The sequence below is a fragment of the Equus caballus genome, chromosome 18 (genome assembly GCF_041296265.1).
Source record: "Equus caballus isolate H_3958 breed thoroughbred chromosome 18, TB-T2T, whole genome shotgun sequence".
NCBI classification, from domain to species: domain Eukaryota; kingdom Metazoa; phylum Chordata; class Mammalia; order Perissodactyla; family Equidae; genus Equus; species Equus caballus.
Window position 1 is genome coordinate 37,601,834 of NC_091701.1, and position 72,089 is coordinate 37,673,922.

At 35.6% G+C, this 72,089-nt stretch overlaps 2 long non-coding RNA genes across 2 annotated transcripts; both read right to left on the reverse strand.

Moving 5' to 3' along the window:
• Positions 1-7,176: 7,176 nt before the first annotated feature.
• Positions 7,177-39,484, reverse strand: LOC138918713 (uncharacterized). Its single transcript, XR_011428414.1, has 3 exons — positions 39,188-39,484; positions 37,742-37,824; positions 7,177-8,125 (listed from the first exon to the last, which is right to left on the reverse strand). It is a non-coding gene; the product is annotated as an uncharacterized lncRNA (long non-coding RNA).
• Positions 39,485-56,128: 16,644 nt separating this feature from the next.
• LOC138918714 (uncharacterized) lies at positions 56,129-63,156 on the reverse strand. Its single transcript, XR_011428415.1, has 3 exons — positions 63,059-63,156; positions 62,162-62,329; positions 56,129-58,529 (listed from the first exon to the last, which is right to left on the reverse strand). It is a non-coding gene; the product is annotated as an uncharacterized lncRNA (long non-coding RNA).
• Positions 63,157-72,089: the final 8,933 nt, after the last annotated feature.

The window sequence follows — 72,089 nt, forward strand, 5'->3', positions numbered from 1 at the left end:
TATTTATATATACACCTCATCATTCATAATAGAATAAAGAAAAAATATGTTAAAGAGAAATCTAAGGTACAGAAAGATAAAGCATGCTTGCTAGTTGTTATTTTGGGGGGCCAGAGTGTAAAATGTCCTCCCAATGTAGAGCAGCAATTTAACACTGGGATTGCCCTGCAAGTATGGAGGACAAGACAAAAGAAAGAATGGTTTGCCTGATGTCTTGACTTACAAGACTGCAAATTATATGGGTTTTATGTCACTTCTTACTCAATTTTTCAATAAAATGAAGAATAATGCTTATCAGAAGGGTTGCAGAATTGCACTGGACATGCGCAAGGACTGTGATAAGACAAACTCCATAAGAAAACATGCATACTGTATCCTCAACAAAATCAGGTCTCTTTAGGTGCCTGCTGCACAAGCTTCCGTGATTCAGCACCCACTGAGATTCAGACTAATTAACAAGACACCTTATCTGTTATACGGATTTGAAGAAAAGATTTCTGGATTCTCTATTCTCCTTACCTGCCTTCCAATACGTGGAGACACTTAGTCAATCACAAATATCCAATCATGCTTGATATTTCATAGGTAATGTATGATATTATATAACGATTTCATAGGTAATGTAATTCCACAGTTGTCAATAAGCTTGGATCCATGTAAATCCCAAAGAACCGGTAGAGATAGGAAATTTCAATGATTGTCTTCAAGTAGGTTAAAACAAAATCCCCCGTGTTTATAAGTTTTCCCACAACGTAGAGCGGTTGATCTTTCAGGAATATTTAGCAGAAAATGAATGGTTACAACATATGTAAATGGAACAATTTTATAAGAGGCTTGAAAGAATCACACTGTATTCTAAAATTTTAGACATGCATATTGAAATCTTTGCCTAACTCTTACTACACACACTTAGAAAAACAGTCAAGTAAGTTTCTCTTAGTTACCTCTGTAATATCTGGGTGGACTTTATTTATACATGGAATGATTGATAGGTACTATAATCATAAATGACATATACAATATACAAGAAATAATTTTCTTTTGAACACAATAACATGTTTAATCAAATACTTTGAAAGGGATTTGCACATATTCCTTAGCTAGTCTGATAAATGTTATATATTCAAATTTTTTGCAAATCACACTGTTATTGGCTGCATGAATGGTAGAAGATAAAAAAGAGAAAACATGGGCTTCATGATGTGTGAGGTTCTCAAAGGAAGAAACCATCTTACAATTGTTTTACAATGCATAAAAATAGCTAACATTTTTAAAGCAATTTCTCTATGCCAGGCACTGGACTTCACAATTTCATGTATAACCTTATGTATCCTTTACAACAGACAAGCTAATGAAATAGTTGCTTTAATCATCCAAATGTTACGGATGAGAAGATGAAAGCTTAAAAGATGACTCAGCTAAGCCTAGTTCATCAGCATGTAACAGAAAAAAACCGTAATATCAGTACCTTAACAAAATTACATACATATTTCTCATATAAAGAAGACCAGAGCTGCACAGTGACTCCATAGTGTCATCAGGAAGTCAGAATTCTCTCTTTCTACTGTGCCTTACTCAGTAGCTCACCACATGATCAGAGGTAGCTGGGAAAGTTCCAGCTACGACATTTATATTGGAACCAACAGGAAAAGTGAGGAAGGATAAAGGGATTTGCCGCATCCTCTTAAGGAGCCTTTCAATGAGTTTCATGCAACTTTTCTCCTTAAATCACATAGGCCAGAACCTAGCCATATGGCCCCGTATAACATAATACAGGCTAAGTAAGAGGTAAGAGACTTTAATCTTGGTAGCAATGTGCTAAATTTAAAATTAGGTTTGCATCATTAAGAAAGACTGGAAGAATAGACTCCATAGTAAGCTGGTGTCCTCTGGCACAGAGAGATTTAGTGACTTACTTCCTTGTCATGCAGCTGTTAAACGGTAAAGCCTAAATTTGAAAACAAATCTGTCCGAATCAAATGCCATATTCTTAACTATTATCATGTATACATAGTGCCATGTGTATAATAGTTTTTAATAAATGCTGGTTGATTTTTATTAATTTTATCTAAATGATAATTGATAGAAAATTATATCATTTTATTCTAGTTTATATTAGAAATATGAGTATTTTAACAAAAATACAATATCTTTTCTGTCTTTCAAATTACCATTTGAATGTGTTATGTATAACTCTGAGAAAAATAAAAGGTAGGTAGAAGGCATGGCCAGTTTTTTGGCATAAATTTCCATTTTCTTTATAAGTAGGCTAACAAACATTCTTCAAGTTTTGAGACTAATGCTTTTCATTATACATGTAGAGACAATGATTACTTAATAATAACATGGATCTAGTGATAATTTTAATATGTCATTAGGTATAAAATACATCACAATTTCAGAGATGTTAAATATGAAAAATATTTATCTTAGAAGAAATACTATAGTATACTCATTGAAATGAAGAACTCAATGGGTGGATTAAAATAGATACAAGTTGAGAGAAAATAAGTGAATAGTGTAATAGATTTGAGGAAATGAAATAGAATTCAGATAAAAATGGTAGAAAAATGAGACATTAAGAGCATGAAAAGTAGAATAAGGAAATCTACTATATATTCTTAAGAGTTATAGAAAGAGAAGATGAAAAATTGCGAAGAAGATACATTGAAAGAAATAATGGTTAGGAGTTTTCCAAAATGTAAACAAGTCAAAAAAGAGTCTTCAGGTTTGAAAAGCTCACTGAGATCTGAGATGAACAACTTAAATATGACACAAAAACCTAGATTCATTGTAATAAAATTTCTAATTTTAAAGACAAAGGGGAAAATCTTAAAAACAATCAGGAAGGAAAGATAAGTTACCTAAAAGTAGACAATAATTTGAATGATAATGACTGTCTCCTTGCAGCAACAAATACCAAGGATCGAAGAAATAGTATCATTAAAATTCTCAGTGAAAATGACTCTCAGCTTAGATCTCTATACTTAGTTAAACTGTCACTGACAATGTTATGCAAATGAATACAGAAAGATTTTATCAGTTATACGAAATCAATTAAAAATAAAAATACTAAGACATACTTCAGACAGAAGAAAATTGAAACTAGGAGAAAAAAGTAAGATGCAAAGAGCAATAAAGAAGAAAGAAATCAATAAATATATTGGTTAATGTAAGAAGTATGAAATTTCAAAGAACAAAAGTAGTTCTGGTTTCTGTCTAGGGTAGAGAAAGACGAAAAGAGTGTAATTCTCAACTTAATGGGAAAAAAAAGCCAATTAATTTGCAAAATCACAACTCTTGTTGAACTTACTGGAAAACTGAGGTCTCAAGGGAACTATGTTGTCTGAAATCTAAAGAAAGAGATGTACCTTCTCAGAGAGACAAGGCATAAACACTGGCTCATATGTGGCAGCAAGGGTTAGATGAGGATTCTTTTCAAGTGGGAAAAAGAATTCAGCTAAAATGTCTAATGAATTGATAAAGGCACAGTGAGACAATATGAGATTACAGTTATAGAATCCTTGAGAGCTGCAGACACAAGTGGAGTTCACATCCACTGGTGGGCTTGCCTCCATGGACCTTCCCAGGTACACAAGAGAAAGATTAGGGCAAAGCAGGAGACTGGAGAACACTGAACGCTGCCTTAAGAATTTCAGATCTGTAGGAGAGGCAGAACTGACTCTGCAGGGAAAAGCACGAAGCCTTTCCCAGTCCCTTCTCTAAAAAACAAACCATTAAGCTGGTGAGTCAAGAGCAGCAAACCTGATCAACCCCAGGGCAGAGTTGAAGAGCTATCACAGCTGGGAGAAAGATAAAATAAAAATCCTCCTTTCCTGGGGAAAGAGAAAGAAGTTGTCCTAAGAGTAGACTATTAATAGTCTTCTCTTACTGTGACACAGACCTACCTCAGACTGAGACTGAACCAGCAGTAGTAACAAGCTACATTAATCTCCTGGAGGGGGGAGGGATTTCGGGAGATTATGAATACGGAGAGAGACTCTCTGAGATGCAGGGGCAGGGGGGAGGTCTGAGAGTTCCTGCAGCAACACTCAGAAGAGTTCTCCAGCAAATAATTCCCACTGTAAGCACACGATTATATCAGGGAAAAATGAAGGCAGTAGCACAAAAGTAACCATAGAAACAACAAACCCAAACCAACTCAACTCTTAACTAGATTGACTCAGTCCCTCACAAAAGGAGAAGAGTTCCTGTTTGCAGGCATTTTTCCAGGCATACATACTGTTTACGTCAGGTTCTCTGCATTGTGGTTCTACACACTATGTACAGCAAGGAACAAAAAGATGAAGAGAAACCAACTTTGAGATGACATAAATGCCAGGACTATCAAAGAGGGAATTTATGATAAGTATCATTAATATGTCAAATGTTCTACTGGAAAACATGGATAACATGCATTAATAGAGAATTTCACTAGAGAGATGGAATTATAAGGAAGTATCAAATGAAAATGCTAGATATAAAAAACATAATCACAGAGAGAAAGAATGCCTTCAACAGGCTCATCAGTAGATCAACATTGTCAAGAAAAGCATCATTGAATTTGAAGTTAGATCAAGTTATACAAACTGAAACACAAGGGGAAAAGAAGAAAATGAGAAAAACTGAATGCAACATTCAAGAGCTCTGAGACAATATCAAACATTCTAACACACTCTATGGGGGGAAAGTTTTTCTCTTCTGCTTTTCTAGTTTCTGTGGCTGGTCTAACAATCCAGTTGACATAAAACAGATTAACAGGAGAAAAAAACTATTCTAATTATATACATATAAGAGCCCCACAAAGATATGAAACTCAAAATATGCCCAAATGGCAAAGATTTCTACAATATCCTGAGCTAAACAATAGGATCCTTTGAGACTTCTGGAATTGGGGGATTTAATCCATGGGAAGGTGAGAGGAGGAAATGTTGGGTAAACAAAGGTTGCCCTGTTATGCAGATAAGTTTCTTAGATAAAAGGTTATTTCTGGTAGTAGCTCTTTTTCTTGCACAGGCCTCCTTTCTAATGTAAATTTCCTTCATAATTACAGATTTCTCCCACAGAAGGAGAAATTTCTACTTTCTTTTGGGCAGCTAAGGAGGAGATAAAGGGCTGTTCCTGATCTGCTTGGTCTTGATTGCCTGCAGCTTAAAATAATCCTCAGGCCAAAGAGGCATAGTTTGGGTAGCATGTTTAGAATCCCTTAACACACACACATACATAACTGGAATCATGAAGGAGAAAGGAGAGAACAGAGAAGAAGAAACACTGGAAGGGACAATGGCTGAGAATATTCCCGAAGTAATGAAAAGTATCAAACTATATATATCCACGAATCTCATGAGACCAGTCAGGGTAAATAATCCCCAATGTCACTACCTGGAATCATCATATAAAAACTTCTGGAACCTATGATAGAAAAGTTAATGTTGAATTAGCCAAAGGAAAAAAAAAATATTACATATGAATGAAACAAAGATAAAAATTATAACACAAGTCTCCTCAGAAACTAAGGAAGCCCAAAAAATGGAGTGAAGCATTTAAAGTATTGTAAGAAAAAAAGAAACAAACCTGTCAACCAGAATTTTAAACACAATAAAATATTTTTTAAAAATGGAGAAATGACGACATGCAAACAAAACCATCATTACAAGAAATGTTAAGTTTTTAAGTGCAAGGATTATAATGCCAGACAGAAACATGGATTCACACATAAAAAATGAAGATTCCCTGAAAATTAGGAAAATTAAAGTAAATCTAAAAGACATTTTTCTTAATCTGAATTTATCTAAAAGAAAAGAGATAGTCTATTGTAAATATATTAGCGATGTATTACAAGAAATAAAATGCACAACAAAAATAACAAAACAGATAGAAAAGAGGATTTGGGAGTATACATTTATAAGACTCATGGACTACACATGAAGCAATAAATTCTTTGAAGTTGTGAATGATTAAAGATGTATATTTTAAAACATATGTTTACAAAAAATATTTAAATAGCTACAAAAATAACGAGAGATGAAATGGAATCATAAAAGTAGGCCTAAAAGAGAGAGAGAAAGAGTTAAAGAAACAACTAGCAAGTTGATAGATTTAAATCCAACCATAATAATAATTATATTAAATGTAAACAGTCTAAACAAATCAATTAGAAGAAAGAGATTATTAGAGTGTTAGATGAGAAGGAGAGCAAGATATAACTATATGCTGTCTTCAAGAAGTACATTTTAAATATGGAAATATAGGTAGGTTAAAAATAAAAGGATAGAAAGATATATTATGCAGACATTAATTTAAAAAAAAACTGAGTGAATATTTTGATAACAGGCAAAGCATACTTCAAAACAAGACATTATCTGGGATAAACAAGGACATTGCATGGTGAGAAAGGGGTCACTTCATCAAGAGGCATAGCAATACTAAATGTGAATGTACTGCCTGACAAAGCATCAAAATACATGAAGCAAAAACTGATAGAAGTGAAGGGAGAAATTGACAGAGAATTCCAAAATTATGATTGGAGATATCAACAGTCCTCTTTCAATAATCTATAGAAAAAGACAGAAAATCAGTGAGGATATAAAAGACCCAAACGACAGTGTAAATCAAATTGGCCAAATTGATGATTATAAAGTAAGAGCAGAACACTTATCCATTTCAGAAACATGAAACATTCACCGAGATAGCTATATGCTAGGTAATAAAATAAACTTCAAATAAATTAATACGAATTGATTTTATAAAATGTGTTTATTTAATGAAAAGAAATTAAACTGGAAATCATTAACAGAAAGATGTTGGGAAAACCTAAAATATTTTGAAATTAAACAATAAATTTATTTAAAAAAATGAACAGAAAGCAAGTTTACAAAGGAAAGTAGAAAATGTTTTGAATTGAATAAAATTAAAACACACAGCATATCAAAATGTGAGGAGGCAGCTGAAGCTGTGCTTAGAAGGAAAATTAATTAATTGAAATGTTATAATTATAATCATATGCACATGTATGTTCCGTAATGTATTATAGAACATATTATAGTATATTGTATATTAATTATATGCAAATATAAATTATATAATTGGTATAAATAAAATCATAATATGAATTATAAGAGAAGGGAGATTTCAAATCAATGATCTAAGATTCCATCTTAAGAAACCAGAAAAAAATATCAAACACAGAGCAAGCAGAAGGAAGAAAATAATTAAGGTATGATTATGTATCAATAAAATTGAAAACAAAAATTCAACATAGACTATCATTCAAATCAAAAGTTGGCTCTTTGAAAATATCAATAAAATTGGTGAACTTCTAGCCAGCTTGACTAAGTAGAGACAGAAAGAGAGAGAGAGGGAAAAGAGAAGGAAGGGGAGCCAAAATGATCAATATCAGGAATTTAAGTGGGCTATCCTTAGAGATCTGAAAGACAATAAAAAGATAATAAGGGAATATTATGAACAACTTTAAGCCTATAAATTCAACAGCTTCAATGAAATGGATAAAACCTTTAAAAATCTCATCCAAAGGTACTCTAGAAAAAATGAATTGTTCTTCATGTTATCTTTGGAAGTTAATTTTAGTTAAAAGTCTTCCAACAAAGGATACTTTAGAACACTATGACTTCAGCGGTGGTTTCTAGCAGACATTTAATGAAGAAATAATGACAATTTAACACAGTCTCTTGAAGAAAAGAAGTGACTATTTTCTACTTCTTTTATAAAGCCAGCATTAGATTGATATCAAAACTAGGAAACAGATAAGAAAAAAACAAAACTGCAGACCAATATTCCTTAAGAACATATAGTTAAAAACCCTCAACAAATCGTCAGCAAACAGAATCCAATAATATATAAAAAGAATAATACATCATGACCAGGTGGGGTTTATCCTCGGAATCTACGGCTGGTCCAACCTTCAAAAGCCCGTCATGACAAATCACAATATCCACAAAATGTAAGGGCAAGTCCTCAATTACATAAAGAGCATCTACAAAACCGCTATAGCTAACATCATATTCAATGGTTAAAAGACTGCTTTTTTCCCTAAGATGTGAACCAAGGCAAGGGTATCTTCTCTTACTACTCCATTCAACATCATACTGGGGATCCTGTCAGTATCCTAGAAAAGAAAAAGAAATGAAATTCATATAGATTGGAAAGTAAGAGATAAAACTATCTCAAATCTTTAGATTGATATTATTGTCTACCTAGAAAATTCCAGAGAATGTACAAAAAAACTGATGCAATTAATAAATGAGGTAAACAAGTTCATAGGTTACAATAGCAATATAAAAAAAAATTGCATTCCTAAATATGAACAATAAAAAAGCGGAAATTCAAGTAAAATTGAAAAAAGCCTCCTTTAAAATAGCACCAAAAACATGAAACATTTAGGTACAAATCTAGTGAAATACATACAAGATCTGTAGGCTAAAACACTGATTAAATGAATTAAAGAATACCAAATAAATGGAGACGCATTGTGTTTACGGATTAAGTCTCAATATTGTTAAGATGTCAATTCTCCTGAGATTGATAGCAATAAATTATCCTCTATTAGACTATACGGTTTCTGAAGGCAGAGGTAACGTCTAATTTAGCTCTGTCATCTTGTGCATATTATACCTTCCGTGAACTTTTGGAATAAATTTAGGAATGCTGGCACATGATCAGTGCTAACACTAATGTACTGAAGCAATCTCATAATTACATAGTGCTGTTTTTTATAGAAATTTCATTTATATTTTTATATGATGAAATCATAAATCTGAGAGAAGATACAACATGTAGGCTTAGTAATTTTTCCTTACATTTTATGATTAAAATGTAATTATCTAATCAGTGGAAAACAGCATAATGAATAAGGTATGGAACACAAATTGTAAATGAATGTAGAATTCAATTAGTATTTCTAAGATTTTAGATTTTTTTCCAGCAATGTAACGTAATTGACATCTACAGAGTAACGGCAATTTTCGTGTCAAGCTGGTACGAATTTTCCCGTATCTATTTCAAAATACGACATTTTCTTTCATGTTTATGTTCTAAAAAAAGAAAGACAGAGAATGGATAAATAAATAATCTAATGATGGATATTAATAAGAGCTGTGAAGAGAAAAAAAGTCAGGGCAAGGAGAGAGTGAAATGAGAGTGTATTTAAGAGTGGGTATTCTGCGAAGACTTCTCTGACGACATGACGTTTGTGAATAGATTAGATACACAAGAGGGCATTCCAAAGAAAATAGCAGAAATTAGGTGAAGTAGGCAGGCGTCCAATCTTGTAGGACCTTGCAGCCCATGATATGATGAGAAGCCAATTCAGGTTTTGCGCATAAGCATGGTACACTGTTAGCTCTTCAAATACGTCCAAAAATTTCTGATCACCTCCACTGCTGACATTCTAGTCTAGAGCATCACGAACGCTTGCCTGAATTCTTTCAATAGCCTCTCAACCCAATGAATTGTATCCTTGCTTTCCTGTAGTTGATTCACAGCACAAACAGTGATCCTTTTAAAACATGAGTGGGATAGTGTCACTCGTTTTGCTTAAAGCCATCCAATGACTTCTCATGTCTCTCAGCTGAAAACTGCAAATCTTTCCAGGCCCTTCGTGAGTAATCTCTGTTTGGCCCTCATTTCATCTCCTCCCACATATCTTCCTGTCTTTCTCTCTTGGAATTCACAAATGCATTCCTGCCTTGCGGCCTTTGTGAATGCTTTTCTCTCCAGTCGATGATGATTTTTCCCTAGAAATTCGTGGCTCACCCTCACGAATCCTCCATGTCTGCTCAGATGTTATTGATCTCTGAGTCCTTCCCTGATTATGCTCCATAAAATAACCCCGCCCCCTACTGCAGCACAGGTTCATTCCTCCACCTTTATTTATTTTTCTTCATAACATAATCTGACAAAGTTTTTTCTTACAAATATATCTGCTTAAAAAATGCTTATTGAACTCTGAGTAGGCCTGAGTTCATGTTTCCTCTTGCAGTCAAGAGGAAAGGTTAAGAATATTGCCCAGCTTCTAGTCCAGTGCCCTACATAGAGTATGATCTGAATTTAGCATTATCGTATGAATGTTTTAAGAGAAAAAAAAGATACTAAATGAAGTTCTAAGCTAAAAAGCATAACCTAAATTAAATGAGTCATTTTTTTTTCTCATGGTAATTACTATTTTTTTTTTTAAAGCAGCTAACCCCAGGATTACTTTTGAAAAAACAAGCAGTGCAGCTGAATCCTCTCAAGAACAGTTTCCGTGTATCCGATGAGCTCTGTGAGGAGAGGCAGGGTCATACAGAGAAAAGAGTGCCGTTGAAATTCATATTTTATTCTCGGAGAATTAACATATGCAAAGGTTTCAATAAGGAGATTAGAAGAAAATCACTGGTGTCTTTTTACCTCTAGTCAACACATATGAACATAACACAAAGTTTCTCTTTATTTTTTTCATGTCCGCCTGGTCTTTTTCAAATGCTGAGGTCATACTCAATACACTCCTTTATGTTTCCAACTTGAAGAAGAATTTTTTTAACTGGCCTTGACAGAACGAGCAACACTATATTTCTGTCACTTGTGTGTGAAATCTGTTGTGTTCTGCTATGTATACAAAATATCTTTTTTAAAAAAATATTTTATTTTTCCTTTTTCTCCCCAAAGCTCCCTGGTGCATAGCTGAATATTTTTTAGTTGCAGGTCCTTCTAGCTGTGGGAGCCGCTGAGGTGGCATGTGGGATGCAGCCTCAGCGTGGCTTGATGAGTGGTGCCATGTCTGCGCCCAGGATCCACACAAGTGATACCCTGAGCCACAGAAGCAGAGCTTGTGAACCCAACCACTCAGCCACGGGGCCAATCCCAAAATATCTTTCAATAAAATCACTTCCTGCACATTGATTCACTGTCTATAGTGATCAGCATCAATATTTCATTCATTGTTTGGAGTCTCATTTCTTATTCAAATCAAATTTTGTTCAAATAATAAGATTTTCTTTTTCCAAATGTTGCCCGATGAAAATAGCATTTTGTTTTGGAATGGGCTAGATATTTTGCTATGATCTCTCCTCAAAATGATGCTGAGCTTAATCTATAAATTATCGCAAGGACCTAATGCTACCCTGCTCACTTGATATCTTATGCCTGATGTCTACAGATTAAAAGATCATAAAATAAAAATCATGAATGAGATGGTGATTCCTTTTTATATAATCATCATAATAACATTTAACCCTTGACTTTAGTTATGAAGAATTGATATTAAAATGCTTCATTAAATGTTTATAATTCAATCATAGTATGTCCGAATAGTTTCGTTCTACTTTATCAGATATTCTTCTCTATAGAGATTTAACTATAAACTGTGTTGTTAAAGATTATATTTTTAACATTCATGGAAACCTCATAGACATTTCCAGTTTAATAGTATAGATTTCAAAAAAATGGCTTGATGTTATTTCACATTTAATGAAGAAATTGACTCATTCGGATGTCATTTCTCGAATTCATTGTCCATTCAAACAACATATTAAGAAAAAAGTACTTTGCAAACTATGGAACTGTAGTGAAATATGAATTAGTGGCAGACAGATACTTCAAACTACAACACAATTTCTGATGAACAGAAATGTATCAGTGGTGCCTAGATTCCTGGTGTGATCAACCCAGTTCTTTTGTCCCAGAATGCACTGAGGTAGGACCCAAAAGGCATATATAGCAAATGCAGCATAATGCTCGAGGAGCAGCCCAGATGCAGAAAGAGGCACTAATTTCATAGGAAGGCTTGTGACATTTCACCATTAGAAGTACTTATCCACAGTGAAAAGAGGGAGGCTGCATCAATACTTGTAAATAGGTCATTTATATATTTAATTAAATTTCTGGGGTCACCTAGTTGTATTAACAATTTAACTTTTATTTCCTTATAATAATTCCATTCTTTCCAAATATTAAGGTAATACATGCTCATGGAAAATTTCAAAAATACAGGAAAACATAAAGACACAACTACTATTTATCCAAATTCCTATCATCCAGAAATAACAATAGTTAGCATATGCATATATGTTTGTGTATGTGTGTACATATACATGCATATATACATATACATATTATATACATATTAATAAAGGTGAGTATTCCATGAAGTATAGAACTGTCCTTTCTCAAGCCTACAAACTGACATCCTTGCTCCTCTTCCCTAATCTGTTGTACAATTGACTATGTATCTAAGATTACTAAAAGTGGCATTGATTGGTAAAGATATACTCATACATATATTCTTCATTAAAATATCATGGTTTTCTTTCTCTAGAACCTGCACATGACTATCAAATTAGTTTTAATTTTCAAATTTTCTTTTCACTGTGAAAGAAAAATTTTCACTATATTTCTATATTGATTTCATTAAGAAATTCTTGGTTTGTGAATATTTATTTTCTTATCAGTCATCTTATTGAACTCTCTTAATTGGTCTATAATTTTTCAGTTGATTTATTTGATTAGACACCATGAGAACTGTATCTTCTGTAAATAATGGTAATGTTGTTCTCCTTTCCCATAACGTAGCTTTTTTTCTTTTCTTTTGATGTACTAGTTAGATATTAAACAATAAATATGGGAATAGAAGGATTATGAATTTTAATAGAAATTGCACTTACATTTTATTATTATAGGTAATGCTGTCCGACATGAGCAAATAATAATAATGAACTATTGTGGCAAGTGCTAGAAAACCCATGGTTAAAAAATAATCTATCTAAAACTTAAATTTGACTACTTGCAGCTTTATAAAATAGTAGCATTTTTGTATAAATTAGAAAAGCATTTTTAATATTTCCAATAACCTGCTTAGCGTATGTCAAGAGAAGTTAATATTTTTCTCCCTTTTGAACTATTAGTGCGAAGAATTATATAAAAATCTATCTGAATGTTGGGTTGTTCTTGCATTTTTAGAAAATAGCATATCTGCTGATTTCACCATTTTTGACACTCTATCTGACTTGATATTTTTCTAATATTACACTTACTATATTTTGAGTCAGTAGACTGCAGGAGTTCATAGTTTAAGCCTTAGAGTCAGAAAAATCTGAATTCATATCCCATTTCACTCTTAGTTTAGTCTTGTAACCTTAGGCAACTTGTTCAAACCAGTTAAGCCTTAGTGTTTTATGTGTAATGTGAAAATAATTAAAAAATCCTACTTTTTCAGATGGTTGAGAGTGTCAGATGGTATAAAGCATGTAAAGTACTTAGCATGGAAGCTAGAATAAAGTACAGTCAAAAATGTAACTTGTCTGTAGTTGTCATTTTTTCTTCTGTTGATCAGGTTTTTATATCACAGCCATGAAAACATCTTAAAATTAATTAAGTCCTTTTAACTAGGCCATGGAGTATGGTTTAAATGATATATAGATTATTCTTTAACATTCTGTCATAAATTACCCCATGAAAACATCTGAAATTGCTATAATTTCTGAATATAATTATTTGGAAATTTAAATATTTTTCAATTTCTTCTAGGGGAATTTATGTGCTGATTCTCTCAGATTAATTTTGATAATTTATATTTTTCACAACTTCATTAATTCTTTAGAGCTTGCTACATTTATTAGCATGTAGTTGTAAGTTAATTGTTTGTTTAAAATCCCTTTCATGTATATAGTTTAAATCTTTTCTACATGCCTAAGTCACGTGCTTGTGAATATTTTTGTTATTTTTTTCCTGATGATATTTATCCATGAGTTATAGCTACATCTGGGGCATATTTATGTGTTCATAATTCTTTATTCTTTTTCTCTTTCTGATTCAATAGTTTGATTTTTCCACAATTTATTTCTCCTTCCTACTTTTCAGACAGTTTTTTGCCTAACTCTATGATTTGGATGCTTAATTGATTATTTTCAATTTGTGTTCTTTAAAAATAAAAGCATTTTTGTCCATGAATCTGCTGTGAGATACATCTTTGGAAGAATTGGCATAACTTTTTGCAGACAACATGCTCAGTATAGTTATTTCCCAAGTAGCTTTTAGTTGCAACTTTGATTTCTTTTTATTCAAAGTGTTAAGTGGAATTGGTCATTTTAATTAAGTAGTTAGATTTTCCTTTGCTACTTAAAGTTTTGTTTATAATTTCCAAACTTTTGCATAATGATGAGATAATGTGAGAATACAAGAATCTCTTTCAAGATTACATGTAAAAAGGAAAAGCAGAAAATATGCTCATTGTAAGATGAATCAGAAGTATATAAAAAGTGAAAGTGCTACCATCTCCTCATAACCATGGGTAGCTTATCACTGTAGGTTGGGTTTTCTGGACCTGGCTGCTAATACAGACTTTAGCACTCAGGGTATTTCTTAGGGATCAACACCTGTGGAAGGGAAGGTGAGAAGCAGGATTGAGTAGAGAGAAAAGCTGAACTGCAGTACAGGCTTAATACACCTTAGGCAATTCTCTCTGGAACTCTGGAGCATGTATGACCCATCCTAGTTGCTCTGTATTGAGCCAAAATGGCTGCCCTGATACCATCTTCTCCATCAGTCATTGGATGTGAGTCATCCTGAGAAGTGTGAGTCCTCAGGAAAGGCTGCCCTCTGTAGCTGAGGTGGATCCTGAAGGAGCTGACAGCTAGAGGCTGTCTGCTGGCAGCTGCTACAAGTCCTTCCTCCACGGGGACTTGGGAGGGGCAGCTCAGTGTGAGCCACGCTTTTTTTTTTTTAAATCAGCTTGGGATATTTCATTGAAACATTTTAAGTACATTTTTATTTTCATCTAAATGAGATTTTGGTATTATATATACATGAATTTTAGCACACATTTACCCTTCCAATCCTTACGATACTTATTTAAAATTGTTTTTAATAGTAGGATTTTCTAATTTTTCCATCTTACTATTGATTTATCTATTAGTTGACTGTATTAAATTGTAAAAAATATATTTTGAAAAGACATAGTATATCTTCTAGGTTATTACTCAATAAAATATTTCTTTAATATTTACACATGAATAACAACTCCTCAAAATAAATTTTTTTGCTGTATTTTGACATTTAATATTGCATAGGCATATTTATTTCTGCTTAAATACTTCAAGTATTTACTTATCTTTACATTTAAAAAAGTCTCAAGACCTGTATAAAAATGATCAATGATTTTTGCTTGGACAATGATGATAATAGAAACAGGGAAGAATCATGATCAGATTTACATTTTTACAATTATCACCCTGCCTTTAATCTGGAGATTATATTATGAGGAGAATGAATAGATTCAAGGAAAAACAATTAAAGATAACTCTCAGTTTTATGAAAAGGACATTAGTGAATAAAGGTAGTACAAAAAGAGAACCAACACAAAGGAGATGGTGAAATCAGCTTTAGTTTTAGATAGAGTTTGGGAAGTTATTATCCACCATAATTAAGATATATAAAAGGCTGTTGAGTCTACAGCTCAAGAAGTTTGTATTGTAAATGAAAAATAGTGATAGTCATTAGTAATTCAAGATGTATAGATTCGCCTAGACATTGAACATTATAAAAAGAAAACAAGGTTAAGATTGAGGCTTAAAGCATACCAAGATATAAGAAGAATATAGAAGAGAAGGAGGTGCCAGCAGGGGGGAACAAGAAGGGGTTGTCAAAGAAGTTGGAAGACCGGAGAATGTTTTGATATAGAAACTCTATCTCTATGGATCGCTATGGTTGCTACTTGTGAAATTTAATAGAAAGAACTCAGTATCATTTAATTATTTCTATTGTAATGTTCATTGTGATTTTTTTCTTCGATACTTGGATTACTTACTAAGTAGTGTGATTTTTAAGTTCTAAATATCTCATGATTATTGAGACAGTGGTCAGTGAACATGATCTGTATGACTTCAGCCTCTTGAAATATATTTAACATTGTTTGATGGCCCAGCATATGGTCAGTATTAGCATTCTAGTCACATGTGAGATAAACTTAGTATTTTGCTGTTGCTGGCTTCTTTATTGTGTGAACATCCATAAAGTCAAGTTAATTGATAGTATTGTTCAATTTTATATTCTTATTGATTTTTAATCTACTTTTTTAATCAATTACTTAGAGATGGATACTAAAGACTCCAAGTATGTTTGTAGATTTTTCTATTTATTCCTTTATTTCTTCCAATATTTTGTTTTATATATTTGAGAACTTTACCATTAGATGTTGCTGACAACTATATTGCTATAACTGTTATATTGTAACTATAGCTGTTGTTATTAGGTACTTATGCCTTATAACAAAATAATACAATTGCATTAGAAAGCTTGGAGGATATTAATGACCTTTCTAAAAAAATAGCAGTAAAGTATATGAAGTAACAAAGATACTTTTTAAAAAGAGGGTGAGAACTTACAATAAATATGGATAGTTTGCTTAAAGTTCCCATTAGTGCATTTTAAACTTTGTTTTAACAAACTTTATTCCTTTAGTTCTAAATAATTAAATTTGCCATTTAAGCTTAGAGTCCCAAAATCAGGCTAAGATGGTTGAAATAGTCAGAATTTTGAGAACAAATACAAATAAAATACGTTGATGTTAGAGGAAAAGGAGAATTCAAAGGTCAGCTAGTGAAACCTTGGAAGTATACCTAGGCCTCTTGGATTTTCCCACATGGACCATAAGACTTATTTTTCTGGAATCTTCTAAGACAGTAATCATTCATCTACCTATGTTCAAGTCTCAAAAATTATTATTTCTCCTTTTTAATATTTATTTGAATTTTTTTTTTTTTAAGATTTTATTTTTTCCTTTTCCTCCCCAAAGCCCCCCAGTACATAGTTGTGTATTCTTCGTTGTGGGTTCTTCTAGTTGTGGCATGTGGGACGCTGCCTCAGCGTGGTCTGATGAGCAGTGCCATGTCCGCGCCCAGGATTCGAACTAACGAAACACTGGGCCGCCTGCAGCGGAGCGCGCGAACTTAACCACTCGGCCACGGGGCCAGCCCCAATATTTATTTGAATTTTGCGGATTTATTCATCACTCTCCTCTTCACTTTGGGAGGAAATATGTTTCTCCTGTTTTAGCAAGAATTTGGAGCAAATGGGGGCTAATAAATGTGTTCAATTTGCCATCAGTAATTGCCAGGACAACAAATATGTTTTTGCATGAACTTCTCTAATAGCATCGTCACTACTTCTGCTGCTGTTGCTTCTGCTGCTGCTATTGGTACTTTTAGTTGTCCTTTCTGGAGTCCTTTGTCGTAGTGTCTGGCACATAGTAGGCCAAAATCCTAAATAGGAGTACAAATACCAGGTCCCATGGGATCATGAAGAAGGAGTGAGTTCTGCTATTCTGCTGCTGGAGGAACAGAAAAAACTATGTAAACTGGTCATTATATGTATGGAAAGGATTCTTAGAGGAAAGGAGCATAGAAAGAATGTAGAAAATATAAACTTCTATAAGAATATAGAGCAGCATGAATAAAGTCATAAGTTTGTGAAAGTGCACAACAGTCTTGGAGAACTCTTGTTTACATTTTAATCTCTTTTATGTGATCAGATAGTCTGGCTTTTTGAAAAATAGGTTTCAGTTTTTAAACTAAGGCAGCATATTGTAGGATTCTTAAAATCCCCAGTTGTCTTACATAGCTCCTTTCATACAGTATGCTCTCAAAAGTTGAATTAAAAGGCAGTATGTCATACTGCTTAAGATCACAGATTCTGCAGCTAGATTGTCTGCTTTCAAAACATAACTTCCCCATTTACTAGCTCTGTGATCTTTGGAAATATTTAATGAATTTGCCTTTCAATTCTTACGTCATCGACTGGGGCTGGTAATAGTGCCTAATTCATAAGGTTTTGGTAAGGCTTAAATTAATTAACACATGTCAATCACTCAGAAGAGTACCTAGAACTTAGCAAGCACTGAGAATATCTCGTTTTATTGTACTTTACTTTTTTGCTCTTTCCAGATATAGAGCTTTTTACAAATCGAAGGTTTGTGGCAATGCTAGTCAAGCAAGTCAATCGGTGCCAGTTTTTCAACAGCATTTGCTCACTTTGTGTCTCTGTGTCACACTTTGGTAATTCGTGCAATATTTCAAACTTTTTTATTTTTATTAGGTTTGTTATGGTGATCTGTGATCACTGATCTTTGATGTTACTATTGTAATTGTTTTGGGGCACCATGAACCATGCCCATTTAAGACAACAAACTTAATTGATAAATGTTGTGTGTGTTCTGACTGCTCCACTGACTGGCTGTTCCTCTATTTCTCTCCCTCTCCTTGGGCCTCCCTATTCCCTGAGACACAACAATGTTGACATTAGGCCAATTAATAATCCTGCAATGGCCTCTAAGTGTTCAAGTGAAAAGAAGAGTCTCACATCTCTCACTTTAAGTCAAAAGCTAGAAATGATTAAGCTTAGTGAGAAAGGCATGTCAAAAGCTGAGATAAGCCAAAAGCTAGGTTTCTTACACCAAATAGCCAAGTTGTGAATGAGAAAGAAAGTTCTTGAAGGAAATTCAAAGCACTAGTCCAGTGAACAGGCAAATAATAAGAAAGCCAAACAGCCTTATTGCTGATAGGGAGAAAGTTTTAATAATCTGCATAGAAGATCAAACCAGCCACAACATTCCCTTAGGACAAAGCCAAATCCAGAGCAAGGCGCTAACTCTTTCAATTCTATGAAGGCTGAGAGGTGAGGAAGCTGCAGAAGAAAAGTTTGAAGCTAGCGGAGGTTAGTTCACGAGGTTTAAGTAAAGAAGCCACCTCCATAACAGAAAAGTGCAAGGTGAAGCAGTACAGTGCTGATGTAGAAGCTCCAGCAAGTTCTTCAGAAGATCTAGCTAAAATAATTCATGAGGGTGGCTACTCTAAACAACAGATTTTCAGTGTAGATGAAACTGCCTTATATTGAAAGAAGATGCCATCTAGGACTTTCATAACTAGAGAGGGGAAGTCAATGGCTGGCTTCAAAGCTTCAAAGGATGGGATGACTCTTTTGTTAGGGGCCAATGTAGCTGGTGACTTGAAGCTGAAGACAATGCTCATATACCATTCTGAAAATCCTAGGGCTTTTAAGGATTATGTTAAAACTACTCTGCTTGTGCTGTATAAATGGAACAACAAAGCCTGGACGACAACACATCTGTTTACAACATGTTTTACTGAATATTTTAAGCCCACTGTTGAGAACTACTGCTCAGAAAAAAGATATCTTTCAAAATATTACTACTCATTGACAATGCACCTGATCACCAAAGAGCTCTGATGGAGAAGTACAACGAGATTAATGTTGTTTTCATGCCTGCTAACACAACATCCACTCTGCAGCCCATGGATCAAGCAGCAATTTCAACTTTCAAGTCTTGTTATTTAAGAAACACATTTTGTAAGGCTATAGCTGCTATAGACAGTGATTTCTCTGATGGATCTGGGCAAAGTAAAATGAAAAACTTCTGGAAAAGTTCCACCATCCTAGACGCTGTTAAGAACATTTGTGATTCATGGGAAGAGGTCAAAATATCAACATTAACAGGAGTATAGAAGAAGTTGATTCCAATCCCCTTGGATGACTTCAGTGGAGGAAGTCACTGTAGATGTGGTGGAAATAGCAAGAGAACTGGAATTAGGAATGAGCCCAAACATGTTACTGAATTGATGCAATCTCATAATAGAATTTTCGTGGATTAAGAGTGGCTTCTTACAGATGAGCAAAGAAAGTGGTTCTTTGAGATGCAATCTACTCATGGTGAATATGCTGTGAAGATTGTTGAAACAATAACAAAGGATTTAAATATTCCATAAACTTAGTTGATAAAGCAGTGGCAGAGTGTGAGAAGATTGACTCCCATCTTGAAAGAAGTTCTACTGTGGAACTTCCACAGAATTTCAACAGTGAAATTATTCTTGAAAGCCAGTCAATTAATGTGCCAAACTTCACTGCTCTCTTATTTCAAGAAATTTCTGCAGCCACCCCAGCCTTCAGCAACCACCACCCTGATCAGTCCACAGCCATCAACAGTGAGGCAGGAGCCTCCAGCAGCCAAAAGATGACAACTCACTGAAGGCACCAATGATGGTTAGCATTTTTCATCAATAATATATTTTTTAACTGAGGTGTGTACATTTTTTTAGGCATAATGATATTGCACACTTAATAGACTAGAATTTAGTGTAAATATAACTTTTATATGCATTGGGAAACCAAAAAATTCCTGTGACTTGCTTTATTGTGATATTCACTTTATTGCAATAGTCTGGAACTAAAACCTCAATATCTCCGACATATGCCTGTATTTTGTTAGTATTATTGCTATTATTATTATTATTATTATTGGTGGATGTCAGAATCATAGAATGGTATCCATTTCAGCAAGTACAACTCTAGCTGGGTTAAAGTAGTAGTGGGAAAATTTTAATGAAAGGATATCACCATAATAAGCTTAATTCATCCACCATTTTAAGTCTCTGACTGAGGCTTCATCTCTGTATGCTTATCCACCATTCCATGAAACGCAGTTTAAAGAGCTACAGATCTTAAATGTAATAACAATAATCATCATCTGTCAAACGAACAGTTGTCTGTGGGATCATGATTTGAGTGCTCTGATAGAAGCTAATAAAGTACTCGCAAAGGATTTTGTCCACTTTTGTACTAAAGAGGATCATATTTAAGGCTCCATTTAATTTGCAAAATGTCAAAGAACATCAAAAACGAAAATTTATTGCATTGATCTTTGAAAGACAGAGAATAGAAACCTCATATTAGCAAGAGTTATTAATCAAAATTAACTATTGATTTTGCCCAGGCAGTAAATCCAAATTTACAAGGAATACTGATTATTGACACCTAGATTATATAAGTGGAAGCTTGGAATTTTTTTATCCAAGGGTGTCTTAACTATTAGCATTTCTCTTTATAGGAATTATGGACTTCTAAAAAGCTTGCATTAGTTGTAGTCATTTTTATGAATAATAAAATTAAATTGAATAAACTAGTCAAATTTACTATTTATGCTTAAAAATGATTAACAGTGATATTATCAAATTTTTGTTTTAGTGACATAAATATGTCAGAAATAGATGGTATCAATTAAAATGACTTATACAGACAGCAAAATAAGTTGCAATAGTATTTATTGAAAAATGCAGGTAAGTCCAAAACTTAAGAAAGTGGACATGGTTATAGAAATGAGTCAAGGTATTATGGAAGTAGAAGCAAGAGAATTTGCCTAAAGATTAAAAATGGCAGATAACAATTTGATTCTAGCAAGAATTTATGATGAGCATTCTAGAAAATATAATCACTTTTTATAATTGAGAAAATTGAAGACTGATTAAAATAGGATAAGTGAGAGAATGTAATCTACAGCTTAACACAATGTGTTTCATTTAAAATATTTTGTAGTGTATTTGTTAGTTTTAGGAGAAAAAACATAAATAATGAAAAGCTTCAATAAATTAATTTCCTCAAGGTCATGTCAAATGTTTCTAATCAGGAAATACCAAAATTCATAATCCCTTGTTTTAATTTACTTAGTCATGCCCAATGTGAATTTTTGTTTGTTTTAGTTTATCATTGTTGAATTTTGCCCCCTTTTTTTTTTGACAATTTCGTTCTTTTTTTATTGTTTATTTATTTTTAAAAGATTGGTCCTGAGCTAACATCTGTTGCCAATCTTTTTTTTTCTTCTTCTTCTTCTCCCCAAAGTCCCCCGAGTACACAGTTGTACATTCTAGTTGTAGGTCCTTCTAGTTCTGCTATGTGGTAAGCTGCCGCAACATGGCTTGATAAGTGGTGCTAGGTCCCTGCCCAGGATCCGAACCAGTGAAACCCTGGGCTGCCAAAGAGGAGCATGCAAACTCAACCATAGAGCCACAGGACAGGCCCCAATTTCTTTCTTTATTTAAATACTGAGCACAATTCAAATGTACTTTATCACTGATGGTTATATGTTTTCAGTTTACCCTTAAGTCATTCAGCAAGCATAACACCTACAGTAAGAGAGTCAAAATTACAACACACGTTTCTTCAAACATTTGCCCAGCTTTCTGTAAAGAAAAATAAATTGCCCAAGAGAATGGTTGAAAAGTTAAAGATATAGGAAATATCAAAAGGATGCATATTTGTTGAGTTCTTTTTACCTTAATAAAGAAATTTAGTACTGAACATATACAATTCTATCAGCATTTACTCTCCTAAAATTCCAAGAATGGAAAAAATACCTGTGAGACTAATACTCTAATATTCCCATGCCAGGTAAGACTATCATAAAAAAGAATAAAAACAGAATCCTAGACTAATGAATGTCTCTTTATACGATCATGTGTCCCTTAACAACGGGGTTATGTTCTGAAAGAAGCATCACTAGGTGACTTCATCACTGTGTGAACATCACAGAGTGTACTGAAGGGGAACAAAATTTGCCACCCCAAAATGTGTCTCTTTTACACAAGGATTATTTTTGGCTGATCATTTTTAAGAAACAAAAGACTCAGAGTTTTTCTTGTTACCTCCCCTCTTAACTGACTAAAAGAATCCAGATAAAAATACCCGTCTCAAGAATTGAGCTATCACCTTGACATAACATGAACTAGGTGGTAGACAGGGAGAATCCTAGAAAAGACTTTTTATTGGGCTCCTATTTGTTCTTCTGTTTCTGTGTGACCAAACACTTGTTTTCTAAACATTTTCTCTTTTTCACCAACCCATGAATTGCATTCCTTTTCTTTGAAGTCCCTGACTATCTCCATTCCCAACATCTTATTTTGTCTTTAGCTGAGGGTGGTATTTAGGGTGAGGGCTTTGACCATTTTGGCAAGTTACTTTGTTTTCCTGGATTTCTCTCACATATATGTGTTATTAAACTTTGTTTCTTTTTCTCCTATTAATCTGTCTCATGTCAATTTAATTCTTAGACCAGCAAAAAGAACCCAGAAGAGTAGAGAAAAATTTCTTTCTCTCCCTACAGTACTTAGACAAGCTATTACACACCTAGGCTATATGGTACTAATCTCATGGGACCACCATCGTATATGTGATCTGTTGTTGACTGCAACGTTGTTTTGCAGCACCTAACTATATATGTGAAGACCATGAAGAAGTCCATGCAATCATAAACATAGATTCAAATATTCCTCCACCTAAGAAAATCATTTGCATTCTACTCCTGTGTCATCAAGTTTTGGTCGCTTCTTTCCTTTCTTGACCTAATACGATGTGAGCCTGAGATAATACGTCCATTGTTACATAATATGTGCTTTTATGACTTAGAAACTTATAGGTAGGCAATATAGATAAGAGCTTGTTATTTCATTTTTTTCCCCCTGGATTAAATACTTTTGCTTAGCCAGGAGTATATTTGGAAATTTATCATTAATGAGGACTGAATTCTCCCTAGCCTTATTTTAAGACAGAGAACACAAGAATTTTTTACTTTCTTCATATTCTCACACTAACCAATTTGAACTTTTCTCTGCTTTACTTTTGTTTCAGAGTAACCCTGGTATATGTAGGCTAAAGTTAGGAATGTCCTTAGCTCTGTAAAGAAAAGATCTAGAATCAGAAGGAAGCAATAGCATCAGACCAGTGGAAGATTGTGGATCTACCAGGTAAAATAAAAAGTTCTACTTTTTCTCTGCCCTAGCCCCATTCCTAGTCCTTATGTAGAGTCTTATATGCAAGTCTAGTTATCTCTAGGGACTGAGTGTCTTTTGCTCAGGCTCAAGGATGGCTGTGGATTTCTTCCTTTGGAGTCTTACTATGTATTCAACTCAGATGCTTGTAGAGCTCAGTGGGAGGATCTTACTGTTCCAGCATATGCTGATCTCCAAGTTCATTAATCCACTCTGTCTTCATGGGTGGTTAAAATAGAGTATTCTTGATATTGAGACTATTAGTGCAAAAGCTCTTTGATTGTCTTGCAGTGGTCAAAAAGAAAACCTGGGAAAAAATGACATTGCCGTTCCCTTCCTATATTTACCAGCCCAGGGCCCTGCTAGCTTGTGGTTCTGGAAATATAAAAAACAGTGGTTGTGTTGGAACACTACAATCCCAGATCCCTGACCCTAACTGGGTCTCTGTAATTACTTGTCTCAGAGATGATATCCAAGAGCAATGCCAGGTCTGAGGCAGTGTCCCAGGACAGTTAAGGGGCACCAGCAGTCACAGCTGCAACTTCTCGACTTGGCAAGAGACTGGCTGCTTCTGATCCTCTACTTCTTGTTGGTATTCATGAATCCACTTACTTTCTAAGACTGGGTATAAAATAACCATTTCATTGTCCCCATTGCCTTTCTTAATATTTATATAACAAACCTTTGGATTTTTACACCTTTCTATATAAATAAAATTACCATGATAAACAGAATTTAGGCACAATTATATTTTTAAAAATTATAAACCCAGCCCCAAGCAGTATGTTGAGCATTTCATAAACACCATGTAATTAAATTTTCCTTGAAACCAGTGACATATCAAAGGTCAAGTGGGGAAAGGATGGTGGACAATAGTTGTTCACTCAGCCAGAAACGAGTATTTTTTTTTAGGTATTCTCTGACATTTTTTAGAACTTCTAGCACATGGTGAAGATAAAAACCAGACTAACACTAAGTCAATTATATTGCTTTTGAATTCCTTTCACAATAAACCCCTTTATTGCTGCACTCAGAGTCATCCATGTCTACCTTCTCAATGTGTTCTCATATGGCAAAGAGAAGAAACTCTTGGGTCTCTTCCTCTTCTTGTAAGGGCACTAATCCCATCATGGGGGGTCCATCCTCATGAGCTCATCTAAACCTAATTACCTCCCAGAGACTTCACATCCTAATACTATCAGATTGGGGCTTAGGGCTTTAACATGTGAATTTGGGCGGACACAAAAATTTAGTCCGTAACACACACCCACTTGGTACATTTTTGCCTGACATCTGAGCTATGTACTATTCTCCCTCCCTTTTACAAAACTGGACATGGAGACAGAGAGAGGTTAAGAAATTTAACAAAGACTATATTCTTGATATCAAACATATGACAAAGAAAGGTATTGTATAAGATGACGTGATGATAACAAAGGCAGCTCACCAGAAATTCTGTAAGTTTAACACATTATGCTGACTCTGCATCAAATATACTTCTATTTACTCTATCTAACAATCACAATAAATAGCATGCAAAAAATCAGGATGTAAATCTTACATAGTGTGAGGTTCAAAATGGATCTAGCATTTTATAAAACTATCTTATCTTAGTACAGACTTTTCCTCAAAATTTAGATTTTTAAGAGCAACTGCGTTCAGAGAACAATAATTGAAGTTTAGTGATAATTTGGTCAATGTATAGATTAAAGTCTGTCTTGAAACAGATCAGATGCAAGATTGAAAGAATATTTAAACTGCATGAAGACATATGTGCTATTCAAACCCAAGAGATAAAATATTTACAACAAAGCAGTGACATATTTTGTCGACTCAATAAAAGAGGCCTTGTAGGATGTCTTCTACTCAATTCAGTATTAGCCTTGTCATCATTTCTTCTAACATTTGAAGTGATGAAATTGCATTATTTTAAATTCTATTGTAATTCAAATTGTTGATCTTAATTCAAATTAAGTTGCTGTTATTGCTCTCCTCCTCCTCTCTCATTTTTCCTCTCCTCCTCCTCTTACTTCTTCACATATAATGAAGAAATATGATACAAACTTCTAGATATATTCCCTACAAAAATAAGAAAAAAATCAAGGTTATTACTATTTCTGTCCTCACTGGTTTGTCTCAATGCATGAAGAATTGACACAGAAATAAGAGGAGGACCTACTGGAAATTTAGAAACAAAATGATTGCTATTTGCAGATCAAGTGTTTATATACCTTCAGAACCCAAGATATTTGCTATGAAATGCAAAACTAATGAACATTTGCTAAGTGATCTGGGATAGCAGTGGCTTTCCAGGCAGAAGTAGTCACATAAGCAAAGGAACAGAGATTGTGTGTGATTTTGGAGAGTCTGTGTAGTTTGGCAAGGCTATAGCAAAGGGCATACGAATGAATATGATGAAGACACAAAGATGGAAACGTTGTCAGGGCATATGTGTAGGGCTTTTCATACCACAGTAAGTAATTTGAATGTTCTTACAGAGTAGTGGCTTGATCACAATTCCGTCTTAGAGGTTTCCTGTTTTAAGCAACGCAGGGGCTGGCCCTTTGGCCAAGTAGTTAAGCTCATGTGCTCTGCTTTGGTGGCCCAAGGTTTGCAGGTTCAGATCCTGGGCAGGGACCTACACACTGTTCATCAAGCCATGCTGTGGTGGCGTCCGACATAGAAGAAATAGAACGACTTACAACTAGGATATACAATTATGTACTAAGGCTTTGAGGAGGAAAAGAACAAAGAAAAGAAAAGAGGAAGATTAGCAGCAGACGTTAGCTCAGGGTCAATCTCTCCTCGCCAAACAAAGAAACAAACAAAAAACCTTTCCTCAACAAAGTGAATAAAATAAAGTTATAATTAAAATTAAAAAAAAGCAATACACAGTAGAAGTTAAATGGCCCTGGTTAAACAAAGGGCAGAAACACATTTAGAAAACTGGCACAAAAAATTAGCTATAAAAAACTAGAAATTAAAATAGAAACAAATATAACATTAATGTTAGTGACAGAAATTTTAAAATAGTTAAAAATAAATTTAATAAGACACAGTACCCTTATAAACAAAACTATAAATCTCACTGAATAATATAAACATTTTATAAACAATTGAAAGGACCATGTTCTTATGAGAAACAATATGAAAATATTAGTGCTTATAAATTAAAAAATATATTTTATGTAAATGCAATTAGATAACCAACAGTAGTTTTTAAGTAGAATACAACATTTGAGAATTATCAAAAAAAAATATTTTAAAAAGAGGAATGGGATAACAGAACATGAATAATCAAATCTGTATTTTAGTGGCATAGGCATATGTGGCAGAGAGTTCTGGTTGTCCACACAAATCCATTCTTTCCTTCCCCCATGGTAATAAACTTACAGCTGGGCACATGGCTTCCTAGCCAAACTTCATTTCACAGCCTCTCTTACAGTTCAGTTTAGCTATGTGGCTGTTACTAAATTCTCACCAATGAGATATTAGCAGAATTCATAGTGTTCCACTTCTTTGTAAGGTACATAATATAATAAGGTGTGCTTTCCCATACTCAGAACCCTTGCCTTCATCTAGAACCTGGGCAGGGTAGTAATCTGGTTTATGTGTGGACAAAGGAGTGATGTGATCCTGCATGACCTTATATAAGGACCATCTCCCATACTGAACCAGATTACTTATATTGGAATTATCATGTGGGAGAAAAACAAACTTTGTTTTTTGTTTTTTTTTGCTACAATTCTTTTGGGTATATTGTTTTGGCAGCCTAGCTTTACCTTAACCAGACAAATTCTTTAGTGAAAAGAACCCAGAGATTCCAGCAACATATTCCTGTCTTAGCTCAGGCTACTATCACAAAATACTATAGACTTGGTGGCATGAATAACAGAAATTTATTTCTTACAGTTCTAGAGGCTGGAAAGTCCAAGATCAAGGTGCCAGCAGATTCATTTCCCAGTGAGAACCTGCTTACTGGCTTGTAGACAGCCACCTTCTCACTGTATGTTTAAATGGGCTTTCTTCCTTATGAGAGTGGAGAGCAGGAGAGATGACTCTCTTCCTCTTCTTTCTTTTCTTTAATTGAGGTAAAGTTATTATATAATATTATAATTTGACATCTGTATACACTACAAAGTAATCACCACTAAAAGTCTAATTACCATCTACCACCATAGAATTGACTCCCTTCATTCATTTCACCACCCCTCAACCTCTTTTCCCTCTGGTAACCACCAACAAAAAACAAAGAACTCAATTAAAAAATAAGCAAATAGACACTTTTCCAAAGAACACATGCAGATGGCTAATGGGCACATGAAAAGATGTTCAACATCACTAATTATGAGGGAAATGCAAATCAAATCACAATGAGATATCACCTCACATCTGCTAAAATGTCTATTATCAAAAAGACAAAAATAACAAGTATTGAGAAGGATATGGAGAAAAGAGAACCCTTGTATGCAAAGCAGGTCACAGCCACAGCATGGCTGATGAGTGGTGTAAATCTACACCTGGGATCCAAACCTGCGAACCCAGGCCCCTGTGGAGAGTACACCAAACTTGACCACTATGTTGTGGTGCTGGCCTCTACCTCCTCGGTTAAATTTATTCCTAGGTATTTTATTCTTTTTGATGCAATTGTAAATGGGTTTTTTCCTTAATTTATATTTCTGATAGTTCATTATCAATTTATAGAAATGCCACAGATTAGTGTATATTGATTTTGTATCCTGTTACTTCACCAAATTCATTTATTCCAATAGTTTTTTGGTGGAGTCTTTTGGGTTTTCTATACATAATATGTCATCTGCAAAAAGTGACAGTTTTACTCCTTCCTTTCTGATTTGGATGCCTTTTATTTCTTTTTCTTGCCTAATTGCTGTGGCTAGGACTTCCAATACTATGTTGAAAATAAGTGACAAGAGTGGGCATCCTTGTCTTATTCTTGATCTTAGAGGAAAAGCTTTCAGATTTCACCTTTGAGTATGATATTAGCTGTGGGTTTGTCATATGTGGACTTTATTATGTTTGGTTATGTTCCCTCTATACCAATTTTTTCCGAGAGTTTTTGTCATAAATGGATATTGCATTTTGTCAAATGCATTTCTGCATCTATTGAGATGATCATATGATTCCTATCTTTCATTCTGTTAATATGGCATGATTTTCAGATATTGAACCATCCGTGCATTCCTGGAATATGCCCCACTTGATAATGGTGTGTGGTTTTTTAAATGTATTGTTAAATTTGGTTTGTTAATATTTTGTGAGGATTTTTGCACATATGGTCATGAATGATATTGGCCTGTAATTTTCTTTCATTGTGGTATCCGTGACTGGTTTTGGTATCAGAATAATGCTGGCCTTGTAAAATGAGCTTGGATGCATTCCCTGCTCTTCAATTTTTTGGAAGAGTTTGAGAAGGATCAGTGTCAAATCTTTGAATGTTTGGTAGCATTCACTGGTGAAACCGTCTGATCCTGGACTTTTGTTTGTTGAGAGGTTTTCGATTACTGACTCAATATTTTACTAGTAATTGGTCTATTCAGATTTTCTAGTTCTTCATGATTCAGTCTAGAAAGATTGTGTGTTTCTAGGAATCTATCCATTTTTCCAGGTTGTCCAATTTGTTGGCTTATAGTTATTTGTAGTAGTCTCTTATGATTCTTTGCATTCCTGTGGAATCAGTTGTAACTTCTCTTTTATTTCTGATTTTGTTTATTAGAGCCCTCTCTCTTTTTTTCTTGGTTACTCTAGCTAAAGGTTTGTTAACTTCATTTATTTTTTCAAAGAATCAGCTCTTAGTTTCATTGATCTTTTCTATCATCTTCTTAGTCTCTGTTTTGTTATTTCCACTCTGTTCTTTAAATTTCCTTCCTTCTACTGACTTTGGATATGTTTGTTCTTTTTTTTAAAGTTAGATTGTTTATTTGAGATTTTTCTTGTTTCTTAAGGTAGGCTTGTATTGTTATGAACTTCCCTCTTAGAACCACTTTTGCTGCATCCCAAAGATTTTAGTATGTAGTATTTCTGTTTTCATTTGTCTCTAGGTATTTTTTTAATTTATTTTTTTGTTGTGGTAATATAGGTTTATAACATCATATAAATTTCAGGTGTGCATCATTATATTTTGACTTCTGTATAGACTACATCAAGTTCACTACCAAAAGTTTAGTTGCCATCCGTCTCCATACAAATGTGCCCCTTTACTTCTATGTATTTTTTTATTTCTTCTGTGATTTCTTCAATGACCCATTCATTGTTCAGTAGCATGCTGTTTAATCTCCCTGTTTTTTATGGTTTTCCCAGTTTTCCTCTTGTTATTGATTTCTAGTTTCATACCATTGTGGTTAGACAGGATGCTTGATATGATTTCATTTCTTCTTGAATTTATTGAGACATTTTCTTGACCCAACATGATCTATCCTGAAGAATGCGTCATTTGCACTTGAGAAAAATGTGTATTCTGTTGCTTTTGGATGAAATGTTCTGTATATATCTGTTAAGTTCAACTGGTCTAATGTGTCATGTAAGGGCAATGCTTCCTTATTAGTTTTCTGTCTGGGTGGTCTATCCATTGATGTAAGTTGGGTGCTAAAGTCCCCTACTATTATTGTATTGCTGTTAATTTCTCCCATTAGTCCCATTAATATTTTCTTTATTTACTTGGTTCTCCTATGTTGGGTACATATATATTTATAAACATTATGTCTTCTTGATAGATTGACCCTTTTATCATTATGTAATGGCCTTCTTTGTCTTTTACTATAGTCTTTGTCTTAAAGTCTATTTTTTTTATTATGAGTATAGCTACACCAGCTTTCTTTTCACTTCTGTTTGCATGGAATATCTTTCTCCATCTCTTCACTTTCAGTCTGTGTGTATCCTTACTTCTGAAGTGACTCTTTTGTAGGCAGTATATAGATGGTCTTCCTATTCTTACAAGGGCACTAATCTTATAATGAGTGCCCCACCTTCATGACCTAATCTTACCCTAATTATCACCCAAAGGCCCCACCTCCAAATATCATCGTATTGGGAGTTAGGGATTCTAAATATAGATTTTGAGGGACATAAACATCCAGTGGATAACAATTTCTGAGGTTTAAATGTAAAAAATAGTTTGTGTTCCATGGGGAGGAAAAAAAGATGATTTAATCAACAAATGATAACTGGCATAAAAGGCTATCTAATTGGGACAAAATTGCTATGGAGCACTAATTTATACCTAAAATTGAAAATCAAGACAATAAAAATCATAGATGATCTCAAAGAAAAATGGAGTTTAGGGAGAAACTTTTAACCAAGAAAATAAATATTTTAAAATTTATATTTGATCAGATTCAATAATAGCCAAGATAATTTTGAAGATCATTGAAGTAGACAAATGTCAATATATTATAAAGATAAGGTAGTAAAAATAATGTAGTAAGACACTGGGGTATTGACATTAGGATAGAAATGTGAGATAATGAAACGAAACAGAGCACTTTACAACAAAATTCCTTGAAACTATTATTGTCAGTACTTGCTTTCATTCTGTTTGTTTTATTCTTTCATAAAACCCCGGTATGGTTTTGTATTGGCAACACTCCACCAAAAATACATTGATAAGGCAAACTTTAGTCTTTATCATACTACATTGAGAACATAGACTAAATCCAATAATTTTTCATCAGTTTCTGCCTTCACTCTGAAATATCATAGCCTGCATTCCCCAGTACTTTGCAAATATTTTGTTGTGTATTTCATCTCGGGTTTTGGAGAGAGGGATGGAGGATTAAAGCATGGAAGGAGGGAAAGTCAATACAAAGAGATTTTATTGAATTGGTTATTGCTACAGACAGGGGGTGGCTTGATCATACAGTATGATTGGAAAAGCCAAGGAAATGCATCTCAGAACATCCCTCTGACGGAATTCTACCCCTAAGTCAAAAGTTTACTCCAGAGGGGATGAATTTCCCTCTATGTCATAGGTGCACATGTGTGAGCAACAAGTGAGTTTTCACAATACGTCTTACCATAGAATCAACAGAGAAGACTACATTGGGAAGGGGAAACATATGGTGCAAGCCTGAGGTAACATGCTAATAGGCAGCACCTATATGAAGTTAGTTGGCTGAAACCTTGTAAAAACTAAATTGATTTTTACAGAGGTAGCTGGGATAAGAGGGCAATGAGGTTGAGAAAATCTGAAATGATATATAAGAGGTATCTGGTACAGTCTGCTCATGAACTCCATGAAGTCCAATCCATCACTGTCCCCTTAAAAGTTGTGGCCAATTGTAATATTTTAAAAGAATTTAAGGAAAAATAGTTTGGAAACAAATTACAGTTTCTGCTTCTGTACCTTGTTCTCTCATAATATACAGTCAGAGACGTCTTCCTCGGACCCATGCTAGATTTTGTTCACGTTTGGCCTGCCTTTAGGTAACTTTCTTGCCTGGTTGGATGATCCAATCTGGGTTATATCCACCAGGGTATGAATCTTTGGTTATTATTATTTTCTCAGGTCAGGTTTTCTTCCATTACCCATTCAGCATTATTCCTGGGAACAAAATCACCAAGAGATGCCCCAGTGCATCCCTGAGTTCTGGACATACTTCTCTATTCCCCATTGTATAGAAGCAACCTTAGATTGTCATAGTTCTCAGGGCCATGAGGTTAGTCATTGTTTTGTCTCCTGGCACATTGGCATGAGGGGCTCAAAGTAACCAAGTAGCAGCTGCCTCTTAGTAGAAGTCTTCCCCAACTGGAACCAGGACCTCTAATCTAGCAGAGTCTGAAATTTCAGAGATGCAAAACACAGATTCTTCAAGTAGATTACTAGGAGTGATAGCGAAAGAGACAAGTCTACTCCTCTCCTTTGTATAGTGGGTTTCTCTGTTATAACTATTAGGGATACAGTAAAATATATAAGCTCTTTGCTCAATGCATATACCTACTCCTGGAACAAAGCTCCCCAACCTCACTGAGTGTTGTCATCAAGCTGACCCTTTAGCTGATCTTTTTTAACACGTAATTCTACTGTTTTGTTCCTGGGAAATGAGAGAGAGAATCTGGAAGTCCTTGGATCATGGTTCTGTCAGAGGTAGTAACGGAGGAAGAACCTTAATACTTTGGGCACAGTTGTCAATCCTGGTTAGGACAGATTGTCTCCTCTTCCAGGTGGAGAGGGATTAAATATGACAACAAGACACATAGTGGCTTGATGTTTTTTGTTGAGGGATACTGGCATATTGAGAGCTCAGCATCACTTTCTAATCCTGGCAGTGACAGTAACTAGCTAACCCTTGTTAACTGAGAACCCAAAAGTAGTCTCCATCCTTGACATTATGGCCACTTGATGCTTGAACCTGTCATACCAGTGTATTATCCAAGTATGACAGCTACCACATAGCCGAATGCCTCACCTGAAACCTGCTGCACATTACCATCAACCATGGGTTATTGTGATAGCACCACCTGCAAGGGTTATCACCACTTTGTCTCTAAACACTTGGAAGATAGACAACAATAGTAGAAATGCAGAGGAGATAGGAGGGAAGTGAAAAGTAAAAGAAAAAAAACCAAGTCCTTCAAATAAAACAGGCATGGTGTATTCCCTTCTTGTTCATTTAAATATATATTTATGTGTGCACATAGATATAAAGCAATTATAATATGAGATAGCTGGAATTATGTGTACTGCGTTAACTGTTTATGTTACATTAAATGAAAATAGAAAGTTGCAAATTGATGTGTATAGTATGATTCTACTAAAAACAAACAATATATATTTGTGTATAAAGAGGGGTGTTGAAGAATAGGCAGGACACTTTCTATGTTGATCACTCAAAGTGGTGGGACTAGAGAAGTGCAGGGGCGGTAGGGAGATGCCTAGTTCTGTCTTTCTACACCTTTGCTCTCTATTATTTTGCTTATTATACTATAAGAGGGCATCATTCTGTATTATAGATAAAACCAATAAAGAAAAAGTTAAATATAAATATATAGGATATAATTTTGGAAGAAAGGAATCAAAATATCTACATTGGTTTTATTAGTTTGGGTAAATGTTTTGGTTGCCTTCTCCAAATTTTGAAGAATGTTTAAAATAAATTGACTTATGATTTTAAAATACAAAAAAGGTAATGGCAACTTAATCAGTTGTTAACACTGACCATAACTCGTGACTCACTTTAAGCATTCACGTTACTAAATATAAGTAAAATATGTTTTATTTCTCGCTGAAAGATTAGCAGCATCTTCTGGGCTAAGGATCTAAGTAGAAGTGGCTCAGACGTGCAGTTCACTGTGGGATTTGGATGGACCTTTGCAATAATTTTTAAAGCTATGTTCTTATTCTGTAATCTACTTTGTGAGCTCTGTTGAGAACAACTGCCCCTGTAGCCGCTTGAGAGAAGCAGAGTTCAGGTAATCTCATCCTTTGCTCTGCCCCAAAGCGCTTAACCCTTTCTCCTTTCTGTGCACACATTCCAATCAGCACAAAGACACTTTTCATTACTCCCTGAAAAATCACACATCAGTATCTTTGGGATTTTTAGATAACCTTAAGATCATCATAAAGGGACTTTGAGGCATTTGGCAAAGCTCTCTCACAGAAATACTAATTGGATGGAGACACTGGGCTTTTAAACTTAAGCTCTGTGTGCATTTAAGGTTGACCCAGATTAAAGTGGAAAGGGAAGAGGAAGAAAGCAATCTGCTTCCATTCACTCAATTCTAGTGTTCCAGGAGAGAAAATCTCTAAAGACCACCTTCCAAAGTTCTGGAGAGCTTTTTAGTTAGCTCTTTATTTTAGCATTTTGTGATAATAACGCAGAAAAATAAACATCTCTCAGATATCCTGCTGGGTCCTCTAAGAAAACAGGAAGGAAAAGTTGGAGAAAATGTTAATGCATACACACACAAACACATGGAACATAGAAGGGAGGAAGGAAGGAAAGAAGAGAAGGACAGAAGAAAAAGAAAGAGAGAGAAGAGAAATCAGTCTCATAAAGGAAGGATAGAAAAGGAGGAGAAAATACAACCATCAAAGTAGTTTTCATACCTGCCTCAAACAACTATGTTTGTTATAGTCTGTATTTATTAGCTGAAGCAATGTATCAGATTAACAGTACCGGCCAAAGTAGTTAGAGGGCATACATAACACAGACTGAGTTGAAAGGAAGTGAGTGAAAAGAGGAGAATTCAAACCTGAGAATACATAGAAGAGCACATTATAAAGCTCCTTGATGACTTTAATATTGGAAAACAGGAAAAGTGCAGTGCTGTCATATAGCAGGTGTTCAAAACATGCCAGTTACCCACCTCCTTGTTAGGCAGTAAGTTTGTGGCACACATCTCCTACGGAGTTGTTCGGAAATTATTTTCTTCCTAAAATCCTAGAAGAGCCAACAGGCTATCTGAGAGATGTTTTCCTGTATCTTACCACAAAAGACTAAAATGAGGAGCAAATCCTGAAAAGAATATCATAATTCAAGACACATTTTTTGCAAATATATATCCCTTACATAGTTACTAAGTTCAATATCATTGTATTCAAACTATGTAATACATATAATGTTTTAGATAGTAGTGAGAAAGGAAGAGAGAGCAATAGAGAGAGAATATGTACACGCACGTCTCCCAAAGAATTCGAATTATTTCTCCAAAATCATTTTTAAAAGAAATTAAGTTCTATTTCATAAAACCTTTAATTATATCCAACTATGAAAATTAGAAGGCTTCCTTTATTTGATTGATTCTATAATGAACTATGTTACTACGGATATTTATATTCTTTGTCTTAGGAATTAAAATTCTTCCTTAATATTCTTAACCAGGATTATATGCTGATAATCGCTTTACTCAGAAATATTCTATGACGCAAATGTTTTTGACTATAAACTTTATATATTTTTATCCATTTCCCTAAAGATACTTAAATAGGCAACTTTTATCTAAAGTTTACTCATATCTAGTCACTCATGCATCAGTTTTATAGATAACTTATAAAGGCTTACATTTTAGTTTCAAATGACTTTTTACCTCTCTCTCTGCTTTTTTAATAGAATAGAGAACACAGCATCATGTCATAAGATAAAGTGTCATTCTAAGGCTACTGCTATTTGATATTTCACAGCCAGAAACAGTAGAGTTAACTATTAACTGAATTTATGTGATATAGTATAAAAAGTTGGTTAAAATCTATCTTACTCAACTTCACTATTACATGTGCTCATAAAAAACTTAGGCTGTCACATATGCTTTGTTACTTCTCACTTGTGCCTGTAGTTTCCATGGTCTTTCTCTGCTTCCAGTTACCCACTCTTTATGAATTAATTAATTTGTATTTAATTAATATATATCTAATTCCAGAATTAGAAATGGTAGGCCCCAGGCATCAGAAGGAATGCCATAATAAGGACTCTGAAAATCCTCTCTTCCACTAAAGCTATGAGAACACTGGCAAAAACCAGCTTTTGCAGAAATCTGGAAATTAACCAGACTTGTAACAATCCATGGCATATTTATTTCAGAAAAATGGCAGAGTCACAATAAGAACAGTAAGTTGTGTGCCATTCTGACTTGGCCCATGCCACCCCCAATCCATCTCCATGGTAGCTTTGAAAATCACCAGCCAACAGTCACAGTGAAAACCAGCAGCTTGGCTACTACTAGAAGGGGCAGAAGGACTGGAGCTCCTTCCAAGCTCCATTCGCAGAAAACTATCATTAATTTGACCTTTCTGGTGGTTTGTCTGAAGACTGCAGTCACAAATCTTGTCTTTATGTGACCTGATCGAGAGCTTGCCATTGTGAACAGACTTTTTTTTCTGATAGCACGTTACAAGAATAGACAGTGGCAATTGTTTAGAATCATGGCTGAGGAGGCAGTGGATAACAGTTGGAGCAAAAAGTAGGCTAACAAAAAAGCTAAAAGGAAAATTTGGTCAGCAAGATATCTACATGGGGTTTCAAAAGCTCTGATATGTTCCTAGGAATATAGAAGGCCACACATATGCATACGACTATGTGCACACCCAGGTCTTTGCACGTGCTTTCTGCTCCCACATCTCACAGACATTAAAGCTCAATATAATCAGGAAGGGAAAGCTAAGGAAGAGTTGTTAACTGCCTGCCTGAGTTTTGAAGATATGCCCCAACATGCAAACACAAGCTCCTAGCAAAGACTGGGAGACTTATTGGTTCCAAGTATTAAAGGAAATCTCTGTCTAATTATTGGCAAACCATATAAAGACTATAGCTTAAGCTAACTTACTAAAGACATCAGTGTCCGCAAGTCCACACACAGCAAATAAGATGTTACAGAATTAATTTAGAAAAGAAACAAAAAAACAAGGAAATAAAAAATCCTGAGGAGGAAAGGGGATCTTGTTTCCAGAGTTTCTGCATTGTATTACTTATAAAATAGTTTTTAACAAAAATTTACAGGACATGAAAAAATAAAAGAATGTGTTTTTTGGCAGGAAAAATGCAGTCAATTGAAAATATCCCTGAAGAAGCCCATATATTGAATTAACTAGACAAAGACTTTAAATCGTATATTTCAAATATGTTGAAAGAACTAAAGGAAACCGTGTCTAAAGACCTAAAGGAAAATATGAAAATAATGTCCTACTAAATAGAGAATATAAATACAGAGATAAACATTATAAACAATAACTTATTCTCATGTTGAGAAGTACAATAACTAAAATAAAAAACATACTAGAAGAATTTCAACAGCAGATTTGATCAGGCAGAAGTAAGAATAGAAAAATTGAAGATAGGTCAATTGACATGATCCAATCTGAGAAAGAGAAAGTAAAAAGAACAAAGAGAAGTGAACGGAGCTTCTGAGACTTGTGGGAAACCATCAGGCTTATCACCATACGCATAATTAAAATCCTAGAAGAAGAGTACAGAAAGAAAGTGCAGAGTTAATAGTTGAAGAAATAATGGATGGAAGCTTCCAGATTTGAAGAAAAATATTAATGTACACATCTAAGAAGCTCCACTAACACCAATTAAGATAAGCTCAAAGATATCCACACCTAGACATATCCTAATCAAATTGTATAGAGACAAAGAGACAACCTCACAAGCAATGAGAGAGAAGCAACTCATTCATCATATGTCACTTACGAGGTAGTGTCAATAAGAATGACAGTTGGTATCTCATCAAAACTGGGAAGCTGAGGAGGCAGTGGTGTGACATATTGAAAGCACTAGAAGAAAAAGACTCAGTCAAGATTCTATATCCAGCAAACTGTTCTTTAAAAAAGAAGAACTTAAGGGGCTGGTCCTGTGGCCGAGTGGTTAAGTTCACACACTCTGCTGCAGGTGGCCCAGTGTTTTATTTGTTTGAATCCTGGGTGCAGACATAGCACTGCTCATCAAACCACACTGAGGCAGTGTCCCACATGCCACAACTAGAAGGACCCACAACGAAGAATATACAACTATGTACTGGGGGGCTTTGGGGAGAAAAAGGAAAAAAAAAATCTTAAAAAAAAAAAATTTACCATTTAAAAAAAAAAGAAGGACTTAAGAAACTCATGGAAAAACAAAACCTGAGAGAGTTCATCACTAGTAGACCTGTCCTATAAGAAATAATAAAAGGAGCACTTGAGACTGAAATGAAAGGACACTAGATGGCCACTTGAATCAACACAAAGAAATAGGAGTAATGGTTATCATAACTAGATATGTAAATTCTTTTTTTTGAGGAAGATTAGCCCTGAGCTAACTGCTGTCAATCCTCCTCTTTTTGCTGAGGAAGACTGGCCCTGAGCTAACATCCGTGCCCATCTTCCTCTACTTTATATGTGGGACGCCTACCACAGCATGGCTTGCCAAGTGGTGCCATGTCTGCACCTGGGATCCAAACTGGCGATCCACAGGCTGCTGAAGCTGACCCTGTGAACTTAACCACTTCGCCACCAGGCCGGCCCTAGATATGTAAATATTAAATATCATTATAAATACATTTTTTGTTTGAAAATTTCACAAAGCAATAATTATAAACCTATATCCATGGGCACACAACATATAAAGATGTAATTTGCATGTTAATAACTGCACAAGTTTGGGGGAGAGTAGAGCATTATAGAAGGAAAGTTATGGTATACTATTGAAATAAAGTTTGTATTAACGTGAACTAGATTGTTACAAATTAAGATGGTAATTGTAACTCCAGCACAACCATTGAGAATATAAGTCAAAAATAATATGCTACAAAAAAAAGAATTAAAGAGAGTAGAAAATACATATTTAGCATAAAAGAAGGAAGTAATGTAACAGAGGAACAAAAAAGACATATGACATGTGACAGGTGTAAATCCTATCTTATCAATAATTACATTAAAAATGAGTCAATCAAAAGGCAGAGATTGCAGAATGGGTTAAAAAAATTATCCAACGAAACTGAAAAACCATTATCTAACTAAATGCAGTCTACAACAGACACAGTTTAAATTCAAAGACAGAAATAGTTTGAAAGTATAAGAATGGGAAAAGATTCTACATGTATTGGTCAGGGTTCTCCAGAAAAATAAAGAAAAGGAGATTATATAAAAGAAATTGGCTCACATGATTATGGAGGCTGCGAAGTCCCAGGATCTATGGTTTGCAAGATGAAGACTTACAAAAGCCAGCGGTATAATTCTTCCCAAGTCTGAAGGCCTAAGAACCAGAAGAGCTGATGGCGTAAATCCCAGTTCAGGGCTGGAGAAGATGAGTTGAAATATCTCAGATCAAGCAGTGCTTCAGGAAAAAGAAGGACAAATATCTCATTCACCATCTTTTGTTCTATTGAGGGCTTCAGTGAATTGAATGATGCTCACTCACATTGGGGAGGGCAATCTACTTTACTGAGTCCACCAATTCAAACGCCATTCTCAGCTGGAAACACCCTCAGAGACACATAAATAATGTTTAATCTGGACATCTCATGTTCAGTCAAGTTGACACATAAAATTGACTATCACAAGTCCACCCCTTGTCAACTTGCCACCCATAGGGATCTCCTTAAACCATAATCAATCTCCAAATAAAGACAACAACAAGATCAGAATTCTGCCTAACCTGATACAATTCTCCTGCGTACAACTGAAAACTCCCTAGCACCTTCCCCAGAAGAGGAGGTAAAGTCCTTGAATAAAGTTATACTTCTCCTTAATATCTCATAACTTCAATACTATAATGTAAAATTAAAAATACTTAAATACTGTGATATAAATCGATACCTTTTATGTTATATGATAAGGGAATAAGAGAGGAAAGAACAAAGATATAAATAGATGATAGATAGATAGACAGATATATGCATATACACGCACACACACATACCCCCCACAGACAAATGTATTCATAGCAAAATAAGGAGGAAATACTCATGACAATTACAATCCTTATTTCCGTAACTGGTCATATGGTTGTAACTGGTATTTATAACTAGCTTCTTCCACTGATTATTCTGTATTCCCTTTGCCTTCAGCAAGTATATCAGTTGGTTGAGATTCTTTACCTAGTGGGGTGACCCAAACTTTCATTTCTAAAGGGTGTGGGCCATTGCTAGTCCTGCTTGTATTGGGTTGTTGTAGTTTTCCATTGACCTTCATCACAGGGCACTGTAATATTAAGAGACACCCCTAGGGATTCCTGTATTTCAGAGATATTCTTCCTTACTTTTATTGTGGAATAGTAGTCCAATTTCCCTTTGGTAGTCGGAATCAATTACCCCAGCCAATACAGTAACTCCCTATTTTGTCTGTTGATTCAGAGGCGTGAGGAGCCCAAAGTGGCCAGATAGCAATCTTAACTTCCAGTTCAATGGAATCACTGTTGTGCTTCTTTGATAGAAGCATTTCCTGTTTTGAAACTAAAGCCTCTATGCCAGTAGAGTATAAAGTTGCAGGAATAAGAAGCAAAAATTTTTCTAGTGGGTAACTAGAGGTAATAGTGAATGATACCACTCCCATTTCCACCCCTTGATTCCTAGACCTGTGAATCCTGGCTACTGGATAAATAGTACCATATACTGGACACTGATTCAGGGCATGTACAGCCCTATGGAGAAGCTTGCTTCAGCCCTGCAGAGTATTGCTGCCTAACTGGCGCTGTAACTGAGTTTTCAAGAGGCCATTCCACCTTTTTATCAAGCCATTTGCTCAGGATAGTGGAGAACATGATAAGACCAGTGAGTTCCATGGGTATGGGACCACTGTGGCACTTCTTTTTCTATGAAGTGAGTACCTTGATTAACGCTGTGTGGAGTACGATGATGGTGGATAAGGCATTCTGTAAGTCCACAGAGGGTAGTTTTGGAAAAAACATTGCATGCAAGGAAGGCAAATCTGTGTCCAGAGTAAATGTCTGCTTCGGTAAGTACAAAATGCTACCCTTTCCACAATAGGCATGATCCAACCAATCAACCTGCTGCCGGAGGCTGGCTCATCACCCCAGGAAATGGTAATCGTATCAAGGACTCAGTGTTAGTCTCTATTGCTGACATTGGGCACTCAGTGGTGGCTGTAGCCAGGTCAGTCTTGGTGAGTGGAAATCCATGTTTCTGAGCCCATGCATAACCTCCATCCCCGTCACCACGGCCACTTTGTTCATGAGCCCATTAAGTGATGACAGAAATGGCCGGGGAAAGAGACTGACTGGTATCCACATAACAGGCCATTCTCTTCATTTGATTAATAAAAATACTCCTCTGTTGAGGTCACCTTTTGATGAGCAATCACATAGCACACAAATATCTTCACATTTTTTGCCCATTCAGACAGATCTATCCACATACCTGTTTCCTAAATTTCCTTATCATCCATTTTCAAATCTTGTTCCTTCCAGGTCCCTGACCATCCAGCCAAACCATTGGCCACAGCCTTTGAATCAGCATATAATTGCACATCTGGCCATTTCTCCTACTAATTTAAGTGAACAACCAGGCTCACTGCTCGAAATTCTGTCCATTGGGGGAATTTCTTCACCACTGTCCTTCAGAGATGTCCCAGAGAGGGGCAGTAGTGCTATGGCTGTGCACTCCCTGCTAGTGCAAGCATATCCTGCAGAACCACCAGTAAACAAGACCTGAGTCTTCTCTTCTTCTGTCAACAGATCATAGGCAACTCCTTATGAGGCCATTGGTGCAGACTGGAGAGACAAGGCAGTGTAGCAGGAGTGGGAGCCCTGGTCATTTGGACCACTTCTTCATGTAATCTTTTGCTTTCGAGGCCTGCTCGAGCCTGATCATGCATACACCATTTCCATTTGATGATGGAGTGTTGCTGTGCACGCCAAACTTTATGGCTTGATATGTCAAATAACACCCAGTTCATGAGGGGCAGCTGAAGCCTCACGTTAACTTGGTGACCCATGAGTAAGCATTTAGTCTCTACTAAAGCCCAGTAGCAGGCCAACAGCCGTTTTTTGAAAAAAAGAGTAGGTATTTGTGGATAATGGCAGGACCTTACTCCAAAATCCTAAAGCTTGGAGCCACAGTTCACTTATAGGTGCCTGCCAAAGGGTCCAAAGAGCATTCCTATCTGCCATGGAAACTTCAAGCACCATTGAATCTGCGGGATCATACAGCCTGAGAGGCACAGCAGTCTGCACCTGTTGCATTGGCCGCTGAGTGCCCAATGCCAGCAATGGAAACTAACACTGAGTCCCTGATATGACTACCATTCCCCGGGGTGATGAGCCAGCTACCTGGTAGCAGATTGATTCACTAGATCACTCCTATTGTGGACTCTACTCAAAACTAACAGGTTTTTGGGTCACTGAGTAATTGAGCCAGAGCAACACACACAAATGGAGAACATGTTACACCCATAATCCAAAGAAGCTCACTAGATGTTGTGCCTCTTTCTCAGTTGTAGCAGGGGCCAGAAGTATCAACTCATCTTTAATCTTAGAAAGGATATCTCAGCATGCCCCACACCACTGATGCCCTAGAAATATGACAGAGGCAGAAGACCTCTGAACTTTAGTCAGATTTATTTCCTACCCTCTTACTAGTAAATGTAGAATAGTTGCTACTTCTTGCTCAGTTGTCTAATCAGCATAATGTCATCAGTGAAATGGACCAGGGTGATACCTTGTAGAAAGGAAGGGCGATTAAGGTCTCTTGGAACTAAATCGTGACATAGGCTGGAGAGTTGATATACCCCTGAGGTAGGACAGTGAAAGTGTGCTGCTGGCCTCACCAGCTGAACTCAAACTGCTTCCAGTGGAACTTATGGACAGGTATGGAGAAAAAGACTTTTGCCAGATCAATAGCTACATGCCAGATACCAGGGAATGTGTTAATTTTCTCAACCAATAAAACCACATTTGCTATAGTAGTTGCAATTGAAGTTGGCACCTGGTTAATCTTATGACAATCCACCGTTGTTCTCCAAGATTAATTTCTCTTCTGCACAGGTCAAATAGCCAAGCTGAATGGGGATGTGGAGGGAATCACCACTCCTGCATCTTTGAAGGCCTTGATGATGGAACTGATCTTTGCAGTCACCGTAGAGTTCCAGTATTACTTCTGTTTTACTATTTTTCTATGTAGAGGCAGTTCTATTGGCTTCTATTTGCCCTTTTCTATCATGTTAGCCCTCATTCTACAAGCCAGGGAACCAAGATGGGGGTTCTGCCAGGCTCTAAATATGTCTATTCCAATTAAGTATTCTGGAACTGGGGAAATAACCACAGGATGGACCTATCGTGAGACTGATCTGACATTCATAAGCCCCAACTCTGACTGAAGGACCACAGTAACATTTTGGTTCTCCTGGAATTAGTGTCAGCTCAGAGCCAGTGTCCAGACTCTCTAAAAGGTCTGATTATTTCCTTTTCCCTAGTGCACAGTTACTGTGGTAAAAGGCAGTAGTTCCCTTTGGGGAAGGCTGGGGAAAGATCAACCGTATCAATATTTGGTAGTGCACTGAGATTCTTCATTAAGGGCACTCAGGCTCCCCTTCATTCAAGGGGTTCTGGGTCTGTAAACTGCTCAAGTCTGGGAATTGATTGAGGGACCCTGGCTCTTTGTTTTTATTATTTGGGTTAGAATACAAAGCCAGAGTAACCAATACGGTGTTGTACTAGCATAAGGAGCAATATATAGATCAACGGAACTGAATTGAGAGTTCAGAGAGAAACTCATGATATTGGTCAATCTATTTTCAACAAGGCTTACAAGACAAATTAATGGAGAAAGAATAATCTTTTCAACAAATGATGTTGAGACAGCTTAAAATCCATACAGGAAAGAATGAAGTCACACAAAGATCTCACACTATATACAAAATTCACTCAAATTGAATGAAAGACGTAAATATAAGAGCTAAACTATAAAACTTTTAGAAGAAAAATTGGCATAAATCTTAGTGATGTTTGATTATGCCATGATTTCTTAGATGTTACACTAAAAGCAAAAGCAACAACAGAAAAAGATTAATTAGACTTTATCAAAATTAAAACTTTTATGCATCAAAGGATACTATTATTTATTTATTTATTTGCTGAGGAAGATCAGCCCTGAGCTAACATCTGTGCTAATCCTCTTCCACTTTATGTGTGGGTTGCCATCACAACATGGCTTGATGGATGGTGTAGGTCTGCACCTGGGACCCAAACCTGCAAACCTAGGCCACCAAAGAAGATCATGCAGAACTTAACTGCTATGCCATGGGGCCAGCCCCAAAGGATGCTATTAAGAATGTGAAAATCCACCCCAAAAAATGGGAAAGATATTTACAAATAGTATGTTTGGGACTTGCACCCCAAATATATAGAAACTCATCACTCAATAAGTAAGGACAAATAATGCAATTAAAAAATGGACAAAGGATAAGAATAGACATTTCTCTGAGGAAAATATAAATATGGCCAATAAGCACATGAAGAGATGTTCAACATTATTAGTTATTAGGGAGATTAAATGCAAAACGACAATGAGATTCCACTTCATATCCACTAGGATAGTTGAAATAAAAAAGACAAACTTTAGCAAATGTGGCCAGGATGTGGAGAAGCTGAAACTCTCATACATTGCTGTTGGGAATGTAAAATATTATAACCACTTTAGAAAAGAATTTGGCAATTCCTCAAGAAGTTAAACATCAAGTTACCATGTAACTCAACAATCCCACTACTAGGTACATACCCAAGAGATCTAAAACTATATATACACTCAAAAACCTGTACATAAATGTTCAAAACAGCATGATTAATAGTAGCTGAAAAGTGGAAATAATCCAAATGTCTATCTATTGATTAATGAGTAATAAAATATGGTATATCCATACAACGGAATATTATGAAGCTAGAAAAGAAATGAGGTACTGTTATAGGCTACAACTTGCCTAAACCTTAAATACATTGTGTAAGATAGAAGAATCCAAACAAAAAAGGCCATATATGATTACATTTATCCGAAATGTCAAGAATAGACAAATCTACAGAAACAAAAGGTAGATTAGTGGTTGCCAGAGGATAGAGGCAGGAAGGAATTGGAACTGCCGGCTAATATGTGTCAGGGCTGTTTTTGGGGGCAGACTGACGATGATGGAAATGCTTTCAAATTAGACATGGGTGATGGTGGTACTATTTAGAGATATATTAACCACGGAATTATATACTTCAAAGGGTGACTTTTGTCTTATGTAAATTGTATCTTAATTTTTTAAGAAAGAAATGGTAGGCTCCCTAAGCTAAATTCCGCAAATGGACCTCCTACCTTTAATGCAAGTTAAAACTCTTATCATTTTCCTTATTTTTTAGTGTAAATTACCTAGTATTTATGATTATCAACAAAAAAAAAAATACTGGTGTTTGCTTTGGCTCTAACTAGTTCTCTGTTACCTTTTATACTTAGCCTCCACTCACGTTCATTTTCTTTGCTTTAGTATACTTAAATAGTAACTTTGAGCCATGGAGTAAACATGGAAATTTTAGAAATTTAAAATCAAGTGGTGGACAATTACGTTGTGGAGTATTGAATGTCTCCGGCAATATATTCTTTATAAAATGGACTCTGTTTTGAGTAACTACTAGAATTTCGGGCACATTTTTTGATGTTCCTTATTTCTGGTCACATCTGTACTAAATAATGAAAAATTCTTTAGTATCATGTGGTTTAACTATATCGTCTTCTTTTTGCTCAGTATCTGGCACAAATTGCCTCCAATTGCAACGAGTTAATACAAAATTGTACCTCTGATTTCTTTTGGTATTATTGCATTCAACATATCACTTTTCTCATACATCCACTATTAAATCTGGATGATAGCAGGGTCTGAAAGAAGGTTTTGTGTGTTTGGTCAAGTGTTCTTTATTTTTAGAAAGTACTTCCCTACCTCACTTTCAGAATCAATATTTCAGAACAAAATTTCTCCACTAGATGAAATTTTATTTTAAAAGTATTCGTATAGTAGTCATGTTGTTTTCTATGCTGGTTTTCTCTATTAACATTTTCACATATTGATGACTTTCTATGTTAGAGAATGGACATGGGAGTCAGCCACACTTCGATTCAAGGTCTAATTACTCTATTTTTTTTATCACATCCTAGTCATTCAACGGTGAGGTTATGGGGATGGCTGAGCACATGACACCTGATATTAGATGGATGAAATCTACAGTGGGTTGTTAGCACACATACTCACAGAGTGGTCTGTGGCCACACTTTGATGACTGCTGTACTGGATAAATTCTCTTTAAAATCTAGAATAAGACCGTAATGAACATTGTATTGTCCAGCTTTGCTATGGAAACAAATTCTAAATTTCAAAATTTAATCACAAAAGTTTATTCCTTGTTTCACAGAGTTGGTGGTTGGCCTGGGCTTGCTGTAGCTGGGTCTGTCACTCGTGTGCCTTCTTTATTATGAAGCACCGCCCAATCTGGGGCGTGCTGTTCACATAGCAGAAAAGAAAAGAAAAGAGAAAATGAGCTACTGAAACCATACGACGGCTCTTAAATATTTCTGCTGTGAACAGGCATGTAGTCATTTCCACACTTACTCCAGTTGCAAAAGTGAGTCATATGACCAAGCCTGATGATCAGAGGGCTGGGAAGTACGCTCTTCTCACACAAATAAGCCTGCATCATGGGAAAGAGCATACACTCCTCTTTTAGGTTAATTGAGAAATCTAAGTCAATCTACTAGGCTCTGCATGCTTGATTACAAGTATTCATGTCTTTTCTTTCTGCACACAAAGTACATTTGCTTCCTAACCAAGGAAGACCCCTAAAAATTCTCATCAAATCACAGCACCACACTCAAAATTGCAAATTGTCTCTATTTCACGTCTTAATATGGTTTTTCTTAATCCAGAAACCTATGAAATAACAAACAAGGTTTTAATTCCACAGATATGACATACAATACTGGAACAGCACAGAATAATTTCGAAAAATCCTGTTTGGAAAGGGAAGAATGGATAAAAGGTTTATGGTCCACAGGTATACTGAAATCCCATGGGACACATATAGCAGGGGGCTCCTTTTCTCAAGACATGGAAACATTCTTTCATTAAGTGCCCTGATTTCCCTTCCAGGCGTTTGTTCCACTGTCCTTGATCTGCCTCGCTCTTGGCTTGGCCTTTTGGAGGTTCTACTTTTCTGTTACTTAGCCACATCTATGTTAGCTTTCAGTAAGTATTTTCTTCTAGGGGCGAGCAAACTTTTCGCCATTCTATGCCTATAGAAACTTGGAAACTCAAAGTTTATTTTAGATATAAAAGCTACAATCTCACTTAGTGCTCTCTGAAAGTTTTTTGTCAGTACAACTTACTAAAACATGCGATCAGGTTTTTGTTTCCAGTTAGCACCGTAAGCCAATAGCTGTATCCGTGATAGCTATTAAGGATGCTTTTCTCTGGTCTTAATTGTTGGTACTTTGAGTTTACCCATTATTTTGTTTTTTCTGTACATACAGGGTCTAAAATGTATTGTTTGGCGTATATTAGACACTCAATAAATATTTATTAGATAAATGAATGATGAACAGTGAAAAAAATAAGAAATGTGAATGCTTAATATTTATTAGAAAATTATTTAATAGTATTAGTAGTAAAGAATTGTAAATTAATGAAACAATGAGATATTATTCTTTTCCAAAGATATTTGATCCATTGTGGACTAGAGTAATAGAGAAATGGATAACCATGGAGCATAAATTGATACTTCTTGGAGGACAATACAACAATGAATATTAAAATTCCTAAAACTAGGGTCCGCCCAGTGATGTAGTGGTTAAGTTCACATACTCAGCTTTGACGGCCTGGGCTTTGTGGGTTCGGATCCCAGGCGTGGACCTAGCACCACTTGTCAACCCATGCTGTGGCAGGTGTCTCACATATAAAACAGAGGAAGATGGGCACAGATGTTAGCTCAGCAACAATATTCCTTAAGCAAAAAGAGGAAGATTGGCAATAGATGTTAGCTCAGGGCCAGTCTTCCTCACAAACAGAACAAAACAAAACAAACAAACAAATATTCCTAAACCTGTTATATTCTCTTGTATCCTGGAAACTCCAATTTAGGAGATATGGGGAAAATATATGAACAAGGATATAATTTATAGTGCTGACTACCTTAGCCTACAATAAGGAAATAATTATGTGAATTATGTCATATTTATTTAATGGATTAATATGCAATCATTAAAACTATTTATTTAATTACATATCTCTTTCTCAAGGTATATACTATAAGTGCATATGTATAGTTAGTTATTTATGTATCTGCATATACTTTAATGTGTATACATATGGATAGATAAATAATCATGTATATGTGTGAACAAACAGAGAGAAGTAGTTGGGTGGTGACATTCCATTTTCATAAAAATGTATATAATTATATAAGTATTCATATAGAGAAAGAAAAAAGTCTGAAAACGTAAATATCTAAATATATGCAGTGGTTATTGGATCATAAATGATTTGCATTTTCTTTCTTTTGCTTTTCAGTATATTCTAACTTTTATAAAATGAGCATAGATTAATTCTAATTAAAAATTAAATAGATGTAAAAGTAGTAGCAAAATATTAAAAAATAATTATTGGGGCCAAATCCTCCATGATTTATTGATTCATACACATAAAATCTAGGTATGTAAAAATAACTAATATACCAACAAGCTTATTTTATATAATGGTAATTTATAAAGAGTGTAATCCCTTTTAACACCAAGAAAGTAGCATATAAGAGATTTCTAAATTAAAATTTATAGTTTCATGCATAACAATAATTTGGCTTAGGAAAAGATATCAAAAATAAAAGACTCAAATTCAGATCACAGATTAGATTGTTTTCTGTAAAGAAGTTAATTTCACTTTAAACGCTGATTTTTCTTTACTTTAATTTCCATTGATGTTTTTGCCATTATCATTACAAAGGATCTAGATTACGAGTTGAGTGGATTTAAGTAACATTAATCATGTCTTATTTACCTTTTAAATCAGCACAGGCTGCAGTGGAACCCCTGTTCCTCAGGGCCCAAGAGCCACAGCAGTGAATCTGGACCAGGGTCCAGGCAGGCAGACTGAGTGTGAAAGAACAACTGTGAAAATCCACACAATCTCTTTCAAGGAATAATTTCAATTATTTCAACACTTCCTTGCATTTCCTTTCCTGCTCATTCCCCTCAAAGAGATCATATTTATTCCTGCTTTCAGGCTTCAGTTCAATACTCTTCTCTCAGGCAAATCTCCTCTATTAGTCAGTTCTCCAGAGAAACAGAACCAATAGGATGTGTGTGTGTAGATACTGAGGCTGAGAAGTCCCCAGATCTGCAATCAGAAAGCTGGAGACCCAGAACAGCCAATAGTGTAATTCTAGTCCGAAAGTCATCAGGCTTGAGACCCAAGAAGAGCCGATGTTTCAGTTCAAATCCAAAGGCATCAAAAGACCAAAGTCCAGCTCCAGCAGTCAGGTAGGAGGAGTTCCCTCTTCTGCTCAGGAGGGTCAGCCTTTTCGTTCTATTCGGGCCTTCAACTGATTGGATGAGAGCCACTTACACTAGAGAGGGCAGTCTGCCTGACTCAGTCTACTGATTCAAATGTTAATCTCATCGAAAAACACCCTCACAGACATACCCAGAAGACTGTTTGGCCAAATATCTGGGCATCCTTTGGCCCAGCCAAGTTGACACATAAAATTAATCATCGCATGTGCTGATTCCTATGCTTACCTTGAAATACTCATATCCTTCAAGGATATAAATTTATTTATACATATTTATTTCATTAACAATTAATGAATACCTCCCCTGTGCTATCACTGTCCAAACTCTGGAGACCCATTGAGAAATCCAGATCCCCACTCTGGAAAATAAATCATTTTAATTGCACCTTTAATGATGGAAATGATTTTAACAAACAATAATGGTGACAGGAGATAAAAGAAGGTAGGACCATTGTGTGCCAAGTCACAGAGGAGAGAAATACATGATATGTTCATGAAGAATAGAAGCCAGTCCAAGTAAACTGAAGTATAGGATGCCACAAAGGAATTAGAGGGGTTAAGCCTGGGAAGATAGATTTCGGTCATACTGTAGAGGATCTTAGTTATTAAGTTCAGGTATTTGGTATTATTATCATTAGCAGTGGAGAGCTATTGAAAGCTTTGATCAGCAGACTAGATTAAACAATGTCTTGGGAATATTGGGTGATTCCCGTGGCCGAGTGGTTAAGTTCACGTGCTCCGCTTCAGTGGCCCAGGGTTTCACCGGTTCGGATCCTGGGCACAGACGTGGCACCACACATCAGGCCTGAAGGAGCGTCCCACATAGCACAACCAGAGGCACTCACAACTAGAATATACAATTATGTACTGGGGGGCTTGGAGGAGAAAAAACAAAAAAGACTGGCAACAGATGTTAGCCCGGGTGCCAATCTTTAAAACAAACAAACAAATAAACAAACAAAAATCAATGTGTTGGGAATAATAATGCAATATTATGTGTAGAAATATTTAATAAAGAAAATATTAGGGGGAGGAAGACTAGCCCTATTCTTTCTTTTTTTTAATATGCTTTGTTTTCAGTGAGGAATACTGTCCCTTACCTAATATTTGTTGCCAGTCTTCCTCTTTTTTTCTCCCCAAAACCCCAGTACATAGTTGTAGATCATAGTTGTAAGTCGGTTTAGTTCTTCTACGGGAGATGCTGCCACAGCATGGCTTGATGAGCAGTGTGTAGGTCCGGCCCAGTATCTGAACGGGTGAACCCGGGCCGCCAAAGCAGAGCACGTGAACTTAACCACCGGACCACGGGGCCGCCTAGTGGCCTATTCTAACAGGCCAGGTGAAAGATAATAAGTGCATCAAAAAGCCCTGGTAGTTAGTAAGGATGGATATTCCTTAGGTAAAATTAACAAATCATGACACTATGTTTTAAATAGTAGTATGAAAGGGAGGGAAGATTCAACTAGAAAGCTTAAATTACTGGAGAAGTGAACTCTTATGCAGAACAGAGAAGGCAGCACCAGTACCTTCTGACTTGTGGTGGGACCGAATATTTAATCTGAGTCATATTAAAGTTGCTGTGCTAGTAGTATATATAGGTAGACAGGAAGTCCAGCACTTAGGTGGTGACTTTGACTATCTTATGACTTTAGTAACACATCTATGTACACATATAAACTGCAGCCTTTTGCAACAATCATATTCCTCATTTCCCTCATCACAAACAGCCTGCCTGGGTTCCTTTTCCTCTGCTTTCTTTCTCTACTTCCAAAACTTCATAAGACATTGGCAAACTAGCCTGTGTGAGTAACTAATAATATACTTGCCTTATTCCACTAAAAATGGTTGCTTTTCAACAGAAGATTTCTGCATACATTGTTGTTGTGCTCCAAAAGACTGTTTCCTCTAAGCTGAATTTAGATAACTAGAAATTGTCAACAAGGAAAGTATTGGGGGGGCCAAAGATATTAGAGCTGTGTCTTGGTGCCCATTGTACTATGTAAAGTAAGCCACTGCTTGACTTACCTAGGGGTGACTCTTGCCATTGTAAGGTTGACCCTAAGCTACACACCAAAGGATACGTATTTTACAGACTGTCAAAAGTCTGATTAATGTTTTTGTAATGAATCAACTTATTCTTATTTAGCTTGGAAGTTTAAAAGAATGTCATTGGATCCTGTCTTCATATGAATCAGTTAATTACATTAAGCCCCGATCTTGAGTGTGGAAAGGAAGAAAAAAAAATTGGATATACAGCATTAATTCAATTTTGTAAAAATTATATACGCATATATATTTGAAAAGATGCCCAAAGAAATATTAAAATTGGTTGCCTCTGAGTGGTAAGATTAAATGTGATTTCAAATTTATTCTTTATTCTTTGTGGTTCAAATTATCCATAATGAACATGTATTACTTTTATAATCTGAAAAAAATAAATTTAGAGAAAGCAAAAGGTTATTCATCACATAATACGTTTGTGGAATAGAATTCACTTGGCCTTAAAGGCATAAAAAGTTCCCACCCCAAAGTCAGCCTTGAAGGAAATGTATCAGTGCCAACACAGCAACCCCCGGACTTCTGTGTAGATTGGCACCATTGTGCGGTAACATTACCCTCACAACGACCTGCTCGGTCTCTCGTGGCAACTATTGAATTCTGACTGAGGCCACTCCTGTTCATTCTCTTGCCTACTAGCGTAAGTCACTTGGTCGGGCACAGCTTAATTCTTGACTGTGGATTTCGTGAACTCCTCTTATAAAATGGTACAATTACTGCAGGTCATGAACATCAAATGCCACTAACACTTCCAGCTGTGACCACGGAATAGCCTCCCAACAGAAGTACTGCAACATGGTAATAATAACATCCCAGCTGTAGCCACAATCACCGAAATCACTGACAGTGTCAATAATGTATAAAACCCCATGGAAACTCAACTGTACTTGCCAAAAGGCATTCATCAATTTCACTGCCTTTTATCTACCATTTAAAATGGTCTGGTTTTAGTGTTAGAGTTTTAAAATAAATGACTAGGGTAAATAGGCCCTGGCTGAATTGCTCACTATCTGCTTTGAATTGCTTCTCTAAATGTTGGGGACGTGAAGTTCAGCCTTAACCACTCAAGTACATTCTGTAACCACTATGTGTTAGGTGATGGGATGTGAGCAAAGAGAGTTGAGTATCTGGAGAGGTGAAATTTACTAAGCCCCTTTTACAGCTTAAGTTCATTTAAAACGTCGCAAAGGACATGGCGAGAATACAGGAGAGAAAGCTGCTTTGATTTCTCAGAGGCCATTCAGCTTTTCAGAAAACCTAAGGGAGTGAAAATGTGGGAAGGTCTGTTTAACAGATGTTAGGAATAATCAACTGTAACTATCACTACACTCCAATAATGTTTTCCCGTATTTGCTCAAATACATTTAGCGGAGATAGAACAATTGCTTGGAATATTTGAGCAAACTTAAATGACTGTTACTGAAGACAGAAAACAGTAAAACAAAAATCAAAGAAAGGATTGCTTGTTGTATAAAAGAACTATTGACTATCATATACTGTCTATATGGTGGTCATTATTATTATTGTAATTTGAATTTGTATAATTATTTAGCTTATCATAGCTCTTTCAAATATATTACCTAATTGATTCTTCATCACAATTCTGTCAAGTTTTATTACCCCCACATATTACCTATAGTAATATAGATAGAGAGGCTAGAATGATATGCTCAATATCACATGGCTAGTTAGAAAGCTTACTGAATGCATGAACGTTGATATTCCGTGACACCAACTACTCTTATCTCTGAAGTCCTCTCTTTCCTTGACTATGTGCTTCTTGTTGTAGATAAACACCTATCAAGCTTCAGAAAAACCTGCCCTTTGTAATCTCAGACTTTAGAATGTGACAGCCTTCAAATGGTTTTCTCTCCTCTGGGTAGAGCTGTGAACTCTTGGCGAGCAGGACAAATCTCCAGAGTGAAAAGCCAGGCAAAGATCCTTACAGAATAACACCAAGTAAGAAATAAAGAATTTCCAGAAAGAAACAATAGTGAATATACAGGTATTTGGGCAACTTTTTTATATATTCATTCATTTATTTATTAATCCTTTTAGTAAAAATTTACCGAGCAACTTAAATGACAAGGACTGCATTGATGCTGAGGATTTAATCAGGAATATGATTTTGTCTCTGCCTTTAGGTTTATAATTTAGAAGAAGAGATAGACATAAAAATAAATATACAAATATGTATGAAATTAAGAAATTGCAAAATTTGACAAAGCTATGAAGGAAACTGGTCTCAACAATAAAGAATAAAGAAGATAAAGAGCACAATTTTGAAAGGATAGCCAAAGAATGCATCTGTGATGGGCCGTCCCGGTGGTACAGTGGTTAAGTTCACACATTCTGCTTTGGCGGCCCAGGGTTTGCCAGTTCAGATCCTGGGTATATACATGGCACCGCTTGGCAAGCCATGCTGTGGCAGGCGTCCCACATATAAAGTAGAGGAAGATGAGCACGGTTGTTAGCTCAGGGCCAGTCTTCCTCAGCAAAAAGTGGAGGATTGGCAGTGGATGTTAGCTCAGGGCTAATCTTTTTCAAAAGAAAAAAGAAAAAAAAGAATGCATTTGTGAGAAGGTGGCTTTTAAGCCAAAATAAAAGATATTTACCTGAGTAATAAACATATAGTTTTCAATGGAGAAAATAAATTTTAAATATACTCAATTTTAAATGATTTCAAATATTGAAAATATATCTAGATATAATACAAAATTTTGAGAAGTCTATTGTGGAAGCTAAAATCACTTGATCAAAATACTCCCCTGGGACATTATGAATAAAAGTGTGAATTCTGTTAAATGTAAAGTTCCCTAAATGTGAAGAAATGGAAAACATAAAATTAGTGTCTGTTGTATCCCTTGTTAGCCCTCCCAAAACCCCAAATCTCCACTGCCAGTCAATGGGATCAAAACTGTTTCAGCTGAAAGCTTTGTATGTTACTTTCCTCCCAAGGGATTACTTCATTTCACGTGTCCCAGCACAGTGTTTCAAACGTGGTACTTTTGGTCTATTGTGTCTTAGAAGCTGTCAAGTTGAATATGCAATGTATTCCAATAAGAAAGAGAATTATGACTTATTTCCTTGAGAGTGTTATACTTGTCCTTGTGTTGTTAAAAAACAAGGACATAAAATTCTTATTGAGTTCATTACTCCAGAACGCAATGATCTTTTCAATTTACATGAATAACCTAATATTTGATATTATTTAATTATAGAAACTTCGATTATAAAGTTTTAAAAATAGCGTGTTCTAGAACTGCCAATCCAAAGCTGAAATGAGCTAAGCTAATTACATTCCCCACCTTCCATAATATTTTCATGTGATTTGCTTTTAAATATTTTATTTGTTTCAAATTTGTAGCAAATTTCATGATCCTACACAACATCGAGCCCTGGCCACTGTCTAACTAATGTGGCAAATACAAATAGCTGAAATAAGCCAGAGAATTATTTATCAGAGTTTTGCAAAGATGAAAAGTCCATCTTGCAAAGTTGAGATTTTACACCCTGGATGTTTTCAAACACAGAATGAATGTTCATCTATCAGGGAATGAAAGTTATATTCTTCATGCTCTGAAGTTCTTTCTATAAGTCTGTCACATAAGATAAGTCTATTTGAAATTACACCACCAGTTGAAAGAAGAACAATGAATCATTCAGTAAAATATTTTTGAACCACTTTGAGCACTATGTTCATAGACATGTTATTATTTACAAAATTCAATCAAGTTAAAAATTTGATATATTAGTTTTAATAATGTGGCTCTATTTTAATTAACATAGAACACAGTAATAGACTAAATATGTCTCACCTTTAATTGTTTGTAATAACCAGTACAAGTAGTTACTTCTGAGATAAGATGTGCCAGAAATCGAGAGCAAAGAAGCATAGTACACTGGAAAGCAAAAAGATTGGCAATAGAAAGCTTAGTTTTATTTTTAGCTCTACCGTTGCTTAGTTTTGCAATACTGTGCATTTCCTTAACCTCTCTGGTCTTCACTTTGGGTACCTAGATAGGAGATGGAGGATGTCTAAATTTATTCCAGCAATGTGATTCTCAAAGGGAGAATAGAGAAGGGAGAGTAGAGATCTTTAATGATAAGCAAGGAAATAACTACTATGTATATGTCATTTTCTCTTTGATTTGATTTCTCTGCTTATAAGACATAGTATTTCAATTTGTCAGTAAGGTGTATGATTAGGAATATGGGTTATGGAAACAGACTACTTGGGTTTGAATCCTTGCTCGCTCACTAAATGATCACTAAGTATGACCTTGTATAAATTTCTTAATTTCTCTGCACCACAGTCTTCTGATCTGTGCCGTGGAGATAACGATACTACTGAATGCATAGATTGTCATGGGGACTAAATGAGTTTGCAAGTGTAAAAATATTTACATGTTTTCAGAACCACAGTAAGCATTCAATAAATGCGAGCTGTTTTTGTCTTTTTCAATGTTTTATTCTTTATTCTTATCTCATTTTAAGGTCAGAATGATATAAAAATGGAATCATGGGTTTATGTTTTCTTAAAAGCACTGCTCTATATAAACGAACCTGGGCATAAGAGATGATAATTTCATACCAAAGGACTTTAGGCCACTTTCAAACTAAGCATTTTAGCAGAAAGAATTTTTAAAAGTTAGTTGTCTATGCATCACTTTGTAATCAATTTTATATAAACATAGAAATTTGGGCTTTTTTTCTTTGGCCATAAAATGGACTTTAATTTCAAAAATATACTCAGAAATAAACTGATACGTACAGTGCAAAATACACATAAAACGTCTCCTAAAAACATTGCCTAGAAATAACAGCGCTACGTATTTATCTAAATTTGAATCAATTATTGTTCCAGGCTTTATAGTTGCTAATGAAAAAGAAGCTTTTTCCAAAAGCCACAATAACTTAGAAATGGACTTCAAATTGTTTTCTCTGGTCACGTGCCATATTTTCCACAAACACCACATGGTTAAATCCTTGAAATAATGCAGCACTTTTGGTCACCTAAAATAGACGCTCAAAAGTGGCAACTTTGTCCAAACACCTTAAATACGTCTTCTTTTATTCTCCCTCTCTTTTTTGCCCTGGCTCTGGCTGCCAGGGCACATGAAAGAAATTACAAAAGCTTCTCAGTCACAGCGACGCGAGTTCCTTTTGCTCTACAGCATTTGTCATTGCCAAAACAGCAGAGTTTAATTAAGTGTTGTGAGCAGCCTAGTGAGAAACACACTTTAAATTAAACCTCTGTACATGCAGCTATTGGTTCTTTACCTCCTGAACAATCAGCGGGGTGTTAGGCATAAATTCCGTCTCTCGAGGGAAACGCAGCTCCACGCACCTCTAGCGATTCATAAATGATCCTGCTTTCTCAGAACCATATCTTATTAAAGCACATTTAATTATTTCTAAGTTTTAAACACTGATAGATGAAGGCGATAATTAATGTGCCTACCCCTAAACATTTTATTTACTCTTGATATATTAATGGTATTATCAAGAAAATACGCTACAGTTTCAGGTTTAACAAAATTACATGGCAAATTATCTTTTGATGCATCAAGCAATCGTTAATATAATGGAATAAATTATTTTAACACCTCAGTAGTAATGGATGGGTAAAAGAATATAAGCATTTTAATTTTCAGAATGTTTTTGCAATTACACATTTCAGGGGACACAAATCAATGATGCAAGTGTTTAGAATTTTAGAAACAGAAACAAAAGAACAATTTAGAAGGGTAACTTGTGGGTTTCTTACATGCAAGGGATTTGTCAGTGGAACTGGCTGTCTCATAACAGCAAAGTTCTGGTACAATGTGTTAAAAACAAAATTATTGCTTCTTTAAATTAAATTCCTTTCTGTTCAGTCCTACTTAAACTTTCAGATTTAGATTTTTGCTTAAAAGGTAAAGGAGAGTGACGTTTATGTTTTAAATCCACTTGGTAAAATACAGTCTCCTATAAAATAATGGTGATGATTTTTCTGAACTGAGCAGAGCCTATCAGAGCAAGTGAATAGTCAGGATAGATGACCACATCCATAAAACATTCTTGACTTGTTCCACAACACCATGGGGCAATTTCACACTCTGAAGGACATTTTCAGTATAGGCTTGTTCTACAAAGATGCTGAAAAGATGGAAAGATGATCTATTATTCGGTAGAATTAGGCACAAATATTTATCTGTTTTCCATTAATCTGGGTCCTATATCTTACCTTTCATGTTTGGCAAATTTCAATAAAGTTGATGTTGCTAAAAGCTTTCCGCTGATTAGGAATCTCTTGCCTGGAACTTTTAAACACAAGGAAAGAATGGAACATCGCCTTTTGTAAAATCATTTAACTATAGTTTTACCAGAAGATACTTCTCTAAAGTCTCTGTCGACACTGTGATTTTAGTCTTTTCATTCGACACTTCTTCCGAGTAGATGAAGTAGATTTCAGTGATTCTATTTAAATGTGCAGAAGGAGATACACATGCAGAAGCACTCACTTGAAATTAGACTGGACTCTGAAATATTTCAGGATTAAAGTATTGGTTTATCTTGTAGTGCTACTGATTGGCTTAATGTAATATAATTTGTCCTAGCGATCTGTAAGTTGCTAATTGAAATTAGTGAGTTTATATATTGTATTTCACTTCTTTGATGAGGACTTCAAAGAGAATATATATATATGTTTAACGATTTTAGGACTATATCCTAGACGATCACTGCAGGTGCTAAAACAATTTATGTTTTTATAAGATAGCTAATGTATTTATGTATCATTTCTTAACAGTTCTCCTCAGGCTGTACATGCAGTCCTCTCAAATGGCTAGCTTTCTTTATTTTCTTTGCATTCTCCATATTCTCATCTTTCTTCATTTCTTCTCCAGAATTTCCCCTCTTACTGCAATTGAGAATAGGAGGAAAAAAGCAATAAGCCCAAACATAGAAATTTAGATTGGAATATGCACAATTCAAACAGCTGTATAAAGGCAGGAGTAATTTAGGGAGCTATAGGTCACTCTGTTTAATGGGTGGCCCCTCCACTCAAAAATATTTCCATCTTAGATTCCTAAATTATTTCACTTGCTGGTTTTACAGAAAAGGACAGTTCAGCAATGATAGATTAATCTGTTTTAATAAGCATCCTCTTTAAAAATGGAAATACCTTTGGGAAGGTTTAGTGACTAATACTCCCTACATTAATATGAATAGGTTTAATTAGGCTGCTTCGTCCTGCCCTCCTAGCTGGTATCTGCTGCACTGAGAGAAAAGGCAGTTTGGGTGGTGAAAAATACATAGTCAGCAATCCTAAAACTTCATGATAGGTTGAAGAATGAGCTATGGACAATGGAATAGAAGGTGTTTCCTAGCATAGTGCCCAAGCACAGAGGGACTTGGAAGCTAGATTTTTCTGAGTTCAAATCCCAGCCCGACCACAGGTTAACCGTATAACAGTGGACTAGTTAGTTAGCTGCATTCTCCAAAGTAAAGTAGGAATGATAATAATAATAATGACCACTTCACAGGGTTCTTTTGAAAATCAAATAAGTTAATGGGTGTAAAATCTTCAGCACACAGGAAGCTTTAAAAAAATGCTAGCTAATTCCATTGGATCTTTTTGGTGAGGAAGTTTATTAGGCACTCATTCATTAATACTCTTAAGTCACAAGAACTAAAGATTACAAAAAACAAAAGCACTCATCGTTTGGGTCCTTCTCCAACCTAGCTCTCTACACAGAGTCATAGGTATTCCATGGCAAAGCCTTGCACGGCCTGCAGCCCTCTGCCTCGGTTCATTCTGCAATCTCTCCCACATTCGGTCTCAGATCTTAATTTCTATTACTGTCTTAGCTCCACCTCTCACCTCAACCTTGGGTTTGTCTTTCTCTAATATGTACCTTCAGAGGTTTCTCTTTCAAGCATTAGACATTGCCCATAGAGTCAGGGAAGCTGCAGCGGGGGCATAGGGATTAGATTGGTTCAGAATTGAAGGCTAGGTTAGTTTAGAGGAATTCAGGGCTCAAAATGAACATTTTCAAGGCCAAGTATCTGATATCAATAATGCTCTGCATTTCTCTCTTAATGATCACACTAAACTAGTCGACCAAGTGGGTAAATGTGGGTCAAGGTTGGGATCCAATCCAAGCTTTTCAAAAAGTACATTGATTCAAAACAACTAGCATGCTAGTGAAATTTTAGTATACATCCTTTTTATTTCTCAGAAGTGCCTTGATTTAAAGGATAAGATTCTAAATAACAACACTGGAAAAATTGATTTAAGGTTATAACATACAGCAAAAAGAACAGCCATAAAGCTGCGTATTGGGAAGTTGAGGAAATCAACTAGTAAGCTTTTCTAAGTTGCTCTTTTTACTCAGGAGTCAGTCTAATAAATCAGAAACTGTTCTTTAATATTTTGTGTCATAATTCTTCTATAGTTTCAACTCTAATCCAACATTGCATGAACTCTTCTAACAAAAAGCATACCAAGATAGGGGCTGTCCTGGTGGTGTAGCAGTTAAGTTTGTGCCCTCCACTTCAGTGGCCCAGGGTTTGCCACCAGGATCCCTGGCACAGAGCTACGCACCGCTTAGCAAGCCATGCTGTGGTAGGCATCCCACATATAAAATAGAGGAGGATGGGCGTGGATGTTGGCTCAGGGCCAATCTTCCTCAGCAAAAAGAGGAGGATTGGCAGTAGATGTTAGCTCAGGGCTAATGTTCCTCAAAAAAAAAAAAAAAAAATGCATACCAAGATAGATTTTTCTTCTTTTTTCCCCAACTTATTACTTTATTATTCTTATTTTTAAGTAAAAAAATATTTAAGGCCAGTGAGATAAGTTAATTAATATAAAAGGCAAAGAAAGAGAAGTAAATAATAATAGCTATGACTCAATATTGCTACATGATCCCTAATTCCTGAAGTATCAAATGATGAGATCAGTGACATCTATTCACGTGTCACTATACTTGCAAATTCCACATAAACAGAAATATACATTTAAAATGTTTTAACAAAAATTAAACTTTAATACATTTTTTACTCTGCAACTTGCTTTATAAAGTTAATATGTATTAGGCATTGCTCTAGATCATTTCATGTAGCTTTAATTGATTTATATGACTGTAACAAAATTTATTCAAATATTTTCCCTTTTTAAAAATACTCCAGATGAGTCTAGTTTGGGACCACTGCAAAAAAAATCTTTTGTTTCATTTTCTGTAGGAGAGATGTCCTAGAGTGGTTTAAAAAATGGGCTTTTGCAGCTGTGGTAGATATTATCACGTTAGTTTTCTAAGTTTGTAACAATTCATACTCTCTGGGTATTATGGGAAATTCCCAACTGTGAGCACCATTCCCAAAGCTGGCTTTGAAACAGTGATCAAGGCAGCTTCTATTAACTGACCTAAATACAGATAAAGAAATATTAAACAATCCTATTGAATTTTACAGCAAGTGCAATCTCTGACTTTGCTACAAATTATGAACACATTTCTAAAGTATTTCTCTTCATCCAAAGAGAAAACAAAAACATCTACTGAACCTTCTAGAGCTGGGTAACTATAGAGGTAAGAGGGAATCAGAGAAAAAGTTTAGATATTCTAATATTCTTTCATAGTGTCTGCGCTTTTAATAACCCAAATGACATGCAACATAAATAACTTAAATTCTTTTAGCATGACTTTTTTTATTCTAAGTAAATTCACTTATAAATGGAAAAGAGATGTTGAAATTTATGTCTCTTATTTATACTATCCAAGTGGCTCACTGTATCAGTCTACAACAAAGCTGAGAAAATGTGCTAGAACACAGCTAAGCTTTCACTATTATTTTCTGATCACTGAGGGAAAAAATAGTAAGACTGGTTTATGTTCTATATAGTCTGATCATCGAAAAGGCGATTTTATTTCTACAAAATGGGGATGTTCACATTGACCTACACTTTTCATACATATAATGAACTAATTAATGATCACTGAAAGCACAACATGCCATGGGTAGGCTAATTAATTATAATAAAGGATTACAACTAATATAAATGCAATGAAAATATATGGACAAATTATCTGATTTTCAATAGTATTAACCTTACAGAATATAAATTTATAACTATAGTTCCCAACTAAAACAAACAAGAAATTAGAACCATCTCTTCAGATTGTATAAACAGTTGCCATATAAGTTGCCTAGTTGCTATGATGTTGTATATTTAATGCTTATATTTATGACTGCTTTATACAAAACAAATTATTTCCATCACTCTTCAGATATTGAAGGATTTTTAATATTTTTAAAAATTATATTTTACCAAATAAAAACATTCATGTATTTTTAAAAGTTATATGCATATGTTTTAAAAATATATTGTATATAATACAAAATACGTTTTATATATATCCATATATGTTACATTTTTTTACATGACGATGACTTATTATTCAATAAACATCTATTAAAAATCATTGAGGGTGGGCCAGCCCAGTGGTACAGCGATTAAGTTCACACATTCTGCTTCGGCAGCCCGGGGTTTACCAGTTCAGATCCTGGGTACAGACATGGCACCTCTTGGCAAGTCATGCTGTGGCAGGCGTCCTACATATAAAGTAGAGGAAGATGGGCATGGATGTTAGCTCAGGGCCAGTCTTCCTCAGCAAAAAGAGGAGGATTGATGGCAGATGTTAGCTCAGGGTTAATCTTCTTCTTCAAAAAAAAGGAAAAAATCATTAGGGGTATGTTCCTAGAATACAGAGCTAAAGAAGACATGGCCCTTATGTTAAAGAACACACAAGAAGAAGCATATAAAATTTTTTTTTAATAAAATGTGAAAATGCTCTAAAGAGGTATGGTAGAATGATGACATTAAAGGCTTCAATTCTTTGCCCTTCCCTGAATCCACATGGATCAGGATTTCTCTGCATGAAGGTACAGCTGATTTCCTCATCTTGTGCAACTTATTTGGTCAATTGGTTGAGTTCGAAGTGACAGTGTGCCATTTCTGAATCTTAGTCTCAAGAAGTTGTGGATGCTTTCCCTTACTCTCACTTACACCTCTACCATTGTCATGAGAACATGCCCCCAGTCTAGTCTACTGGATGAGCGACACATGGCAGAGCTGAATTGTGTTAACCTCTCCAGTTGATGCCAGCCTACATTAGCTATCTATCAGCTGACCTTCAGACGAACAAGTCCAGCCAAGATCAGTAGAGCCATCTAGATGAATTGCTTTGCTGTCATTGCCACTGAGCTATTGTCTTTGTTTGCTATACAACATTATTATGGCTATGGGTAACAGATACAATGATTAGGGAATAATTAACTATCTCCAGGTTAGTTAGTGAGGGAGGATGAATGGGAGAGCACCAGACAGACCGGGGAAAGGGCACAGCACATCAAGCATAATGTGTAGCATGGTCAAAGCCATGACAATACCTCATGGCTTATTGACGGACAGGTAACTAGTTTCTTCATGCAGGAGGTAGTTGGAGGTGGAGGCCAGATTTCTGCAAATGGAACAAATCGTAGGATTTTGGATTATCATTTAACTATGAAGTAATAATGAAAAAGTTTAAGAATGAGAGAATCATGACCATATTTTCATTTTAAAAAGATCAGATTATTATTAGATGAACTACAAGGTGAGGCTGGAGTCAGGGGAAGCTGCTAATCATCAATATCAATGTCCCGTACACAGATGAGGAAGCGTTGAAGTAACGCAATAACAGTAGGAGTAGGGAACAACAAACAGATATGAGACATATTAAGAGATAAAATTAACTAGAATTATTATCTATTAGACAAAAAGTGGGAAGAAGAGAAAAGTGCCAAGGATGACTTTTGGATATTTATCTTAAATCTGTGAGGCAGAAAACATAGAAGGCTGAGTTCTAGAGGAAGAATCTTATCATGTTTATGAGATCTAAAAGAAGAAGCTGATGTCTTCATTGTTGAACATGATGAGGAAGCCTGAGATATTCAAGTGTATATGACATTGGGTCTATAGATCTGGAGAAGACCAAGGAGATCTGTGATTTGTATTAGAGAGTATTGAGTTTACAGGTGTAATAGTAGAAACCATGTGCTTCTACGAGATTATCCGGTAAGTAGGAGTAAAATGGAAATAAGTAATACAACAACAAAAAAAAGAATGTAAAGAACTGTGTATTCAATAAGAATCACAAAGACCTTTGAAATGCCTGTACAAATTGCCCCACTGCAAGATATCAGGTGAAAAAAAAAAAGACCAGATATTCATAGATGTTTTACCCACAAAGTTGTAAGAACTGCACTGTGGTAACAGCGTTATCCTTGTATGTCACTGTAAACTCCTTAATATTGAGTACAATTCAAACGTAGTCAAATCCAGTACTTCAGTATTTGCTTTCAAGGACACAGCTATCAGTTCTTGTTAGCACAGGGGCTTTAGCTGTGAAGTAGAATAAAGTTACCTCAAGTTCCACACGAGGGCTCAAATGCACAGACTTCCTTCCATATGACACATGTTCTCCCTAAGTGCTTAGTATAAAGCACCTCTTCTTTGACTGAGCCCCCAAATTCAGCCTCACAGCCTCTTCTTAGTTGTTCGATGCTTATCCCATGAGGTCAAAAAGTGTGTAAGAAAAATTTTAGAATTTTAAAATTTCAATTTTAATTAAAAAATTTAGTTAAAAAATTTTGAATTTTAAAATACTTAAAACTATATATTTTTCAATCTTTGTCAGATTTTCTTTCCTATGTGTTGAAGACTTAACCACTAAGCTCATCTTTTAGAGTTCACGTATTCTCAGGATCACTGGAGAGTGCCCCAAGAGAAATGTGTGGCACATTTTGCCAGAATATAGAAATTCTGTCAATACACTTGGTAGCAAAACCAGAGAGAGCAATCAAATCGTGTAAAATTTGCCTGTACTTTCTTAAAGAGAATTTTATTTACTGTATTAATATTGGCTTTCTGGTAAGTCAGTGGTCCTCAGTCGGGTAAGACTGTTTAGGATATTTGTAGGGTTATTTGTCCTAATGATGGGAAGACACTGTTTTCATTTGTGGGTAAGCTCCAGGGATGCTCAATATTCTATGATGTTCTCTTTAGCTCAGGGATTCCACAGATCTCCACAGACATTATGTAGGTGAAAAATACTTCTAATACTTAGAATGGGGGGAATTGCACATTAGCTCTGTACTGTAGTTGATAAACTTGTTTCCCACAGAGGTTGGGGTTAACAATTCTGATGCTTCTATATATGCATACTGGGACTGGATAATTAAATAAATGGGTAATGTGTGGTGGGAGGCAGCTTGCTCATTTTTGGAGTGGGTATGTACAGATAAGAAAGGGGAAGATGTTAGACTGATCCACATGGTAATGGATTAAAATTGGAGACATCAGTATGAACTCACCTTTAGTTTAATCTAGATGCACATTATTTACATTATAAATGTTTGTAGGAGGGCTTAGTATACACAATTTATTTCCTGTTTTGTCATCTGGAGGGCCTAGAAACAATGATACCCCAATAGTAACATGTATACCTAGTGCCCTAATCTTGTTCTCTAATACCATTCTCAACATAAAAGAAACCAGGGACCCTTGGAGAAATGGCTGATTCTAGGACTGGGCAGGAAATCTAGAGGTTGAGACTGGAGCATCTTGTGCTATAAAGTAAAGAATTCATACAGTGAATGTACCAAAAAAAAATGAAATTTGGTGTGGTAATGACAACACAGGGTGGAGTTGGCTTCTAACATGGTATTCTTCGGAGGGGAATCATTCACAACCTGACAACTTAGAGACTATTTTTAAAGAACTTTATAATTAGGAAGAACTCTGTTGTGAGATCATCTAGTGCAGTGCTTCTCAAACTTGAATGTGCGTATGAAACCTCTAGAGATCATGTAAAAATGCACCATCAGATCAAGTCAGTCTGAGGTGGGCCCAAGGTTCTGTATTTCTAAATTCTCAGGTGATTCTGGGGCTGCTGATGCTGCAAGTCTGTTCATCAGACTTTGAAGGGCAAGGTCTTTAGTGTGAAGGAAATGGATAGAAGGCTGAAGTCAATGAAGAAATTTCATTGCATCACCCTCCATCCTGGAGAACAAGCACTGCTTTAAGATCCAGCAGAGCTAACATTTCCAACAATTTCTGTAACAACAGAAAGAGCCTGACAATGACAACAGTTTGCAGAGCAAGGACCCAGAACCTTTAAGAACAGAGCTGGAATTCAAACTGTCATGTACTAATAGGAGCAACAAATAGAAAGTGAGCAAAGAAAGATCAACAAGGGAATTTCTACAATAACGTGTCTAAAGGGAGACAAAAACGCACAAACTGAGATAGAAAAATTCAGATTGGCAGAATGAGATCTCAAGGCCGTGATGGGTGACTATGTCCAAAGCACATTGTGAAAAGTAGTGAATGGGCATCCAGATAAAACAGCTTAACTGGCCTTATCCCCAGAAGGCAGGCCACTGGCTGTGCAGTATTCGGTTTTGAAGTTCACAACTATGGAAGCATGTGGAGGAAGTGGGAAGGATTGAGGAAATACTAACAGAATAGGACCAACTGGAGTGAGGCTGAAGCAGAAAAATTCTCACATACTTTATTAAAATACAAACGGAAATTTGCTTAAAGCAACCAGGAAAATCTAACACATGCAATTATGCGAACTTTATATGTCTGCTCTCCTTCTTGTTCCTGGAAACTTCCACCAAGTTCTCCATTCAAGTTTTTTTGTCTGGAATCCTGCTCTCCTGATGTATGCTTGGTTCATTTCCTCATTTCATTCAGGTCTGTGATAAAATATCATACCCTGAGAGAGATTTTCTCTGACTGTGCTATCTAAAATAACACCACTTTCTACTCACTCTTTTGCTATTATACTTTATTATTCATTAGTGGATGATTTTACATGCGTGTGAATATGTGTATACACTCATGCTTACTTATTCATGTGTTTTTTTTATTAACTGTTTTTTGCCCCTGCTTGAATACAAGCTCCACGACAGCTAGGAAATTGTCTGTTTTTCTTTTCAAAGATTGGCACCTGGGCTAACAACTGTTGCCAATCTTTTTTTTTTTTTTTCCTGCTTTATCTCCACAAAACCCCCCTGTACACAGTTGTATACCTTAGTTGCAGGTCCTTCTAGTTGTGGGATGTGAGACGCCGCCTCAACGTGGCCTGATGAGCAGTGCCATGTCCACGCCCAGGATCCAAACCCTGGGCCGCCACAGCGGAGCACGTGAACTTAACCACTCGGCCGCAGAGCCAGCCCCAGGAAATTGTCTGTTTTGTTCGCTACTGTCTTGTCAGCTTAGAAGAGCACATAGTAGTCACTCAATAAACTTGTTGAACTAGTGAATGTATCTGTGCTTTAATATTGACCAGATGGTATTACAAATCAATCAAAATATATTAGTTATTGAAAAAATGTGGCAAATGTTCATAGGATCTGCTATCAGTATATCCATAGCAGGAAGACAAAATTTTAGCTAAATAATTATTCAGCTGTCTCAAAATCATTTTGTAATTCATATTATTTTATTTTATTGTCTAGAGCAGAAACTTTGGTGTCAGCAAATCTTGGTGTGAGAAGAGCTCTCAGGGTTACATGTGATAATATTCTATGAGAGGCTGAATTACAGACAACATACACATGTATAAGAAAGTCCTTTTTCAGAGTAAGTGTCTCATATTTGAACAGCTCCTAGTGGCTCCCAGGCTTAAGAGCTTGATACTGAATGTATTACTGAACTTGGGCTTCCTGCTGGGAGCACAGCAAGTCCTCTCTTTGAAAGTGAGGAGGCTGAGAATTGCATACCAAAGGGAATGAGTGCTTTGAAATTAACTGGTGTTTGGGAATTGATCTGATAGGTAATAATAGTCTATATCTAACTGGTGATTTATTCCAATTTTAAATTTTTAACACATACTCTCTGACACACAGATGACTTCTGCATTTGGGTAATGCTAGACCTGGCAACCAAAGACTTTCTAGTTTTCTCCCTTAGAAATGGATATGTTTTGCCTGTTAGCCATACACGGTCCTGTGGCAACTTTTGTATTTCAGAATTCACCAAGTATTAAAGACACATAATTTATAAATTATGCAATTACCTCCATAAGCCCAAATAAGATATGCACACTGTAAAATTATAATCTTAGACAAATCGAGGCCAGTGAAAAATGGCTAATTCTCCATGATTGCTACTTTTCCAGAAATCTGTTTTATTTACTTCTTAAAAATCAATCTGAAGATGGTCACAGGTTTTCAAGATAATTCGTTGTTGTGTTTTGTTATTGTTTGATCATTTTCTAAATTTGCTTTTTTGCTTGCTCATTTTGTGACAAATGGCTTTACACCAAGTAATGCCCATCAAACTGTGGATTCCAAAATATGAACTTGGCCTCTCACATGGGAATGTATGGGTCTTAAGCAGGATATTGCTAGCATTTCCCGTTGAAATAAAATTCTGGCAATGACTCCAGCTTGGGTCCTCAAAGGGAGACCTCCCTATTAATTTGTTCAGTCTACAAAGGAAGTGATGGGTGAAGGAAAGAAACAAGTAACTCAAACTCATAAATGTCCAATACATCTGTCTCCAAAGAAAGACAGAAATGTATTATATTTTTAGACCGTAACCTACTCCTACTGCCCAGAAATGCAGCCAGGGTTGAATAGATGGAATCTCTCTATAAAAATCACTGCCAATCTATATACTTAGCACCAAGTGGCATGTTTTCACAAGCAATTTGTTAACCAGCTTCAGGGTCAGCAAAACCAAGCCATTTAAATATATTTTTTAAATAAGAACAAATACTTAAAATGCCATCTTTTCCTTACTGGGTGGTTCTGACTAGCTCTAATATAGTCAAGAAATATGGCTTCTGTAGGAATTATCACCAAGTTCAGACAATGAACAACCCTATTATATCAACAGGAGGATGAATTTTCTTCCCCTATGTAACCAAACATAGTCAATGTATTTAAAAAGTTAATTAATTCACATAACAGGAAAGTAATTTCTTTTTACTTAGACAAAACAAAAAGAGGTATTTTTTTCAACACTGTCAATGGAATAAAATTTTCATTATTCAGATGGCTTATTTGATAACACAGAGACAAATATTTGGGATTCTGTTTCTTCAACCACAAATATGTATACACAGTGCTTATGTTCTTGCTTTAAAATGAGAGTTGTTGAAACACAAGCTAATATCTTGAGATAGAAACTACTATTATTGTGGCTGGCCCCGTGGCCGAGTGGTTAAGTTTGCATGCTCCACTGCAGTGACCCAGGGTTTCGCTGGTTCGGATCCTGGGTGCAGACATGACACCGCTCGTCAGGCCACATTGAGGTACCGTCCCACATGCCACAACTAGCAGGACCTGCAACTAAGATATACAACTATGTACCAGGGGGATTTGGGGAGATAAACCCCAAAACAAAAAAAGATTGGCAACAGTTGTTAGCTCTGGTGCCAATCTTAAAAAAAAAAAAAAGAAATTACTATTATTATTATCATGGGGCCATTTATACAAAAATATTTCACAAAGAAAGAAATCGTCACAATAATCATCATCTGTTTTAGTTATCTTGTCACATAACAAACCACACCAAAACTTAATGGCTTAAAATAATAACCATTTATTTATTCATGACTGTATTTTGGACTGGGTGAGCTGGACTGTTTCTCATCAGTTGCTTGGTGTTACTCTTATGGAAACAGTCACTTAGAGGTTTGACCAGAGATGGATATTCCAAGATGGCCTCCCTCATGATTCTAGGGTAACTTAGCCTGTCAGGTACAAGCCTAGAATCTTCTCTATTATAGCCTTTCTAGCATGATAGCCCAGGTTTCATACAAAGTGGCAGCAGTATTTGAAGAGCACAAGCATGGAAACCTTAAGACCTTTTGAGGCTTAGGCTCAAAGTCACATGAAGTCACTTCTGCCTCATTCCGTTGGTCAAAACCATTTCAAAGGCCAGTCTAAATTCAAGGGCTTGGGAAATAGATTCACTTGATGGGAGAAATGGAAAATAATTTGTGGCCATATTAAATCTTCCTCATTTCCTTTTATTTATTTGTTTGTTTTTTGTTTGTTTATTTTCTGTGAGGAAGATTGTTGTTGAGCTAACATCTGTGCCAATCTTCCTCTATTTTATGTGGGATGCTGCCACAGCATGGCTTGACGAGAAGGGCTAGGTCTGCACCCAGGGATTGGAGCCCACGAACCCTGGGCTGCCAAAGTGGAGCACTCAAACTGAACCACTATGCCACTGGGCCAGCCCCTCATTTCCTTTTATTTTGATACGAAGTGTTCAAATAATTTTATTTTGGAAATTTTAAATTCACACCATAAAAAAGGGGACAGGGAATAATATCATTTATTTGTTATTTAGCCACTCTTGTGCTTTACAGTTTTTCAAGAATAAACACAGATAGTATTTGAGGCGTTTACTTATTGAGAGGAGAATATAACGGACAAGGTCATAACTTGACAGTAACTGGCTTATGGTTAATGAGGTGTAAGTTAGTCACTTTTTGTGTAGCCCTAATGACAAAATATAATTTTGTAAAAATGATCATTACAGAAAACTGGATTTTAATGGATCTACAAATATTCCTTACATGCTCATAATATACCTTAATATTATATAAAGGAAGTATTCTGGTTTTAATGTGCATATGGAGGACCTTGATAAATGATGCAGCTGATTAAGCCTAAATATTTGCAATTTTGTTTCAGGAAACTGATGCAGTTAGTACCTGGACAGTATTTTGAGAAACACTGATGTAAGGAATATGCTCATCAGAAGATAATCCCCAGAAACATAAGTAATAAAAATAGGAGTTAAAACAGACCCATTTTGAATGGTATATGGTATGCTGTTTAAAAGATTTTTCAAATGTTGTATCTGTTACTACTATTACAAAAAATCAGTCATAACAAATTTAAATGTGACTCACGCTTCTTGTAAGAGGTTGAGCTAAAAAGATAGAAAAAGTTCTTTCTGACTTTAAGAATACGAGATTTGGGAAATGGCTAAATGAATTCTTGTTTTCAGAATGTACCACTATCATCTAAATATCCCAATTTAAGTTTCTTTGAAGGTAAATTCTAGATACATATTTGTAAGATCTACTTACGAATAATAGGAACCTAAAATTAGCTCAAGTTGTGAAAACTCAGTTTCCTATTGTCTGGGTCACTTACAGAAAACCAAGACTTCATTTTGTTTATTTTTTATTTGCATTATTTGCTGATAAATCAGTTATTCTTTATGGAAGTTAAGGAGATGAAATGATGAGATTTGAAGATATAAATGACCAGACACGAAAAAAAAACTCCCCAAGTTGGAGCAGATGTTGTATCCTTGAACCCTCCCAACGAGCACAGGCAGCAAAGCAGCCCTAGTTCAAGCCGTGTTGGCGACATGCCTTACGGGCTGCGACCACCAAGTCCAGAAACACAAGTCAGGGAATGAAAAAAGATAGAAGCTTGAAGTTGGAAATCCTGTAACTTTAGTTGTTTTCATCCCCTCTGGGCTTCAACAACATTATTTTCACATGTTAATTATCCCAGTGTTTGTGCCTATGCTTAAACCGCAAATACTGTTATTTCTTCCCACTTTTTTATTTCATCATAATTAATAACCATCCAAAATGTCTACATTGCCATTCTCATTGTTTTTGGAAAGTTAAATGAAATGCCATCATTAGTCAAAAGTTGTCAATAATTATCTTTTCCAGTTTTGCTTTATTTATATATTGTATGTGTAAGTTGTTTTTCAAAAAGGCTTTGTTTTCTGAGACAGAAATGTTCGTCACTGTAACCAAAAGCTTTCATGTAAGCAAGGCTTTCATGCACACCAACAGATTTAAATGCAGCCTTAAATAGGCCATCATCTCCAGATCTTGCATTTTAGTATAAGACATTGAACATGGCAGCCAAGTTCTTGGCAGACTTGGGGTTAAAAAAATACACATGGCCGTTTACGTGAACCTTAAACAAACTTGCAGCAGCATTTTTCTTTCAGTCGGCTGACATTTTTCTTTATGTTTCGTCAGTTATATCTGAGTGATCAGACAGCCACTACACGTGGTACACCCCCCAGGATTATTATCGAGACCAAAGGCCCAAAGCTCATTGTAGCAGGCATGTAATTCTTTACAATGTATGCCACGTTAACTGTGTTGGGTTATCTATTCAACAGCTGACTGAGCTGGGCTCTCAAGCTCTTCTCAACAACCATGTAAGAAGCGATGACAATTGTACTACTTCATAACAGCTGCGTGGAGCTCTGACACACACTTCACGGCAACCAGTCATCTATATAAACCAATTTCAGGAGCAAAATTGCATGGTGCCTTCACTCCGTTATAAACACGGTGATATCCACTCAAAGCTGATAAATGCACTACATTTCTCTGGAGCTTCAAAGAATAAGTTCTTTGCATCTGAG